At 41.3% G+C, this 55,384-nt stretch overlaps 2 protein-coding genes across 4 annotated transcripts; one reads left to right on the plus strand and one right to left on the minus strand.

Moving 5' to 3' along the window:
• Positions 1 to 1,180: 1,180 nt before the first annotated feature.
• Positions 1,181 to 31,912, minus strand: Dbt (dihydrolipoamide branched chain transacylase E2). Its single transcript, XM_090334267.1, has 11 exons — positions 31,850 to 31,912; positions 22,534 to 22,657; positions 15,892 to 15,967; positions 13,713 to 13,894; positions 12,066 to 12,187; positions 9,255 to 9,471; positions 8,396 to 8,562; positions 4,947 to 5,024; positions 3,485 to 3,676; positions 3,313 to 3,384; positions 1,181 to 1,827 (listed from the first exon to the last, which is right to left on the minus strand). Exons 1-11 carry the CDS (start codon positions 31,898 to 31,900, stop codon positions 1,660 to 1,662), a joined length of 1,449 nt encoding a protein of 482 aa, XP_090190393.1. The 5' UTR covers positions 31,901 to 31,912; the 3' UTR covers positions 1,181 to 1,659.
• Positions 31,913 to 33,852: 1,940 nt separating this feature from the next.
• Positions 33,853 to 55,126, plus strand: Rtca (RNA 3'-terminal phosphate cyclase). 3 transcript variants are annotated; one of them, XM_090334269.1, is made up of 11 exons: positions 33,853 to 34,090; positions 34,205 to 34,305; positions 35,644 to 35,787; positions 37,660 to 37,783; positions 38,864 to 38,922; positions 41,718 to 41,859; positions 42,479 to 42,603; positions 44,008 to 44,066; positions 48,726 to 48,820; positions 52,665 to 52,769; positions 54,770 to 55,126. In XM_090334269.1, exons 1-11 carry the CDS (start codon positions 34,046 to 34,048, stop codon positions 54,869 to 54,871), a joined length of 1,101 nt encoding a protein of 366 aa, XP_090190395.1. In that variant the 5' UTR covers positions 33,853 to 34,045; the 3' UTR covers positions 54,872 to 55,126. The 3 variants fall into 3 exon arrangements, with proteins under 3 accessions (XP_090190395.1, XP_090190396.1, XP_090190397.1); XM_090334270.1 differs by lacking the exon at positions 33,853 to 34,090 and having other exon boundaries at positions 34,241 to 34,305; positions 35,629 to 35,787; XM_090334271.1 differs by lacking the exons at positions 33,853 to 34,090; positions 34,205 to 34,305 and adding an exon at positions 34,577 to 35,122.
• Positions 55,127 to 55,384: the final 258 nt, after the last annotated feature.

Below are 55,384 nucleotides of genomic sequence, written 5' to 3' on the forward strand. Positions count from 1 at the left end.
TTTTAATGTCAGGGTAATGATTACAGTTTCATTAGCCAGGTAGTAGGTGCATTACTTCTCATACATTGATATCCTTTCTCATGTTTTTTATCCCCATTTCCCTCTCCCCACCCCCTTTTTTAAAAATGCCAGTACTAGAGCCTGAACTCAGAGCCTGGGCGTTGCCCCTTAGCTTTTCCACTGAAGATTGGCACTTTATCATCTGAACCAGAATAGCTCCACTTTTGGTCTTTTTGTGGTTAATTGGAGATAAGAGTGTTACAGATCTTTCTGTCCAGATTGGCTTTGAACTATGATCCTCGGGTCTCAGTCTCCTGAATAGCTAGGAGTACAGACACAAACCATGGTTACCCAGCTTAATTAGATTCATCTTCATGCTACATATACATTTATATATTCGCACATATTGATTATGCTTTAGTGGTATTAGGATTTGAACTCAGCATTCGGGTTATCTACCACTTGAGCCACACCTCCAAGCCTGATGCTATTTCTGATTAAAGTGAACCTTTAACAAAATGATCATGTGAAGTATTCATTTCTGTATAAAATTTATTATTTCATTTTTCTGTCCGTGATTTCCCTTTATCTCCCATTATTCAAATACCTCTTTAGGAGAAGAAGAGTGAATTGGACTCCAGTTCATTTTCTTATCCCTTTTTTTTTTTTAGCAGAAAATTGAAAAGTATATTAAATGTAGTGGCTGCTACTTTTAAAGTACCTCCTTATCATGAATGACTTTGTAAAGGCAAAGTGCTTTCCAACAACATGCTGAAGCATTACTAAAATTCTAAAAGTATATCCATTTTAAAACTAACATCTTTAACAGCTTATTGGCTATAAAACTACAATTGAAACCAGAGTATATTTTTCGTTGGAAAAGGTGCCAAATTTTCAGAAATAAACATTAACAAACAATCCACAGTAGACTCCTGGGTAAAAGATCAAGATAATTGCACTTATTTTATGAAACAGTTCACATGATTGTAGGGAAATGAAAAATAGTTCTGTACGTAAATTCTTTTTCCAACTAAATATAATTTAAAAGCTTCAGAAAGAATCAGTTATTGAGTACAAAATAAAGAAGCACAGCAAATACTGTATGCATATAGGTGACTTGTCTCCTAGTAACAATTTTGTTTTCTTCCTTCCTTCCTCCCTCCCACCCTTTCTTCCAAACTTCCTTTTTTTCCCTTTTTTCTTTTATTTGCAGTCCTAGGGCTTGAATTCTGAGCACTGTCCCTGAGCTTCTTTTTACTTAAGGCTAGTGCTCTACTACTTGAGCCACAGTGCCACTTCTGGCTTTTTCTGTGTAAGTGGTACTGAGGAATCAAACCCAGGGCTGTGTGCATGCTAGGCAAGCATTCTATCCCTAAGCTATACTCCTAGCTCCAATTTTGTTTTCTTGACCTTGACACAGACATCTGCACCATTTTAAGGAGTTATACTCTGACCTATAAAATAGGAAAGCCTGGGGGAACCGGTCCACCATTATCCATTTTCCACAAAATTCCAATAAAACAGTGATATTGTGCATTAAAATCCCAATTGCATAATACAAGTCATTTATGGTACAAACTGTAGTGTAGTGAGGAATATGAGCTTGGCACAGCTAGGCTTGCATCCTCTTTGGCAGTTCAAAGATGTCTTAATAAATGTTCATTTCAGATCTAACAGCATCAAAGCTGGGTTTTCTAAGTAGGACTTCCATAAGTTGGAGAAGCGTGACATTGTAGCACCATCAATAATTCGGTGATCAGCTGACCAGCTCACATTAACTATGTGTGCTTTGTAGACTTCTCCTTTCTGGTTAAATCGGGGAAGAGCCTAGAAACAAGGTGAGCCAAGAAACAAGGAGTCAGTGTTCACTAGCTCAACAGCTCAAGATCAGATGACATTGGTGTAAGCTTGGGCAAACAACTCTGCCCTACAGAGAGGAAGAGGGCCGCAACATGACTTCTGGAAATGCTAGCTCCCATTTCTTGCACCTGGGAAGACATATCTCAAGCTGTCAGTTTCCCCATGGTGCCTCCTGTCCCATAGCTTCCATGAAATGTCATCTCAGGGATCAAATACTGAACAATTTTTAAGGAGTATCTATTATTGGCTAAGTACTAATACAGGCTAGTACTTAGGATATTAAAACACTTAGGATATTAAAGCTCTTCACTGAAGACTTTTAGGGACTCTGCCTTCAAGAACAAGCACTCTGCACTTGTGATGAGTATTCCCAGTGATTCTTGAGCACAAGTTTGAGGAAAAAGTGTTGTAAATAGTAATTTTCGGTTGCACTGGGCTTGAACTAAGGAAATCATGTTCATTTTTTTTCTTTTTTTTTTTTTTGTGGGTCATGGGGCTTGAACTCAGCCTGGGCTCTGTCCCTGAACTCTTCAGCTCAAGGCTACCACTCTAACCCTTGGGCCAAGTTTTCTAAAGGTTAATTGGAGATAAGAGTCTCAGGTCCTTTTGTGCCCTGGCTGGCTTTGAACCTTGATCCTCAGATCTCAGCCTCCTGAGTAGCTGGGATTACAGGTGTGAGCCACCTCGCCTGGAAAGGAAATCAGGTTCTTGTTCAATTTATGTGCTTTACTGGTGCTCTACCAGTTGAACCATGCCTCTAGCCTGGCTTTTTGCTGGTTTTTGTGTGCGTTTGTGTGTGTGTGTGTGTGTACCAGTTAACTGGAAATAGGAATCTCACCGACTTTCCTGCCTGGGCTTGCTTTGAATTGTGATCCTCAGATTTTAGTCTCCTTAGTTGCTAGGATTATATGAACCACTGGCAACTGGCAGAAAATTAAAAAAAAAATTCAGAATGCCAAATAAAAAAATAATAATCCAAATTGTTATTTACTAGAAAGTAAAGTTCAAGCTGGAAGCCGGTGTCTCACACTTATAATCTGAGCTAATCAGGAGACTGAGATCTGGAGAATGGAGGTTTGAAAAAAATTGTTAAGACTGACTCCACCTCTAGGAAGTGCCCAGGCCCTGAGTTCAAGCCCTAAGACTGGCATCAAAACATTTGAACATAGGGCCTCAAGCTTATTAAGCCAGGTGCTCTACCACTAGAACCACATCTCCAGCCCAATATATTTAGACAAAAGCAGACTGGTTGAATTTGTACTTATGCCTGTATGGACAGGCAGCTACCAGAATTGCAGGCATCGCTCTCTAGAAGAAACATCTGTCTTACTGACCCAGAGTCACAGACTCAAACCTACCAAGTCAGAAAAATCTTAGAAGAGATGATTAATCTTCTTTGGGTTCAATTGCACCAGCATGCTTAAACGGCTCTTAGCTATTTAATGTACATACCTTAATTGATCCAAGGGCCCCAATAGCTACTTCAGGGGGCAGAATCACTGGTTTGGCATAGGTACCACCAATCTTCAAAAAAGAGCAGAGAACGTGGGCTTTCAGGAGACACATGGCAAAGGGCACTGTTTTTCATTGATCATACAGTTAGAAACTTAAGTTATGGACTCACCGATCCAATGTTGGAAAGAGTAAACGTCCCTCCAGTGAGATCTGAGGTGCTGAGCTGACCCGATGAACCCAGTTTCTGTAGGCGGTTCAGCTCTGCAGCAATCTCAAATACAGAGCGGACCTGAATATTTTTCACATTAGGGACAATCAAGCCCTGCTCAGTATCCATTGCTATCCCAATGTTATGAGAAGCCTAAAAAACAAAAGAAGGAAATTACACACACTGACACACACATACACCCAGATAATTTTTACAAAAATAATATGGAAAGAAAGGCTATACTTCCATCGTTTTCACCAAGCCAAGGGTGGCAGATGCACACCTGTAATCCCAGCCCTTGACAAGCCGAAAAACCATGGCTAGCTATATAGCAAAATCTTATCACAAAAATACCAAAATCCAAAGTATAACCACGCCAGGTGCTGGTGACTTAACATCTAGAATCCCAGCTACTGAGTAGATTGACGTTTGAAGACCTTGGTTCAAAGTTAGCCTAGGCAGGAAAATCTGTGACTCTTATCTCCAATCAATCACCAAAAATCTAGAAGTGGATGTGATTTGAGTGGTAGAGCACCAGTTTTGAGCAGAAAATGTCAAGTGAGAATATATAACCCTGGGTTCAAAATCCAGGGCTACCTCTCCTCCTCCCCCCACAAACCTCAATTAATAAATTTAAAAAACTATCTTCACCTGGAGCAAAAAATTAAAAAGCTCAGAAATAGTGCCCAGACCCAGACCCTGAGTTCAAGACTAGCACAAAAAAAGGAAAACTTTTTTTTTTTTTTTGCCAGTCCTGGGCTTGAGCTCAGGGCCCAAGCACTGTCCTTGCGTTTTCTCAAGGTTAGAGCTCTACACCACTTGAGCCTCAGCACCACTTCTGGCTTTTTTCTATGTATGTGGTACTGAGGGATTGAACCCAGGTCTTTGGCATGCTAGGCAAGTACTCTATCACTAGGCCAAACTCCCGGCCTTTTTTTTTAAGATAAGTTTATGCTGGCAGAGGGGTAAGGCACATATTATTGCTGGCAGTGTGTAAGAAAATACTAACAGCTTGTGCCAATATCTATAAAGTGTATGCTGAGGCTGGGCACTGGAGGTTCACATCTGCAATCCTAGCTACTCAGGAGGCTGAGAGCTAAGGATCACAGATCAAAGCCAGCCAGGCAGGAACGTCTGTGAGAGCCTTATCTAAAATTAGCTACTAGAAAATGGGAAGTGTTGCTGTAGCTCAGGTGGTAGAGTGCTAGCCTTGCATGAAAAAGCTCAGCAATAGTGTCCATGTCTTAAGTCCAAGCCCCACAACTGACAAAAATAAATAAATAAATAAAACAAAACAAAATATGACTTGAAGTATGATGGAAGCATTTCTAACCTTGGAGGTTAGAAATATTTGGCCCACATATTTGTACAGATTTGTACCATATTCTATTTCTAATAAATATTTTTACAACACATAGCTAACCTTGTATATTATATTCTGGCAGTTTTCATCCACAGAAGCATTAAGGATGGGAAATTGCAACAATCCCAAGGAAGCAGCCTGTTTATCAGAAAAGAACACAGTGTTAGCACTTCAACTCAGGAAAAATATGGGATTCCAAGAAAAGAGAGGCATAAAGGAGAGAGGGAGAGAACTCTTATTTATATTGAGTTTAAGTTCAAGACTCCATGTTCCTAGGCACAATACTTCCTTTGTTACCAACAACCAAGATAAAATTAGGTCACCGTAATCATTTAAGGATAAAAGAAAATATGGTTAGGTTATTTGTAAACATCAAAGTAACTATTTAGACTGTCAGCATTCCAAAGTAAATGTCTGCATTCTGAGTGCTTTCCTTATTTCATGTAGTCTTCAGATTTCTCTGAGAGGCAGGCACTAGCAGCTCATGCCTGTAATCCTAGCTACTCCAGAAGCTGAGATCTGAGAATCAGGTTCAAAGTCAGATTTGGAAGGAAAATCTGACTCTGACATCTAATGAACCTCCACAAAGCTAGAAGTGGTGGTGTAGCTCAAGGGGTAGAGTGCCAGCTTGAGCTAAAGAAACTCAGGGACAGTGTTCAGGTCCTGAGGTCAAAACCCTAGGGTTTGGGGTTGGGGGGAGATTTCCATGAGAAGCAACCAGTAGTTCAGGAGTACATTAGTGATTAAAATATAAAAATACAGGAATGTTGCTTCTCTGAGCACAGGGAAAGAACACACAGCAAGGATTTCAAAGTGCTCTTGATGCAGAGGGAATCTCAGGTCTACCAGGTACCCTTGGACTCTAGGATTGAGTCTTCCTCTATGTCTTGCCTCTGAGCCCCCCATTTCTTGTCATTTTCCTTAAGATCACTCCTCTCCTTCCCATTCTGTGCTGATTTTTCCATGTCCCTAGCACAAAATGTTCTTGATAGATTTTTTTTTCTGTCCATTCATAGACTTCACACATCGACTCCAGTGGCCCTGCCTTGCATTACATTTAAAAGATTGTAAGACAATAATGTTTAAAAGAATCTGAGGCCCCAAGGCCCTTGTCTAGTCCTATGGAAAGTTCTTTAGCTGGGTGCTGGTGGCTCATGTTTGCAATCCTAACTACTCATGAAGCTGAGATCTGAGAGTCAAGGTTAAAAGCCAGCCTGGACAGGAAAATTCAGGAGACGCTTATTTCCAATTAACCAGGAAGGAAAATCAAAAACAAAACTCAAAAAACCAGAGTTCTTTACTCTTTTGGTAAATGTTAGTATTATTATTATTTTTGTCTGTGGGTCATAAGTCTTGACAATAAAAACAATCAAATCCTTGAATTAAAGAGAAGGGAAGGGGGTAGGGGGAGAGAAATGGGGTCCAAGACATGAGAAAGGGTATCAATGTTTGTGAAGTAATGCACCTTCTATCTGGTGAATATAATGTAACCCTTCTATTAATTACAATAAAAATATATGAAAAAAAAGAAAAGGGAAACTGGGCACGGGGTGAACAGGGCACGGGTGGCTCATGCCTATCATCCTAGTTACTCAGGAGGCAGAGATCTGAGGATCTCGATTCAAAGTCAGCGCAGGCAAGAAACTCCATGAGACTCTTATCTCCAACTAACCAATCACCAGAAAACTGAAAGTAGAGCTCAAAGTGGTAGAGCTCCAGCCTTAAGTAACAGAAGTTCAGGCCCTGAGTACAAGTCCCTGTAATTGATAAAGAATGAGAAGGGTTGGGGGGAGGGAAGGATGGGAAAAGTTTAACTACTCAGAGGTCTTTTCTGGGATTAGTTAGGCTAGGATTAAGAAAGTAGATCACTGGAATACAAACACATGTAAAGATCTGGCAAAAATCCTTAATTAGGGCCAGTAGTGTAGCTTAGTGATAAAGTGTTTGCCTAGCATGCATGAAGTCCTGGGTTCAATTCCTTGGCACCACATACACAGAAAAGTCTGAAGTGGTGCTGTGACTCAAGTGGTAGCACTCTAGCCTTAAGAAAGCCCACGGACAGTTCCCAGGCCCTGAGTTCAAGCCCCAAAATTGGCAAAAAAAAGTCTTTAGGGGACAAAAACATGAGAAGGGGTATCATTGTGTGAGAAGTAATGCACCTACCATCTGGTGAATGTAACTGTAACCTCTCTATACATTACCTCAACAATAAAAGTTAAAATTTAAAAACTTTAATTATATGACTTAGAACCTTTTTTTTTAAAAAAAAATAAGAAATCAAGGGTCGCACTAAAGTGTTACGGGTGTAACACAAAGATTTAAAAAAGGAAATATAAGAGTTCAATGATTAGTTTGTTTTCCCCTGTGCAATACTTATTTCCTTATTTATTGGCAATATTAAGGTTTGAACTTAGGGCTTTGTGATTTGCTGGGCAAGTAGTATACCACTTTAGCTCCCCCCCCCCTTTTTTTTCCTATGTGCGTGGTACCAAGGAATTGAACCGGGGTCTTTGGGCATGCTAGGCAAGCACTCTTACAACCAGGCCAAACTCCCAGCCCTTTAGCTCCCTTTTTTTGCTTTATTTTTCAAAGGGGGTCTCACAGCTTTTTGTTCAGGGCCTCAGACCAAGAACCTTCTACCTGTGCCTCCCATTAGTTGGAATCAAAAGCACACATCACCATGTCAAACTTTTGTTTTGAATATGTTCTATTAACATTTTGCCTGGGTTAGCCTAGCTCCCTGATCCTCCTGATCTCTGCCTCCTGAACAGCTGGGATTTTAACATAAGCCACTGTACCAGGTCCATTTCACTATATTGTAAAATGTATATACTAGTTCAGAAAAAAATTTATAAATTATATTTTCATTATACAGATTATTTCATCCAGATTGGAGCATTGATGAAAGATGACAATAAAAGATATTCCAAGGATGGAGAAAGAGAGAGTAATTACAGGGATTATTCTGATTAAAATATATTTATATGAAAAGGTGACACTGATCAAGACGAATTGCATTCATGAACTATTTGTTAAGTGTGAACTCTTGTACAACTACTTAAAGATAATAAAAAGTTAAAATATGTACGTGTGAATTTTTTTTTGAGAGGGATATTTCATATAGTAAAAAGCTGGCCCATGTAAACTTCACCGGACAGTTGGAGTCATCAGCAAGCAGTAAGAGACAGGTCAGAAACACAAGAGGTGGAGCTACTCAGCCTCCTGGGTGGCTAAGATTACAAACATGAGCCATTGGACACTGCCTGGGGCTTGAATTCAGGACCTGAGCCCTGTCCTTGGGCTTTCTCAAGGCTAGCGCTCTATGACTTGAGCCACAGCACCACTTCTGGCTTTTTTCTATATATGGTGCCAAGGAATTGAACCTGCATCTTCCTGCAAGCTAGGCAAGCACTCTACCACTAGGCCAAACTCCTGGCCCCTCACTGTAAATTCTTGATACCTTGTTCTAACTCTAGGATATGAGCTGATCGGGATGAGTGAAATCTCACCTTTAAGAAGAAGGGCATAAATGTCAGCTTAATTCCCCGAGCCAAAGCAACCGTTTTCAACTCTTCCCGTAGCTTAACCAGCTCAGTCACATCAACCTCGTCACAGTAGCCGAAGTGAGGGATTTTCAGGGCCGCGGTCATGGTCTTCACCATGGCTTTCTGAAAACCTAGGAAACATCACATCACTACTTACACGTGTGATCATGTGTCACTGTCCAGTGCTTCTTGTTACAGCTATGATAGCTCATCATTTCAAAAATGTAGATGCTAAATTAGGCCAGGCACTGGTGGCTTGTGCCTGTAATCCTGGCTACTCGTGAGGCTCAGCTCTGAGGATCTCAGTTTGAAGCCAGCTGGGGCAGGAAAATCTAAGGGATTCTTACTTTTTTTTTTTGCCAGTCCTGGGCTTGAGCTCAGGGCCTGAGCACTGTCCTTGGACTTTCTCAAGGCTAGAGGTCTACCACCTGAGCCTCAGCACCTATTCCAGCTTTTTTCTATGTATGTGGTACCAAGGAATTGAACGCAGGTCTTCGTGCATACTAGGCAAGCACTCTACCACTAGGCAAAACTCCCAGCCCGGGATTCTTACTTTTAATTAACCACCAAAAAGCCAGAAAGTGGAGCTGTGGCTCAAGTGACAGAGCACCAGGCTTGAGCAGAAGAAGCTAAGGGATAGTGCCTAGACTCTGAGTTTAAGGCCCAATGCAAGCACAAAATAATAAAGAAGAAAATTAAAATATATTGTAGAACTTAAATTTTTCCCTTAATAAGAACTGAACACATCCCATCCTAAACATGTATCTATAGACTTTCACCCAGTAAATGTGATCTTGCCCTGTGTTACTGTTGTCCTGATTACCTGTGACAGGCTGAGTCCTGTCTTTGCCTGTGAAGACTGGTGGTGTAAAGGCAGGGAAGGGCACAGTTCTGTCTTCTGGTTTGGGTGCAGGTGGTATGATTTCAGCTTTGGGTGAAGGAGGCAGAATGGCTCCTGTCTGCTTCTCCAAATAGTTGAGAATATCTTCTTTAAGTATTCTTCCATCTTTTCCTGAGCCAACAACTTCACTTAACTTGATCTAAAAACATAACACATTTTCTAATATTATCAATGTTTAAATATAGATTCCAATCAGTTGTACAGTTTGATCTTTGCCCAATAAATTAAAGGAAGAGCTGGTAGTTTGGCCTGGTGGTAGAGTGCCTGCCTAGCATGCATGAAGACCCGGGTTCGATTCCTCCGTACCATGTACATTAAAAAAAAAAAAAAGCCAGAAGTGGTGCTGAGGCTCAAGTGGTAGAGCTCTAGCCTTGAGGAAGTCCAAGGACAGTGCTCAGCCCCTGAGCTCAAGCCCAGGACTGGCCAAAAAAACAAACAAAAAAAATTTAAAGGAAATACAGAGTTTGAAATCATGGCTTCATGCTAGGCAGGTGCTCTACCATGAAACCATGCTTCCACACTGGTTATTTTGAGATAGGGCCTTATTTTGTGCCCAGATGTGTGCTTGGATTACAATCAGTCTATTTTATGTTTCCCATTATAGCTGAGATGACAGGTCCGGCTTCTACTTAGCTGCTCTGGAACTAATGATACAACCCATTCCAATCTCCAGAGTTACTGCAAGGGCACATGTGTGCTTCCAGCTGTTGCTTTAGAAGAAATCTTGCCTGTATGCTTGGGTTGGCTTCAAATGGCTATCCTGTTCTCAGCCTTGCAAGTGGCTAGGAATACAGGGGGTGAGAAATGGGCCCTTGGCTTTTTTTATATCTTTCACAGTGATATGTTAACTGACGACTTCATTTGATAATCTGAATAGCCCAGTTTTCATGTTATTATTGTCTTCATATTTGAACACAATCATCAAATTTCATGACAAGTAGGCCTGAGTGTGATGCTGTATACCAGCAATCTAAGCACCTGGGAAGAGAGGCAGGAGAATCAAGAGTTCTAGGCCAGCCTGTGATATGTAAGCAAGATCTTATTTCAAGAAACAACAACCAAAATAAATCCATTAAGAGTAGGGCATGATTTATATTAGCATTTCTCCCAATTTTGACCATATGTGCGCCTTCTAATTTTTTGGCTACTTAAGGAAGCCAGGAATTGTAGAGTAGACCAGCATTCAGGCGGCAAAGATAGGAGCGCCATGAATCTGAAGTCAGCATGGGTTAGTTAGCTAGATTCTGTCTTAAATACACAAACAACAAAACCCCAGCACATCAAAGAAAAACGCATCTGAGATTATGTTCTTTGAATAGTTTTCCGATGGCTGGGTAACTGGCTGACTGGATGTAAACATTCTAAGTTTATTTCTTTTTTTTTTTTTTTTTTTGCCAGTCCTGGGCTTGAGCTCAGGGCCTGAGCACTGTCCTTGGACTTTCTCAAGGCTAGAGCTCTACTACTTGAGCCTCAGCACCACTTCTGGCTTTTTGCTATGTATGTGGGGTACCGAGGAATCGAACCCCGGTCTTCGTGCATGCTAGGCAAGCACTCTACCACTAGGCCAAACTCCCGGCCCCTCTAAGTTTATTTCTTAATTCATTCATTTATTTATTGGTCCATTGTGGGGCTTGAACTCAGAGTCTGGGCTGTCTCTGATCCTCTTTGTGCTCAATGATAGTGCTCTATGACTTGAGCCTCAGCACCACTTCCTGGACATAAACATTCTAATGACTCTATTACCCATTTCTAAAATACGAACTCTGGTTTTTCTCCCACCATAATTAATTACTTTCCTTAGAAACAGATGGAAAGTCTGTATCGTGGAGCTGTGCAACTGGACAGATTTATGGCAGCAAGACTGCATGGTGGACCTGGGGAACTGGACAGATTTATGATCCCATTCCCATTGCCGCTATTTACCTGATTTTGAACAAGGTGATGAACTTCCTGAACTCTTCTCCTCAGTAAATGGGGGTACTTCTCACAGGCATCATGAATGGTGGTTGCGAGAGGCCGAGAGGAAGTGTATACAATGCCTGGCACATACACGCTCCACACGAAGGCAACGATTGGTGGGCAATCATTAATGACAAGACGCCATTTGTTTTGCAGTGGAGACCTTGCTGTTAAATTCTGCCCTACTACATTACTAGCTGTGTTCTTTCAGTCTTAGGACACTGCCTGTCTCACAAGTGACATGAGACAAGGTAGGCACCATGCTTGAATTTTACCCTTGGTTGAGTCAATGACTTGGCTACAGTTTGGATCTGGAACATTCTTTTTTTATTTATTTTTTATTGCCCTAGAATTTACATTTGGATATGGACTTTCTAGTTGAAAGCTATATAAACCTTTAAGCTCATTATATATTGTCAAATCATTGGTACATCTTCAATTAATCACCAAAAGAAGTTGGAAGTGGAGCGGTGGCTGAACTGGCAGAGCACCAGCTTTGGGCAAAAAAAGCTCAGAGACTGTGCTCAGGCTCTGAGTTGGAGCCCTAGGACTGGCACACACACACATACACACACACACATACACACACACACACACACACACACACACACACACAAACCAAGTTCATAATGTCTTCTCAACTCTCCCAAGTGTGCAGATACCATTAACATTTCTCACGAATCCTAGCTTGAGCCATTTCACTAGCCCATGAAGAGTGGGATAATTTCTCAGAGCTAGACATGGACCCTAGACTTAAATAACAAGATAACTTACATTGTTTTCCATTGCCAGTCGGCGAACTGCAGGAGTTGCCAATGTTTTCTGGCCCTTGATCTCTTGGTGTGTATGTTCCTCATGGGACACGGCCGGAGTTTCAACAACGTCTTCCTCAGAATCTGGCAATAAGGGACACTTAACTTTAATGAAAATGTTATCTACCTACCTATGATATTTATCTATCTCTATGATAGATATGAAAGCTTTATGGCCTATAATAACTAAAACTCTCTGGGTACTGGTGGCTCATGCGTATAATCCTAGTTATTCAGAAGGCTTGAGATCTGAGGATTGCAGTTCAAAGCCAGACGAGGCAGGAAAGTTCGTGAGACTCTTATCTCCAATTAACCACCAGAAATCCAGAAGTGGAGCTGTGGTTTTAAGTGGTATGGCAAAAAAGCTCAGGGACAGTGCTCAGGCCTCAGTTCAAGCCCCATGACTGACAGATGAAAAACAAAACAAAACGAAACAAAATGATTGCTAAGTTCTGTATTAAGTAATCCAATTAATTCAACTATTTGGAGGAAATTTTAAGGGGAATTTTTGTGAAATACTAAAACATTCTAGTATATGTGGAAGTCTTTTTTTTAAATAACACAAATATAAATTTTAATCTGGCTCCTGTGCAAGTGATCATAAATTGAGAATTAATAATATGCAAACAAATGATCAAAATTCAAAACCAGACTGGGCAGAAAAGTCTGTTACATTCCATTTCCAATTAACCAGCAGAAAGACAGGTTAGAGGCCTGATTGAAATAGCTAAGAGCCAGCAGAGCAAGCAAGCTGGACAAGAAAGTAAAAGACTTCTGAATTCGAGCTCTAATACCAGTCACCCCCATCTAAATGATAGGTTTTAGAAATACTTTTAGATTTCTATATTTTATAACCTTTTATAATTACTGGCTTACAGTAAGAAAAATAAATAAATAATAGGAAGCCTTCAATAAGCTGTCTTCTAGCTTTTGGAGGAACACTGCGAAAAAAATTCTATTGGGTATCTCAGGACATCCAGGTTCTAAACTTGGTGATGTTGGGATTATGGGTATAGTCCAGTGGTAGAGTATTTGCTTAGCTCACTTGAAACTGTGGGCTCAATCCTCAGGATTTCACATAATACGTAATATATAATACTGGCTATAATGTATAGCTAATACATAATATTGGCTATAATACTGACTACTGAGAAAATTGCCCTAAGTTTTAAATTATGTCTATTTCTTCATCTATTAAGCCAGAATTTATCACATGAATAGAGAAAACAGGTGTCAGATATTTTATAAATTCTAAAACTGTGACTCTAAAAACTAAATGATTGTAATATTAGTTATGACTGCATAGGCTACAGAAATAAGAGCCAACAGACTGGTGACTGCAACTCAAATGCTGCATCCCAACTTCTTTGTTGTTGTCATTTTGTGCTGGTATTGGGGCTTGAACTCAGGATCTTGTGTTTTCCCTTAGCTTTTTCATTCAAGATTGAAGCTCTTGAGCCATAACCCCAGACACAGCCTTATGCTGGAGTTAATTAAATATCTCACAGATTTTTCTGCTTGAGCTGGCTTTGAACAGCGAAGGATCACTTCCTATGGGGATTCACTGTCAAAGTACAAAGCAATCATCTTGCTACTACATGTGTAGTACCTTTGAAAGCTTCAGTCTCTATGTCTACTAATGGCTTCCCCACATAGGCTATGTCATCTAGGTTATAGTAGAGTTTTTTAATGACGCCATCGTAACGACTTGTGATGGTCACCGAGGCTTTATCACTCTGAACTTCACAAATGCTGTCAAACTGGGACACCGTATCTCCTTCTTTCACATACCTGAAAGAAAAAGACATGAGCTACGAGATGCTTTCATATGGGCAATCACGTTTCCTGTCACCTTAACAATGTAAACGCCATGTTGAGTTCCATTAGAAGCCACCTAGTTCAGAATTTACTGTCACATGGAGCACCAAGAAATGTTCAGAGATGACACTGGCATGCAGGCTCACCCTGACATAGGCTAAAATTTTGCAAATTCATTCACGGATCTAAAGATTGTATACACTTTCAGGTTTTCTGACTGATTTTTTTTAAGTCATCCTTAAAATGTTATTTTTAAAAGTGGTATTTCCTGTTGGGCGCTGGTGGCTTATGTCTGTAATTTTAGTTTTGTAGGAGGTTGAAATCTGAGGATCATGGTTCCAAACCAGTCCAGGCAGAAGAGCTTGTGAGATTTTTATCTCCAATTAAATACTTAAAAAGCTGGAAGTGGAACTGTGACTCAAGTGGTAAAGAGCTAGCAGTGAGATGAAGAAAGATATAAAAAGAAAAACACTCAGGGACAGTATCCACACCCTGAGCTTAAGCTCAGGACCCATAAAACAAAACGAAACAATCTAAAAGTGGTATTTCCGTTTACTTCTTCCTCCGTACTTCTTCTCTTGCCAGTCCCAGGGCTTGAAGTCTGGGCCTACGCACTGTCCCTGAGCCTCTCTGTGTTCAATACAAGTGCTCTACTCCACTTGAACTTCAGTGCTGCTTCCAGCTTTTTCTGATTAGTTTATTGGAAATAAAGAGTCTTACAGAGTTTATTGCCCAGGCTGGCTTTGAACTTTAATCCTGAGATCTCAACCTCCTGAGCAGCTAGGATTATTGGCTTTACTATCTTTCTTTATAAGATGTACACATGCTAAAGAAAGATCTGAGAGAACCCTGATCTATCACATCTGAGTGAGGCAGGGGCCCCTTGGAAGCAGGAAATAACGGCTGAGAGAAAGCTACAAATTGCTTGAGGATTGATGATATGTTTAATGTGCAATTTCTTGGCAAAGGGCTGAAATACTAGTACAAAATATGTAAGGAAATGTGCATCTAATCATTTTGAATCTACTATGCCAATTATAGACCTCCACAACAGCAACAAATGAAAGCAAGAAAACAGACTCTTCAGAATTAGTTCAGGAAAATCACTAAACAAACAAACCTACACCATTCCACCCACCTTACATCCTAAAAGCAACAACAAAATCTTGGGAAGGAAAGGAACTGATTTCTTGATTTGCTATATTATTTTTGTTAACATTTTTTTTTCTTTTTTGCCAATCCTGGGCTTGAGTTCAGGGCCTGAGCACTGTCCTTGGACTTTCTCAAGGCTAGAGCTCTACAACCTCAGCACCACTTCTGGCTTTTTTCCATGTATGTGGTACTGAGGAATCAAACCCAGGTCTTCATGCATACCAGGTAAGCACTCTACCACTAGGGCAAACTCCTGGCCCCACTTTTGTTACATTATTTTTAAATGTCTATCTTTCAATAAAAAAAAAATAGACATTCAAAGAAACAGAAAACTATGGTTGAGCTGGGTGCTGGTGGCTCACAAATATAATCCTAGCTAGTCAGGAGGCTGGGATCTGAGGACTGAGGTTTGAAGCCAGTCCAGGCAGGAAGTCTTGTGAGGCAATTCTGTTAAATTAACAGTCAAAAAACAAAAAGCAAAGAAAGAAACCAACGAAAAACCCAGAAATGGAGCTGTCTTAAGTAGTAGAAAGCCAGCCTTAAGCAAAAAAGCTAAGGAATAGCACCCAGGCCCAGAGTTCAAGCCCTAGTACCTGCACACCCTCACACGTGCACACGCATGCACGCACAAAGGCAAGCACACACAATCAGGAGAAAGTAGTAGTCATTAATTAGTCACATCAAATAAAATGACATGATGTATGTCTTCTCCTAGCATATTATCAACACAAAGTAGTTATATTATCACAGGAAGAAGTTTGTCTACATAAATGGGTTCCTTATTTCCATTTACTTAAAATGTTTTCAGACTAGCTTACCATTCTTTGACAGTTACTTCTCGAATGCCTTCTCCAATGTCTGAGAGTTTGAACTGAACAACCTGTCCTTGTAGCGCTTCAAAGAGAAAAGAGAAATCATCTCATTAAATATGAATATATGAGCATTCTCATGCAGACCTAGAAGTTGTTTCAAAACTGCTAACATTTTCTAATTTAAAAACCTTTTTTTTTTTTTTTTTTTTTTTTGCCAGTCCTGGGCCTTGGGCTCAGGGCCTGAGCATTGTCCTAGGACTTTCTCAAGGCTAGAGCTCTACCACTTGAGCCTCAGCACCGCTTCTGGATTAAAAACAAAGCTATTTTTGATCGCTGTTAAAGATCAGAATAAATTATTCCATAATACCAACCTAGTGACATTGCAACAGAATTTGCATTTTCCAAATTCCTAAATAATATTGTTGGACATGAGGGCAATGTGACTGTGACATGTGTCACCCCATTCACCACCAGGGTTGAGTTGGCTGATCTGGCTGGCTAGGCAGGGGACCCCATCCTTCCTCACTGGGCCCATATGCATCCCCAAAAACGGAGGACTCTGCTTTGGTCAAGAGTGGACAGGTGGCTGTGCTTCACTGCTAGAACCTCAAACCAAACAAGTTCTTCGATAGAAGTCCTTAGTGACACATCAGTGACATTAGAAACAATAGTTGTGAACAGAAAATGAAACAAAAATATACACAAAGAGGGACCTGGCTGAATCCTCACTGTATTCTATGAAACAATAAGTAGGAATGGCTAGATCTCAATCAGATCGCTCCTGACTCTGTATCTTTATATGTATATGTGCTAGTCCTGGGGCTTCAACTCAGATCCTGGGTGCAGTCCTTTAGCTTTCTTCACTCAAGCCTAGTGCTCTACTTCTTGAGCTGTAGCTCCACTTTCAGCTTCTTGCTAATTAATGAAATATAAGTCTCCTAGACTTTTCTGTCCTGGCTGTCTTTCAACTGTGATTTGCAGATCTCAGCTTCTTGAATAGCTATAATTATAGGCATAAACCACTGTTTTGATTTGTTTTTTTGTTTTGCCAGTCCTTGGACTTGAACTCAGGGACTGAGCATTGTTTTTAAGTTTTCTCAAGGCTAGCACTCTACCCCAGAGCCATAGTGCCATTTGCAGCTTTTTCTGTAGATGTGGTACCAAAGAATTGTGCATGCTAGGTAAGCACTCTACCACTAGGCTACATGCTACACTCCTGTCCCCTCCTAGCCTGTGTGTGTGTGTGTCTGTGTGTGTGTGTCTGTCTAGAGTTTGAACTCAGGGTCTGAGAGCTGTCCCTAAGCTTTTTTTTTGCTCAAGGCTAAAAGTCTACCACTTATGCCTCAGCTCTCCTTCCAGTATTTTTGGTGCTTAATTGGAGGTAAGATTCTCATAGACTTTCCTGCCTGGTTTGGGTTGGCTTTGAACCAGGATTCTCTGATCTCAGCCTCTTGAGTACTTATGATTACAGGCATGAGCCACTGGCACCTAGCCTATTTCTTTCTTTTCTTTTTTTTTTCTTCTTTTTTTTTTTTTTTTTTTTTTGTTGTTGTTGTTGTCGTGGGGCTTGAACTCTGGCCTGGGTGCCATCCCTGAGCTTTTCAGTTCAAGGCTACCACCCTACCCCTAAGCCTGGGCATTGTCCTTGAGCTCTTCAGCTCAAGGCTACCACCCTACCTTTGAGCCAAGCCCTACTTCCTTTATTCTAGAGGTTAATTGGAGATAAAAGTCTCAAGTCCTTTTGTGCCTGGACTGGCTCTGAACCTTGATCCTCAGATCTCAGTCCCCTGAGTAGCCAGAGCTGGCTCCGAACCTTGATTTTCAGATCTCAGCCTCTAGAGTAGCTAGGATTACAGGGCAAGAGCCACCGTGCCAGGTGCCTGAATTAACTTCTGTCAAATGATCCCTTCCCTTTTTCTGTCAAATGATCTCTTTTCCATTTTCTGTCTTTTTATAATACTAAGATGCCAGTGGTACTGCATAGTAATCATACCCAAAAGTCAAAGGATTCCTGGTTAGTATACATAGCAGGTATGGCTTTCTCATTCTGAACTTATACAGTAATGCCCCTCTATTGTCAGATTGTCACTAACTATAAGTGCTTACAAAATATGGAATTTTAGGCATGGAGCTTGCTTGGCCTAGTGGTAGAGTGCTTGCTTAGCATGCACGAAGACCTGGATTCAATTCCTCAGTACCACATACATAGAAAAAGCTGGAAGTGGTGCGGTGGCACAAGTGGTAGAGTGCTAGCCTTGAGAAAGCCCAAGGACAGTGCTCAGGCCCTGAGTTCAAGCCCCAGGACTAGAAAAAAATATGCAATTTTATTTTTAAAAATTTTATTGTTGGGTTGATGTTACAGTTACCTCCATCAGATAGTGGGTACATTATTTCTTGAACATCGTTACCCCTTTCCGTGTTTTTCTGTCACTTTCTGTGCTCCCAACCCCTCCCAATCATGTTTTCCCCTTACCTTCCGTTTTTCAAATAAACAAATAAATGTATATACAATATACCAGGTACCAAAGCCAGATACAGTAACAACATGAGATAAACCTTAAGGGAGAAAGAAGAGAAAAGAAATAGCTTCACATAGTATGTTAAGAACAACAACCACATAGATAAATCTCTTGTTTCCATATCTTCGAGTTCATTTTGCTTAGTCTTATCCTATATGGATAGCTTTTGACCTATTATGATCTTCTGTTTGGAGAATCCTAAATGTATGCTAATGGTTGCAAATGAGGGAAACCATGGAGCCTATGTTTCTTTGGGTCTGGCTTACTTCATTTAATATAATTTTTTTCTAAGTTGTTCCATTTTCTTACAAATGGGGCAATGCCATTCTTTCTGATGGCAGCATAGAATTCCATGATGTAAATATACCATATCTTCATGAACCATTCAACTACTGTAGTGCATCTGGGTTGGTTCCATATCTTAGCTTATTGTGATAATCCTGCAAAGAACACGATTGTGCTGGTAGGTCTAGTATGTCCTTGTTTCTGGACATTTGGTTAATGCCAAGGAGTAGGGTTGCTGGGTCATAGGGGAGCTCTATGTTTAGTCTTTTGAGGAACCTCCACACTGCTTTCCAGAGTGGCTGGACGAATTTACACTCCTACCGACAATACAGTAGTGATCCCTTCTGGCTAAATCCCCACCAGCATCTGTTGTTATTAGATTTCTTGATCATGGCCATTCTAACTGGAGTGAGGTAAAATCTCAAAGTTGTTTTGATTTACATTTTTTTATGGCCAGAGATGTTGAGCATTTCTTCATGTGTCTCTTGGCCATTCATTTTTTTTTTTTTTTTTTTTTGCCAGTCCGGGCTTGAGCTCAGGGCCTGAGCACTGTCCTTGGACTTTCTCAAGGCTAGAGCTCTACCACTTGAGCCTCAGCACCACTTCCGGCTTTTTTCTATGTATGTGGTACCGAGGAATCGAACCCGGGTCTTCATGCATGCTAGGCAAGCACTTTAACCACTAGGCCAAACTCCCGGCCCCTTGGCCATTCATTTTTAAAATATGCAATTTTAGAGCCTAAAATTTTGTCTGATACATAGGATTAACAGTAAATGTAAAATACACTCTCACATGAGTTATTAGGTACTTCCTGTTTCCTCACTAAAGCTGTTCAGTGTGTATATTGCTTCCTTTCTGCAGGGAGTCTGGTATGAGGTGCGAGAAATTCTAAGAGCTGGGTGTAGTGACATACACCTGTAGCCTAGCTACTTGAGTGGCAATGACTGGAGGATTTCTGGAATCTACAAGTATGAAAACAGCCTGGGCAACATAAAAAGACCCTGTTTCATAAATAAGTAAGCAAATAAATAAAAAAAATTTAAAGCATGACTATTTTTGAGACTCTACATCCTAAATTTAATAAGTAATTCTATTTTTCAGGCTTTTCATGAAAGAAATAATTAGAAAGGAACACAAAGTCTTGTGCTCAAGAATGGCTACTATAGGGTTAAAACAAGGAGGTAGGTGGGACTCAATCTGTGTAATGAGAAAGTGATGGTGAGAGAATAGGGCTGAAGACAGGGTATGTGGCAAGTCAGAGGAGATGTGAGAAGGCTGTGTGCGTCATGTGAAGAGGCTTCAACTCTATTGGGAGCTACAGGTAAAATTAATGTGCTCATAAATTCTTTATAGCTTCCCCTATGAAGAAGCAGAATCTATTTCTCCACCTTATAAATTCATGCTGAGCTGACCTGCCTGCACTAACAGAATGGAGAGCTAGAGTTGTACAAGTTCAGGGGTCCAGGCAAATAAGATTTTCGAAGCTTCTATCTTCAAGAAGGTACCTAAGGCCGGGCCCCTGGGACTCACAGCTCTAATCCTCACTCCTCAGGAGGCTGAGATCTGAGAACTGTGGTGGTTCAAGGCCAGCCTGGGCATGAAACCTGTGAGACTCGTTTCTCCAATAAAGTAGTAAAAAAATGGAAGTGGCACTGTGGCTCAAGGAGTAGAGTGCTAGCCTTGAGTTGAAGAGCTCAGGGACCCAGAGTTCAAGACCCACGACTGCCAACAAAAGAAAGAATGAGAGAAAAAAAGAGAAAGAGAAAGAAAGAAAGAAGGAAAGGAAAAGAAAATAGAAATCTTGGCTTGGGAGTTATAGTTCTGTGGAAGAACACTGGACTAGCATGCACTAAAGCCCTGGGTGATATATCTAACAATATGCAAAAATATACACATACATATGTATAGGGCATCACATATACACACCACACCTTACATTGCCAGCAATAATGTGTCTTAACCCTTTGCCAGTATAAAGTTACCTTTAAAAAAAAAAAGCAACTTTTTCTTTTTTTTTTTCTGTTCTAGTCTTGAACTCAGGGTCTGGGCATTATCGTTGAGCCTTTTAATTTTAAATTTTTGCTCCAGGTGAAGACGGTTTTATTATTTATTAATTTGGGGGAGTGGGTGGGAGGGAGGAGGCTAGCTCTGAATTTTGAACTCAGGATTATATACTCTCACTTGACTTTTTCTGCTCAAAACTGGTGCTCTACCACTTGAATCATATCCACTTCTAGATTTTTAGTGATTGATTGGAGATAAGAGTCTCACAGATTTTCCTGCCTAGGCTAACTCTAAAACAAGATCCTCAGACTTCAATCTACTAAGTAGCTGGGAGTCTACATATGAGTCACCAGTACCTGGCTTGGTTTATATTTGGGATTTTGGTAGTTTAGAGATAAGATCTTGCTATATAGCTATGGTTTTTCAGTTTGCCAAGGGCTGAGATTACAGGTATACAATTGCCACCCTTGGCTTGATAAAAATGAAAGCAGTGAAGGTAAAGTTTACTTGTTCAAGGTTGTTGGAACAGGCATATAAAAAGCATGGAAAGCCAGCACTGGTGGCTCACTTCTATAATCCTAGATATTCAGGAGGCTAAGATTCTCAGAATCTTTGTTAAAGTCAACTTAGGTCGGAAAGTCCATGAGATTCCATCTCCAAAATAATCATCAAAATGGCAGGTTGGAGGCATTGTTCTAGTAGTACAGCACCAGCAGAGTAAGATCAATGGTTGTGAAAACATGGAAGAACAGAGTTTGCCTGGAACGCCTCAGTTTCTCATTGCTTGCATATACTTAAATCCTATATGTCGGTCAAAAATAAATGTAAAAAAAAAGTCTAGGTTTTTTTGTTTTGTTTTTACCAGTCCTGGGGCTTAAACTCAGGGCCTGACCACTGTCCTTGTTGAGCTTTCTCAAGGCTAGCATTCTACCACTTGAGCCACAGCACCACTTCCAGCTTTTTCTATGTATGTGGTACCGAGGAATTGAACGCAGGGCTTCAGGCATGCTAGGCATTCTACTACTAGGCCAAACTCCCAGCCCAGGTCTAAGGTTCTTGATAAAATACCAGGAAATCAAAGTTCTTTTACTTTTCTTATACCTTAATTTTTAATCTTTCAAGTTATTTAGAGGGGAGAAGAGTTGCCTATGTGATAATTAAGTGGTAAAGCCAGGGAATTTTCTATTGAGCAGAAGGTTCAGGTGGCTTCATCACATTGTAAGAAGAGAGCAAACAACATGGCAGCGGAGGCTAGGACATGAAGATATTCCTGTTAGCTTGACTGGAAAGCTCCTCTCAGTGCTACTGCATTTGGGAGAGTCAGATGATAAAGAATAGATGTGCAATATAACTGAATCCCAACAGAAGACACAAGCACTTAAGGAAAGTTGGAAGTTGGGGAATAAAAGAAAATGAGAATTGGATTGATATGGGGAGAACCAGGTTAGAAGCATAAGGTCAACTTGGTTTTACTTTGGTAAGCATTCAAATTACAGGGCGGGGGGAGGGGAGGTGGAAAAAGGGGAGGGGGAGGGAGGAAGACTGATGATAAGAAACATTCGCCAGGTGCTGGTAGCTCACACCTATAATCCTTATCCACTCAGGAGGCTGAGATCTGAGGACTGCAGTTCAAAGCCAGCCCAAGCAAGAAAGTCCATGAGACTCTTATCTCCAATTAATACCAGAAAATCAGGAGCAGTGCTGTGGCTCAAAGTGGTAGAGTGCTAGCCTTGAGCTGAGGAACTCAGGGACAGTACCCAAGTTCAGAGTTCAAGCCCCACATTGACCAAAAAAAAAAAAAAAAGACATTATTTCCATGTGCTGCTCTGAGATCACTTACCAGCAGATGTTTTTAGGAAGTGCCGTGGAAGGCCATACTTGAAGGAGGGATATCGGAGGAAACATGTACATTTTGGCTTTAAAACGTGCACATTACTACAGGTTTGAAAATAGCGAACATAAATCTGCAAGTGAGAAAACAAAAATTGCCTTTATAAGTTAACTGTTTCTTACAATTTTATTTCTTATGTATTTATTGTAGTGACACTAGGGTTTGAAATTAGGGCCTCACAAACATTAAGCTGATGCTCTACCTCTTCAGCCATACCCCCAGTCCAAAACAGTTGTTTTACTTTATTGTGGTACTATGGTTTAGGGCCTTGTGATTGCTCAGCAGGCATTCTATCAGTCAGGTCAGGCCCTGCGCCCCAATGTCTTATTTTTTTAAGAACATATTGAATTTCACCTCTATTTTTAAACATGCATTATCACAATGTCAATAAGAAATTATCTAGGCAAAACTCCGAATACTTGGCAGTGGGAACAATCAAGTTTATGAAAATTAGTTATTTTCTGAAATATTTTTGTTCAAAAACACTAAAAGAACTCAAACTCACTGGGCGTAATTGCGTGGTGGCTCATGCCTATAATCCTAGCTGCTCAGGAGGCTGAGATCTGAGGATCAAGGTTCAAAGCCAACCCAGGCACAAAAGGACCTGAAATTCTTATCTCCAATTAACCTCTAGAAAATGGGAAGTGGGGCTAGGTTCAAGGCAGTAGCCTTGAGCTGAAGAGCTCAGGGACAGCACCCAGGCTGAGTTCAAGCTCCATAACCCACCAAAAAAAAAAAAAAAAAAGAAAGAAAGAAAGAGAGAGAACTCAAGCTCTGGCATAAAGATTTATTCACATCTTTGTGACTTTGCCCAAAATATCTATCATTCCAGCTTGTTTTTAAACATCCTAAAACAAGGATACAAGATGCATCTCAGCAAGTAGGTTGAGCACAAAGGCTGACACCTGCCATCATAGCTGAAAGGTTGATTTAATAACCAGGCAAGTATGGGCAAAAGCCAAGATCCTGTTAAAAAAATTAACTAAAGCCCCCCCCCCCCAAAAAAAAGCCAGGAATGTAGCAGCAACAGAGCAACTTGCTTGTACAGTACAAAGTCCTGAGCTGGAATCTCACTATTGCCAATCAAATAAAATAAATAAAAACAATGAAACACTTTTAAAGTGATTGTCAGTACTTACAACATTGAAAAAACATTTCCCTTGGCTCCAGTGCTGGGTCTCAAACTTAGGACCTCCTTCAGGCGAGGCAACCATTCTACCACCCCAGCCCTCAACGTTTTCTCATTATAACTGATAGATGACTCCTTAACTATTTTATATAACAGCTTATGAGCCAGGCTGGCATGGGCTCACACCCGTAATCCTAATTGTAATCTGAAGGCTGAGATCTGAGGATCAAGGTTCAAAGCCAGCCTGGGCAGGAAAGCATAAGACTCTTATCTTCATTAACCAATAAAAAGCTAGAAGTGAAGGTGTGGCTCAGGTAATAGAATGCCAACCTTGAGTGAAAAATCTGAGAGTGCAAGTCACAGAGTTTAAGCCCCAGTACACACAAATATGTACATGTGTACACATGCACACACCCAGACACACACACACACACACAACAAAATAGTATGATACAAAACAATATTCTAGGACTGAATGGATGCAACTTGATATATCAAAATCAAAGTGACACTTAGGAGAGGAATACACAGACGCACTGCCTGTGTGCATCTGATCATATAAAGTAATATTTTTTGAAATGAACTGCAGGAAATGGAAAAAAGGTTTGTTATTTGTTGCTGGTTTTTTTTCCTTTTCTCTTGTTTATCTGTCTTTGGGAGGGTGACAGGGGGCACAGAAATGGAGGACAAAGCATGGCACTTACTAGACACTATGTTGAGAATGAACTATACAACTTGTAGGTGGAGATGGTAGGTATAAACTAGGAGAAAACAATGGAAGGGGTGATATTGTCCAAAAAGAAATGTACTCATAATCTCTCTAGATACCACCTTTATGATAACAATTGAAAAAAATCAATTCAAAAAAATCAAAATGTTTGAAATGTAAAAATAATTTTATTTTGAACCTTAAAATTTTGATGCCTGGAAACATCAAATTTTAGAATGAATTAATTTCTAGACTTCTTGGTGTTTTTGAGAATAACGGTATCTATTTCAAATTTTTTTCCATTTCTGTAAGCATTTACTTAAAAAAAATCGTGTATGCTAACTCCTGAAATTTAAAGTTAAACACATATGTTATGCCCAAGTCTCAAGACGACCACCAAGAGACCACCGAGAGTCAGACATTCTGAAATGCAAGAGCAAGGCTTTATTCAGGCAGGCAGCAGCTGCGGCTTCCCCAAGCCTAGGAGGAAGCCGGAAATCCCCAACAGCTTTTCTACAGGGCTTTTAAAGACAAAGGCTATAGATTTACATGAACACAATTCAGCAATTAGTTGGAGTGAGATAAGGTAGGGGTTAGGGACAGTTCAAGGCAGTGGGTGCTAAGGAGATTCCCATGCCAGTAGAGTCCTCATTAGTTGTCTGAGGGTAGTTTTATGGTATGGTTCTAGAAAACAAATGCCATCCCCTGAATTTACATGAGTTCTGGTTAATTTTAACACAGACAGGTCAGTTCCTGGGACTTAGGGCACCACAACTCTGTTTCTTTAGTTTATGTGCACTTTTGGGTCACTCACAGTTTACATAAACAACAAGAGGGTTGCTGCTTCAGAATGGGGGCACTTTTTTTTTTAGCTCTTCACATACCATAAACTTTTTTTAAAAAATGGCATTTCACTATGTTGCTCAAGCTGGTTTCAAACTCGTGGCTCAACTGATCCTCCTGAATCAGCCTTCTAAGTAGCTTCGACTATAGGCATGTGCTGCCATGCCTGGCTTGCAATAGTTGAGTTTGTTTGTTTTGATTTTTGTTTTGGTACTGGGGCTTGCACTTAGGGCTGGGGTGTTCTCGTTTAGCTTTTTGACTCAAGGCCGATGCTCTACTAGTTGAGCCATACTTCCAAATTTTTACTGGTTAGTTGGAGACAAGAATCTCACATTTTCTTGCCCACGTTGAATTTGAACCTTCATTCTCAGATCTCAGTCTCCTGTGTAGCTAGGATTACAGGTGTAAGCACCCACCTTTAATTAAACAAAAAAATGTTATTCTTTCTTTTGAAAGCAAATATAGAAAAACAAAATTTCGGTTCACCAGAAATCATACATTTAAATTCTTTTTTTTTTTTTTTTGGTCAGTCATGGAGCTTGGACTCTAGGCGTGGGCACTGTCCTGAGCTCTTCAGCTCAAGGCTACCACCCTACCCCTCAAGCCACAGCACCACTTCTGGTTTTCTAGTGGTTAACTGGAGATAAGAATTCAAGGTCTTTAGTACCTGGGCTGGCTTTGAACCATGATCCTCAGATCTCAGGCTCCTTAGTAGCTAGGATTTCAGGTGTGAGCCACCACATTTAAATTCTTAAGTGATTTTCCTTTGCTTGATTTCCAAGTTGTTATGGACTTCTGAGCCATGCATCTCTACCTCACCCTAAAAAAAAAATCCTAAGGCAACTAATGCTTATAATATCTATGGTGCACTGTTAACTAGAGTCTATCAATGATAGCCTATTAAATGATAGCTTAGAAGCTAGCAGGCAATAAAGAATTCTTTATCCCAGTTTGTGCTGACTTTCTCCTTCAACCCTGCTCTTGGTCAACAAAAAAACCAAAGAAGCAAATCAGCCTCTGCCTCAGTGGGTGCAGAGTGCAGAGAGTAAATGAAAGTTTCCAAATATATACACTTACCTGCTTTTAAATAAAATAGTTCATATGTTTAACTATTTTTTTTGGTCTTACTTTTGGTAGTACTATGATTTCAAACTCAAGGCCTTTTGCTTGGTAGACAGTCATTCTGCTACTTAAATCATACCTCTAACCCTGTTTGTTTTACTTCATTTGTCATTCAGGTTTTCATACTTTTCAGCCCATAAGAGCTCCGTACCACAACCTTCTCATCTATACCTCCCAAAGTATTTTGATTACAGGAGTGCACCATCATGCCTATAATTTCCAAATGTTGGAAAGGTTAAACAGCTAGAAAATTCTACCCTTTCACGGCCAGCTCTTATTGAGGAATTAATGAATCAAGGGAGACACAAATGACCAAATTAGTATCTATCGATGGAGAGAGAGGGAAAATGGGCAAATACAATCATATTCAATGTAGACAATGCAAAAATTGAACTACAAAACTTGAGGGACTGGGTGGGTTTTGAAGAGATGGAGGAGAATGCTGGAAGGGGATGGCATCAATAAAGATGTGTGGTACTCATAACATGACTTGTTAAATTAAAATGCCTTTGTAGAACTACTTAACTTCAACTATATGTTTATGAAGGACTTAGCATGTCATAATTATTGTTTGGAATGTGTACATTAGGCATCTTTAAATCCATGAGAAATTGAGAGAAGTGAAGTAATTTGTCCAAGGTCACACAGCAAGTTTAGCAGCAAAGTCAATCTCTGATACCATGGAAATCAGACAGCAAAATCTGGTTCTTTTGTGTGTCAGAAGTGAGGAAAGCAGTCTTACTTGAGACATTCTTCCTCCTTCCCTTTCCCCCACCCCCAGGCATGGGAAGGTGTCCTTTGAATTTCTGAAGACATAAAAGGCAGGTAAGGGAGGAGGCTAGGTTGATGCCTGTGTGGGTTTTTTGAGATTAGCTTGGCTTGGGAAGGCTTCTAGATGCCTACTAAGACTGGGCCTGGCTTAATGCATATAATTACAAAAGAACACAAGGACACACAAGCCCTAAGGCAGCATAAACAAAGAGACTTTGGCTGGAATTTACTTACCAAGCCAGACGAGACATCAGCAGCTCGATTTGACCAGACTAGATAAAATTTATAAAAGAAACTTCCCAGGGGAAAATTGTTGATAACTATAAAAATTGTTGGACTATGCTATTTGAATGTATATGGTATGTAATAGGGAAAAAGAGGATTAGCAATCAGTCTAGTAAACCTGTATTATTCAGATGGCATCCAGCAAAGTTTGGAGAGAAAGGAAGGAGAAAAGAAGGGGTTAAGGTAAGATTATAAGACCTGAGACATGAAATAATAGTGCCTAGTGCTGTGGCACGGAGAGACAGAGAGAGGTAGACAGAGACAGACGAGAGACATATAGACATATATATAAAGAGAGATAAAAGGTACAAGTTACTGATGTAAATGGATTAAAAGGTAACAGAGACCACTTAATCCTAGCTACTTAGAAGACAGAGATCTGAAGATCCTGATTTGAAGCCAGCCTGTTTGAGATTCTTTTCTCTAATTAACCAGCAAAAAGCTGCAAGTAAAGGTGTGGCTCAAGTTGTAGAGCACCAGTCTTGAGCAAACACACTAAGGGACAGGGCCTAAGCTCTAAATTCAAATCCCACTACACACACATACACATACAGACTAAAAAAACTAATTCTTAAAGTCTTAAACCTAAAGATTTTCTTTTCTAGAATCACATTTAGGCTAGTAAATTAAGTATAAGGCTTTAAACCTCTGATTTTTAAAAAGCATGCTTATATAGAGTTAGCAGTTTTATATATTTTGTAGTTGGGGAAATATCAAATTCACCTATGAATAACACTGAACGATGAGAAATCCTCTGGATATTTTCCAGCCTGTTTTTTCTAATGCAATCTCATTTTATACCTTCATTTTAAGTCAATGAGTACAATCAAAATATGAGGGGAAGGAAGAAAGAGAAAGGAAGAGAGTTTAGCTGATTAATATAATAAAAATATTCCTAACACCAGACAACTGTGCTAGATTCAGAAACTCAAAGCTAACAGATGAGTGATGGTGGCTCACACCTGTACTCCTTGCTACTCGGGAAGCTGAGATCTGAAGACTGAAGTTCAAAGTCAGCCTGAGCAAGAAAAGACCTGGAGATTCTTGTCTCCAATTAAACATCAAGAGCTGTGGTTCAGCTGGTGATAAGGTTAAGAAAGGGCACGCTATCTTTAGGGAAATGGATGTAAAGCACTACAAAGCCACTGCATCTGATTAAGTTATTCTAACTGATGAGAGCTCTGTTGCTTATAAATTTTCACAAAACATATTTTTCAAAGTCATTCCACAAGTATTTCCTAGCACTTTAATGTGCCAGGCACTAGGAATTACATATTAAACAAAAGATGTAATCTCTCCCTAATGGAATGCACACGAGGTTAAAACAGACCAGTAGCAGAGTGGCCAAGTCATTGCGCCTATAGAGAGTACACATTAAGGAAAACAAAAGAGAAGAAACTTGCCTGGAGAAAGCTATGTTGAAATAAAACCTGAACAAGCAGTAGGAGTAACTAGAGAATGCAGAATATTGGCAGATAAAGCCAAGGGATTTAAGGGAAAAGAAGTATCTATGCAAAGGTAATCAAAAGAGACCATCACGTGTGGCCAGTCATTTTTTTTTTTTTTTGCCAGTCATGGGGCTTGAACTCAGGGCCTGAACACTGTCCTTGAGCTTTCCTCAAGGCTAGCACTCTACCACTTGAGCCACATCACCACTTCTGGCTTTTTCTATGTATGTGGTATTGAGGGATTGAACCCAGGGCTTTGTGCATGCTAGGCAAGCACTCTACTACTAGGCCAAACTTCAGGCCCTGGCCAGTCAATTCTAGTCTAGTTTACTATGGAGTAAGGGGGGGGGGGGAGCATCAGACTTATTAGCCAGATAATTTCTAATAAGAAATAAAGCCTGGGAAATTAGAAAGATCCAAATCATAAATTCCCTCAACTGTGAATCTTGCACTTAAGGTTGTGGGCAACCTTAAGTAAGAAAATGACATTGTGGGATCACTCTGTCTAGCCCTGTGGAGTATGAAGAGGAAAATAACGGATCAGAAATAAAAACTGAATTAGAACCAGGACACCTTTGACTGAGGATAGGGTTAAAAAACACTGAGTACATTGCTTCAGGGTTACTAGCTCTATGCAAGAGAAACAGGTTTGAAGGTTGAGCCTAGAGTCTGAGGCATTATGGCACACTTTGAGGCTAGCTAGTTTTTCCAGGCTCCTTTGTGCTAGCACTAGCCATGTAACTCTTTAGGCCAGCTAAGTCTGTCTGGATCCACCCCTTCTTTCTTTTTGCCCTAATATTGAGAAAGAAGTTGTACAGCTCGCTTGTGATCATGATAGAAAGACCAAATGAGCTGCTGAAATAACAAATGTTGGTGATAATGAGCCATGTAATCAATGACAGCTGTTATCTAATTTTGAAATGCTCTGTCATATAGATGCTTAATTTCCTGTTTGTTAACTTTGGTTTTTATGCCTTACAGATAAAAAAATACTTTATATGTATGCAAATGGAGATTTATTGGACAGTATGAAGACTAGTGCCAAGCTTCCATGCAAACATCAAGAGTGTGCTTAACAAACCAAATGTCAGCCTATTACAAACCTAGGCTTTATGATATAGCCTATTATTCACTGCTATGCTGCAAAATTATACACCATGCTACTGTCCTAAATGCTGCAGGCAACTGTAACATAATGGTATTCATGTATCTAAACACATCTTTAGGAAGGGTACAGTAAAAAAAACACTTTTGGCTCCATTTTAAATCAATTATAGGTCATTGTATAGCATATGACTATAAAGAGAAACAGAAGGTTGAAACAAAGTGGCCAAAAAATGTAGGAAGAAGAATATTAGGAATTTTGATGCCTTAGAAATGGAGAGTTTCATAACAAAAGTGTAAAGCTGGGGAGCTGGGAGTATGGCCTAGTGGTAGAGTGCTTGCCTAGCATGCATTAAAGACCCAGGTTTGATTCCTCGGTACCACATACATAGAAAAAGCTGGAAGTGATGCTGAGGCACAAATGGTAGAGTGCTAGCCTTGAGAAAGTCCAAGGACAGTGTTCAGGCCCTGAGTTCAAGCCCAGGACTGGAAAAAAAGAAGAAGAAGAAGAAGAAGGTATAGAGCTGGGCAGTGGTGACTCCTGCCTTTAATCTTGGATACTCAGGAGGCTGAGATCACCATCATAGTTCAAAACCAGCCTATGCAGGAAAATCCATGAGTTCATCTCCAATTAACCACCAAAAAGCCAGAAGTAAAGCTGTGGCTCAAGTGACAGAGCAATATAGCTTTGAGAAAAAGGCTCAGGGACAGTGCCCAGATCCTCAGTTCAAGCCTCAGGACTGGCAAAAAACAAAACAAACAAACAAAAAATGGAAGTGGAGTTGTGGCTCAAGTAGTAGAACATTAAAGTTGAACAAAAAGCTAAAAGACAGCACCCGAGCAGTGAAGTCAAGCTTCAGTACAGGCATGAGAGCATCCTCTAGGGTACCGACTCTCGAGTCTCCGGAGGTGCCCGCTCTTCTGTGTTCATGGAACTCTATCCCCTTTCCCAACACAGCAGTTCGGAGGTGTAATTGTGTCTCCTCTCCTCTGCCCCCACTCCTAGAATGCAATCTGACTTCTGTTTGTGTCCTGAGTGCCTAGCCTAGGACCTGCTACACACAGGTGGCTTTGGGCAGGCCTGAAATCAACCACTGAAGAAATCTCTAAGGAAATGAGTTTGTGTGGGTGGGGAAATTTGCAGGAGGAGGAGGGAGGAGCAAGAGGAGGATAGCAGGAGAAGGAGAGGGGGAGGAGGAGAGGAAGAGGAGAGAAGAAGGAGGAGGAGGAAGAGGAGAGAAGGGAGAGAGGAGGACGAGGACGAGGACGAGGACGAGGACGAGGAGGAGGACGAGGAGGAGGAGGAGGGTAATAAATGGGATGACACAGTCTCCTTACCGGGTGCTTACAGCTACAAGGCTGAGAAAGGGCTCATTGTAGGGGAAACGAGGCAGGACACAGGAACGAATTGCACACCAAATACACGAAATTTAAGCCTATCCATTCTACAAGGGAATGACAGATCTCTTCCTCTAGTCTAAATTCTCCGAGGTCAGAGGTCACTAGTACCAGTGTCAGAAAACTGTTAGAAGCTCCACAAATGCCCGGGAGGAGGTACCCCGGTGTGCTTGGCGCCTTTCACAATGCCTAGCATCCAGAAGGGGATCAAAGAGAGGTCAGCAGGTGAAAGGCTGGCCTGGCCTTGGGGGTGTCGCCCCAACCCCGCTGGGGTTAGAGGAGGGAGCGGCTCCAGACCCCAGAGCCCGCCAGGCCCTTCATCACTCCGCATTCCTTCCCCTACCTGTCCATCACGCATGGCCGGCACCCCACGCGCGCCCAAAGGAACACGTAGCTTCCGGAGGACTGCAAACAAATCTCTCCATCCCAACTCGAGATCCACCCAAGCTTGCTTACCAGCTGCCCAGCATTGCGGCTCCAGGTCCTGAGAACACGCACTGCAGCCATCTTATTCCGGAAATCGCTCCCGCACTACAGCTGGGGAGCCGCCTCTTCCCAGCGGCCTATCAGGAGACGAGAGACGCACCTCCCTAGGCGGCCAATGGGGAGCGCAGGAACGAGCCTCCTACTCCGCAGCCAATCAGAGAGAGGGAGGGCCGGGACCGCCCACCAGACAGCCAATCAGGATGCTGAAAGAGTCCACGCCTCCCACCAGGCTGCAAACCCGGGAGCTCGGCATCCGTCCTCCTCTTCCCCTCCCCACTCTCCGCTCCGGGTGGTGGTAAAGAATCCGGGCACGGAGTGAAGAAGGACTCAGTGGGGACAACTCAGCTTTAAATTCAGCGGTGTGCTGCAATGGTCCATGCAGATGCATCAACGTTTTTAATCTTTGTACTGGGGAAATAAGAGTGTGTCCGGGGAACACAGAGGAATGGCAACTCACCCGGAGAAAGTTAGGCTAAGAGCCCGAAGTGGTAAGGAAACTTTCTTGGTGTTCCATCTACCCGACAATAGGCAAAGGAAACATTTTCATACTTTGTGGCAAGGCTCTGTACTACTTACCTGTTTCCTAAGTGCATACTGGAACACTGGGCAGGAACTAGCACCTCTTACTCCCATTAAATGGCTTGTTACTATGTTAGTGTTGTACTCGTTTAGAATTATTAGTATTACTATTACTAACATTGCACATATACTAGGGCTTGAACTCAGGGCCTGGGAACTGTCTCTGGGCTTCTTAGCTAAAGGTTGGCTCTCAACCACTTGAGCCACACCTCAGCTTCGGGTGAAACATCTTCTAGAAACATCTGGAATGACACTGCCGTTCTTGTTTCTTACATGGTGATGAATTTTTGCAGATACTAAAGAATTATTGAGGGTGGTGGCGTCACCCGCGACCGAGTTTTCTTACAATTCTATGTGCGTTGTACTGTTCACGGAGTCTACAACAAAGGATGCTACTACTCTGACAGGTCTGAACAGCCAGGTACTTTCATCCTGAGGCTACAGGCCAGTGCCTTGATTTACTAACACTCCTGCGTTAGCCTCTCTCCTTGACCGGCTGTGACCTCTTGGGATGGCAAAAGACCAGGTACTTGAACAGAACAGGGCTTTGAAGGAAAGGCTCAACTCTCTTTCTCCAGCTAAGACCCATTTCACACTTTATGTCCCACCACTGGTAACTTTCATAGCAACCGCGACCCGACAACTACAACATTCTTTTGGACCCACTACATATACCCCGGCCAGTAAGAGAGGGGGGGGGGTCTCAAAGTTTGGCTGAAGGCTCCTCCCCTAACCTGTTCTAGTGTTGAGCTGTCTCTTTGCCTAGGCTCTGTGCCTTTTGAATCTAACATTGTCCACCACACACACACACACACACACACACGGGATAAGTGAGAAGCAAAGGTATCAGTGCACCAGGGCACACTGGCTGCAGAGAACTCAGTACATTATAGAGTCCAGACTTTTCCCGTGTCTTCAGCTCTTAAGAGTCTGCAGCTCTGGGTGTGTCAAGCCCCTGGAGATAGTGGGAGATGATAACAATGATCAAGAAAGCAGGAAAGGCTCCCGCGTGCGTGCGGGACAACTGGAGGATTCGTTTACAATCGAAAACGAATTTCAGGGCCGGGAGTTTTGCCTAGTGGTTAAAGTGCTTGCCTAGCATGCACAAAGACCCGGGTTCGATTCCTCGGTAACACATACATAGAAAAAAGCCAGAAGTGGTGCTGAGGCTCAAGTGGTAGAGCTCTAGCCTTGAGAAAGTTCAAGGACAGTGCTCTGGCCCTGAGCTCAAGCCCAGGACTGGCAAAAAAAAAAAAGAAAAAGAAAACGAATTTCAATTCGTTTCCAGGATGTACTCCAAACTCAGGCAGCGTGTGGAGCCCAGAGCACAGAACGTCATGGACCCCGCCCTTCGCCCGCGCTGGCAGTGCGCATGCGTACCGGCCGCCGGCCCTTCAGTCCCGGGTGGGGAATCGTTTCCGCGGAATCTATTTCCTGTGACACCCTTCCTTACGTCTTCCGGCCCGACTCCGCATCCCTGGGTCGCTGACCGAGGTTCCGGAGCTGTGGAAGCTCAGCAGGCAGCTGCTCCTTCTCGGGCTGTGGCGGAGGCGCGGTCGCTGCGGGCCGGGTCCCGGGGTGTCCCCCATGGCGGGGCAGCGTGTGGAGGTGGACGGTGGGATCATGGAAGGGGTGAGTGAGGGGCTGGAGGCCGCGCTCCGCGGGGCTGGGGTGCGGGTGGGGGTCTCTCCTGCGTGTGTGTGTGTGTGTGTGTGTCTCACGCCCCTTCTCTTCCGTCCCTGGCAGGGCGGCCAGATCCTCAGGGTCTCCACAGCCCTGAGCTGTCTGCTGGGCCTCCCTTTGCGAGTGCAGAAGATCCGCGCGGGCCGCAGCACGCCGGGCCTAAGGTAGGTAAGGCGCGCTGCTCCGGGGCCTGGGGGTGACGAGGCCCGACCGCACCCCGCGATCAGGACTGGGAGCCTTGCAGGGCCCCGCTCAGGGGAGTGGTGGGCCTTGGGTTCCCTTTCCTGGCCAGTGGTCTGGTTGTGCGTCCTTGGAAGCCTTCAAGGAGTAGATACAGAAACAGCTTCTCGCAGGTGGCGATTGTGTTGTTTTCCTAAGAATCCGTCTTTTAGAATGCTTCCCCCGCCTCACCGGGCTTTCCACGTGTTCGAAGGTAAGCTAGATCAGGGAGGAACTTGCCTTTAAGGTTGGAGGAAACTCTATTTTGAAACTGCTTCTTTCTGTGCTTCTGCACATTTTGGAATCCCAGAACAGGGAAGGATCCTAGGGAAGAATCCCAGGAAGTATTCTTCAGGCTTTCCCATTCACACCTCTAGGAAGATGTGAGCACGACCAGACCAGGATTATCAGAAGTGGGGAGGGGAGTACATTGATACCTAACAGGCCTTGCCACTGGCAACATTTTCAGGTATATGCACCTGTTAGAAGAGGGCCCAACAGATCCATTTGTCTTCACATATTCCATTACATCTTACTGGTTCTCTTAGTGTTGTTTATTTTTCTGTGTGCCAGGACTGGGTCTTGAACTTGGCCTAAGCACTGTCTCTTAGCATTTTCAGTAAAGGTTGGAACTCGGCCAGTTGAGCCACAGCTCCACTTCTGGATTATTAATTGGAGATAAGAGTCTCATGGACAGACTTTCCTGCCCAGGTTGGCTTTGAATGGTGATCCTCAGATCTCAGCCTCCTGAGTTACAGAATGGTTTGTGGACCTTGTTGATCATGTTTCTCTGTAGAACTTAGTCTCTTTTCGTAAGGACATCAGTTAATTTATATTAGGTCTCATCCATCCTTCTTTAAAATTAAGTCCTATTTCTAGCAATACCATTCTGATACACTGTGTTTTGGGAGTTCAGCACACAGTGTCGAAGGAACACAATTTAGGCCACATTGAGAGTCATAGAGAGTTCGTTGAATGAGAGCAAGACTGGTAGTTTTATTAGTGTTTTCTCCTTTGAACCCTTACAATTTTCTGCAGTTCATCAGTATGTGTGTGTGTTTATAACAGAAGTAACTGGTCTGAAAGAAACGTTTAAAAGATGCTACTACTAGTGGTTTAGGTACATAAAAACCCACATGAAGCTTGAACATTGAAGATGTGTCATATGTGTGTATTTAGGCCTTGCTGTTTTCTCGCCATCACAGTTTTATAAATGTGTCATAAAATGTGGGGAGATAGGCAGTCTGAATGCACACGTTTTGATGCAGTATTATGACCTGAAGGCCTCAACATTTATCTGGACTGGAAATGGTTCGAGATTTGTGTGATGGACAACTGGAGGGAGCAGAAATCGGCTCAACAGAAATAGCCTTCACACCAGAGAAAATCAAAGGTGGAATACACATAGCAGACACCAAGACAGCCGGGTATGTACCACTTATGTAGAATGTAAGTATAGACTTCAGACTCAGATTTCAAAGCTAGATTCTGTCACGTATTAGGTATGTTACTGAACCTCTCCGGGCTTCACTTTACTTAATTTTATGATTTAACTAAAGCATCTTTTAGAGTTAAAGACAATAGATACAAAAATGTTAGGCGCCTAATTACTCACTTATAGCTATTACTATCTCTGGAATGTTGTTTTGTTGAAACATGATTTTCTATTTAGCCTACCCTGGCCTCCAACTTGAGACCTTTCTTCTTTAGTTCCCTGAGTGTTGGGATTACAAACATGTGCCATCATATTTTGATATATCTAGAATGTTATTTTGTGTATAGTATGAAGTGGCATTCTTTCTCTTTTTTTTTTTTTTTTTACCAGTTCTGGGGCTTGAACTCAGGGCCTGGGCACTGTCCTTGGACACCTTTTGCTTAATGCTAGCTCTTTGTTACTTGAGCCACAGTACCACTTCTGGCTTTTTTTTTCTGTGTCTATGGTACTAAGGAATTGAACCCAGGGCTTTGTGTATGCTATGCGAGCACTCTACCACTAGGCTACGCTCTCAGCCCTGAAGTAGCATTATTTCTTTATTTTTATTTATTTTTTTGCCTGGGGCTAGAACTTAGGGCCTGAACACTGTTCTTGGGCTTTCCTCAAGGCTAGCACTCTACCACTCGAGCTACAACACTATTTCTAGCTTTTTCTATGTATGTGGTACCGAGGAATTGAACCCAGGTCTTTGTGCATGCCAGGCAAACACTCTACCACTAGGCCAAGTTCCTGGCCCTATTTATTTTTTATTATTTAAAAATTGAATACCTAAAATTCGCTTGAGTTTGTATGTTCCTTAGTCATTGTATTGTGACATACAAGTGACTATGAATCATAATATACTTCTTTTAATCGAAGTATTTTTAATGTCTTTTATTTTTATTGTTTTAGTGGAGCTGAGGATCAAGTCAGGTATTCTTCCAGTGAGGTCTCCTTCATCCCACTCCAGCCTTTATTTCCTTTTAATAGATACTTGTGCAGTCCTGTTTATAAATGTTTGAATTATAATCTTGATTTAAGAAAAAAAATTTCTCGTTGGAAAATATGTCTGGGGTGCTCATTGGTAAAGCACCTGCTTATGGTGTTTAACGATTGAGTCCTGGTTTTTGTCGTTGTTGTTGTGTTGTTTTTTCTTTTGGTTGTCAATCCTAGGGATTGTACTGAAGGCCTAGGTGTCATCTGTTCCCTGAGCTGTTTGTCTTCAAGGTTACTGCTCTACCACTTGCACCAGCGTTTTTGCACTTTCCAGCTTTTTGGTAATTGGAGATATGAGTTTCACAGGCTTTCCTGCCCAGGACAACTATGCTCAAAGATCTTACCCTCCTGAGTGCCTGGCATTTTTTGTCCTTTTCTAGTGATACCTGTTTCCACTGACAAAATGGAGAGAGGAATTAAGTTAGAGTTGCTTTTTCTGAGCTAGTTGGCTGATTGATTCTGTTGCTTTTACCCAAATCCTATCTATATACTAGGAAATGTGGCAAAATACAAAAAATGGTGCTATAAACCTGATGCTAGGATTGCTTTTTTTTTTTTTTCTCCTGTGCTGGGCACTGGTCAGGTCCTCCATGCTTCTTTGCAGGCACTGTCACCCAGCTGTTCTCCTAGCCAGGTTTGTGGACCGCTTATTGCCATTTCTTCTTATAATGAAATACTTTTCAGATTCTGAATTTTGCCCATTAGACACTGAAGTGCTTTGTTTTAACTTCTCCATTTTTTTATGCTTCAAGTGATATGTAATAAATACTAGAACTTTTTGAGACTTTGACAAGACAGTTCAGCTAAGCCTGTTGTGCCTTCTCCTCAGGAGTGTGTGCCTCTTGATGCAGGTTTCAATGCCCTGTGTTCTGTTCGCTGCTTCTCCATCAGAACTTCGTTTGAAAGGTGGAACTAATGCTGAAATGGCCCCTCAGATCGATTACACTATGATGGTGAGAGCTGAATCTCCAGTCTCTGTGCGAGCATGTTTTACATATTCTGTGTATATTCTGGTATTGACTCATGTTACCTAAAAGGATAGGGAATTATATTTAATTTTTGTGTTATATATTAAACTAGTGTACATGGTGAATTTTTAAATACAATGATACAAATTAAATCAGTTTTTTTTTCCTTTTTGTGGGTCATGAGGCTTGAACTCTGGGCCTGGAGAAGTTATTTTATTTTTTGCTAATCCTGCCTGAGTCTTGAACTCAGACTATGTCCCTGAGCCTCTCTGTGCTCAAGGCTAATACTCTATCACTTGAGCCGTTGCACCACTTTTGGCTTTTTCAGAGTAAGAGTCTCACAGACCTTCTTGCCTGGACTGGCTTTGAACCATGATCCTCAGATCTCTGCCTCCTGAGAAATTTAGGATAATGGGCATGAGCTACCAATGCCTGGCTATATATTTTTCTTGCTCTGAAAAATCTGAAATTCAAAATGATTTAATATCTGAAACTTCTTCTATGTGTGTACTAAGTGCCTGGAGTTAATACTTGATTGACTTGCTTATTCATGAATAGGGTTCTACTACTTGAGTTATGCCTCTAGCCTAGCTTTTTTTGGAAATGAAGGCTGGTTTTGAACTAATGTCCTCCAGATCTTAGTCTCCTGAGTAGTAAGGATTATAGGTCTTGAGCTACTGGAATTACTTAGTAATTTCACTTCAGGAAAACTACCCTATCTTATTATACTGTACATGCACTTCCAAATATACTTCATATTGAGAAGAGTTAGTGAATATTGACGTATGGAAAAGAGTAACAAATAGGGTCAGGTATGTTAGGTTGGGATATTTTTCTTTATTAGTTCTGATAAATACTAAACTTTACCTTTGGTGACATACAAGGTTTTCTTGGTTTTTCTTTTTTGCTTTGCTTTAGAAAAGAAACTAGCATAAATATTTTGCGGTCACTGTTTACCTGTAGTAGCTAATCACTAGCTCAGTGCAGAGCACTTTTGATTTAATGGTTACTCTTGTTGATTCAGTGAATAGTAGTGGCTACAGTAACATCTTATTCTTTTTTTAGGTTTTCAAGCCAATCGTTGAAAAATTTGGTTTTAAATTTAATTGTGACATTAAAATGAGGTAAGCTACTCATTTCCTAGCCTTTCTGATTTATTACATGGAATGAAACAATGGAAAAGTTAGATCTTAGAGGACTCTCACTCTAATATACCTACATTATACTTGATACAGTCACTTTCTTATTGGAGACAATGATACTTCGGTCCTTAAAACAATAAGCTACAGGGGAATGGGAAGTTAAAGTAGCCACAAGTGATGTTCATTTGTTTCCTGAGTAAAATATTGTGAAAGAATTTCTACATAGGTCAATTTCACATCTATTATTATCCACGCTCTTACACAGAATAAATGATAAGGCTATGCACAGAGCTAGGCTTAGCACTATGGAGGACTTGAAAGAGATTTTCTTCAACAATATAGTCAGTTAATTTTCCTCAGACACATATCAAGCTTCCAGGTTTTTTTTCTTTGAGGCTTCCCTTCTGTTACACAGTAACATCCTTAAATTCCTTGGGTCAGGATGTGCTCTTCCCTTTGCTCCAATTACCTTTAGGGCATCATCTTTCCTGTTTTCTTTTTTAGCTGATGATTTTCACTGATCCTTAAATGCTTTGGATTTTTTTTTTCTTGTTGGGGTGATGTTCAGATGGGTTACAGTTACATTCATCACGTAGTGGGTACATTACTTCTTGAACATTGTTACCCCTTCCCATGTTTTTCTCCCACTTTTCCTCTCTCCACCCCTACCCACTCATCTGTTTTTCCTTTACCTTCCCTTTTTCAAATAAATAAACATATATACAATATACCAGGTACCAGAGTTATATACAGTAACAACATAAGATAAACCTTAAGGAGAAAAGAAAAGAAATGGCTTTATGTAGTACATTAAGAGCAACAATCACAAAGATAAACCTCCTCTCCATATCCTTATCATATCCATATCCATATCCATATCATTTCACTTAGCCTCATCCTCTATGGACATAGGTACATAGCTTTTGAGCTATTATGATCCTCTGTTAGGAGAATTCTTAGTGTATACTAATTGTTACAGATGAGGGAAACCATAGCAGGCCTCTGTTTCTTTGGGTCTTGATTACTATATATGATTTTTTCCAAGTCTTTCCATTTCCTTACAAATGGGTCAGTGCCATTCTTTCTGATGGCAGCATAGAATTCCATTGTGTCAATATTACCACATCTTCATTAAAAAAATTATTTTTGTTGTCCAGGTAATGTATAGAAGGGTTACAGTTACATTCATCAGGTAGTGGGTACATTACTTCTTGCACATTGATACCCTTCATATTTCTGTCCCCATTTCCCGCTATGCCCATTTCTCCTATGCTTTGAATTTCCTTTATTCATGTTATTCTCCCCTGTTTACTGTCTCTTTTTTGTTTTTCCCTCAGCCCTGGGGCTTGAACTCAGGGCCTGGGCACTGTCCTTGGACTTTCTCAAGGCTAGCACTCTACCTCTTGAGCCATGGCACTACTTATGGCTTTTTCTGTGTATGTGGTACCAAGGAACCGAACCCAGCTAGGCAAGCACTCTATCATGCTCGCAGCCCTTCCCCTGCTCTCTTAAACATTAAATGTATGTGTGTGTGTGTGTGTGTGTGTGTGTGTGTGTGTGTGTGTGTGTGTGTATTTTTTGTCATTCCTGGGGCTTGAACTCAGGGCCTGGGCACTGTCCTTGGACACTTTTTGCTAAATGCTACTGCTCTGTATGTGGTACTGAGGAATTGAGCCCACAGCTTTGTGCATGTTAGGTGAACACTCTACCCCTAGGCCACGCTCCCCACCCCAATCCTGTGTATTTTAAAAATGAAAATAATAATTTCTTGTATGGACTGTTCAAGAGTGTGCCTCAATTGAAATCCACATCTGATCTGCTATTGCAAGACTTCCTTACAGCCTTCCTTGTCTTCTAGCAGATGGTGTTTGGAGCCATCTTTCTACCATATGGAGAATTCCTTCCTTAAGGATAAGCACTTCAGTTCTTAGCATCTGTGATAGAATTAATGACACTAAATAATTTGATTGGTGTTCAGCTACTTAGTGTTCATCAGATAATTATTTGAGTACCAGTCATTGTCTCAGGCCCTGGAAAATAGAAACAAAACAGATCTAGCTGTCAAAGAACTTCTCTTGTAAAATAACACTGTCAATAGAACTTTTCACACTGAGGTGTATGTTTTCTTTTTATGGTGTCTAGTTGGATAGTCACTAGCCAAATATAACTTTTTTTCTCTTTTCCTTTTTTGGTACTACTGTGTTTGAAGTCAGGGCCTCATACTTAATCTTGATTGTTCAGCGGGTGCTTTACCACTTGAGCCATCCTTCTAGTCTGGCTTTTTTTGGGTTATTTTGGAGATAGAATCTACATGGGGTGACTTTAAACTGAGATCCTATAGATCTTACCTTCCTGAGTAGTTAGGATTACAGATGTGAGCCATTAGCCCCTAGCCCAAATGCATGTCTTGAGCACTTAAAATAAGTTTTTGTATTTGAGAAGTGGATTCATTGTTTTTCTTTAATTCTTACTTAGTTTCCTTTATCTTAAAATCTATTTTTTGTTGTTGGGGATTGAGCGCAGGGCCTCACACATGCTAAGTATACACTCTTGCAGGGAGCTACACTTCCAGTGAGCTACATCCCAGCCAGATATTTTACGTATGACTTTTAATAGTCATTTGTAACTTGGACCATCATACAGGATGGTGAAGACCTAAAATACTATTTAGGACTGTCCTTGAATTCTCTCTAGGGTATCAGTCACATTATTTTTATGCCATATTGGGGTTCAGTTTGATTTTGCAGTTGTTTATGCGAGGGTTACGCTCTCCACAGGGGCTATTACCCAAAAGGTGGTGGTGAAGTGCTCCTGCAGCTGTCTCCAGTTAAACAGTTAAACCCAATAAATTTGACTGATCGTGGCTCTGTGACAAAGATCTATGGGAGAGCGTTTGTCGCTGGTGTTCTGCCATTTAAAGTAAGTTGTCTGAATGTTCTTAGATATGTTTGTATACCTGGTTAAGTATTATGTCATCTAAGTTTCAAAACTGTTGAGTTTTTTTTTTTTTACTGTGGGTCAGGGGGCTTGAGCTCAGCCTGGGTGCTGTCCCTGAGCTCTTCAGCTCAAGGCTACCGCCCTACCCTTGAGCCAAGCCTCACTTCCTGTTTTCTAGGGGCTAATTGGAGGTAAGATTCTGAGGTCCTTTTGTACCTGGGCTGGCTTTGAACCTTGACCCTCAGATCTCAGCCTCCTGTGTAGCTAGGGTTACAGGTATGAGCCAATGCGCCTGGCTTGTTGAGAGATTTTTTGTTTGTTTTTTATAGTATTGGGGCTTGAACTCAGGACCTTGGTACTTACAGGCAAATGCTAGAGAAAACATTTATACATATACATATATATATATATATATATATATATATATATATACCTTTTCATCAAAAATTTCCTAAAATTTAGTCCTATCTCTAGTCTTGAAAATTAAATAATTGAATAATGCATATAAAAGGTAACTATTTTATGTGACTTTGAAGGCTTGAAAACATATCCAAATATTTCTTTCTTTTCTTTTTTTTTTTTTTTTCACTTGCCAAAATAGGTAGCAAAAGATATGGCAGCAGCGGCTGTAAGATGCATCAGAAAGGAGATCAGAGATCTGTATGTTAACATCCAGCCTGTTCAGGAACCCAGGGACCAAGCATTTGGCAATGGCAGTGGAATAATGTGAGAAACAGACTTTTCTTAGGCATAGTTAGACCTGAACTTTCTTGTTTAAAGATTTAAGGTGTTGTTGATCAATTTAGGATTTGAAGAAGGTGTATTTTTACTAACCTGAAATATTGTTAATTAAGATGATTATTCTGGCTGGGCCTGCCTACTAGTAATTCCAACTGGGGAGGCTAAGGCAGGAGGGTTGTGAGTTTGAGGCCAACCTGTACTACATAGGATTTTTTTTTTTTTTTTTGCCAGTCCTGGGGCATGAACTCAGGGCCTGAGCACTGTCCTTGGGCTTTCCTCAAGTCCAGTGCTCTACCACTTGAGCCACAGCACCACTTCTGGCTTTTTCAATGTATGTGGTACCCAAGATTCAAACCCAGGCCTTTTTGCATGGTAGGCAAGCACTCTACCACTAGGCCAAACTCCCGGCTTCTGGATTCTTTTTTTTTTAAGATGGTTTGCCTTCTACTACTTTGTTATATCCTGATTTTGTGTGTGAATGCATGCATGTGTGCATGCCAGGCCTGGGGCTTGAACTAAAGGACTAGGTGCACTCTCTGAGATTGATTATTTATTTATTTATTTTTGTCAGTCCTGGACTTGAACTCGGGGCCTGTGCGTTGTCCTGAGATCTTGAAGGGGCACTCTACTACTTTGAGCCACAGCTCCAATTTCAGTTTTTTTTGTTTTTTTTTTTTTTTTTTTGCCAGTCCTGGGCTTGAGCTCAGGGCCTGAGCGCTGTCCTTGGACTTTCTCAAGGCTAGAGCTCTACCACTTGAGCCTCAGCACCATTTCCGGCTTTTTTGTATGTATGTGGTACCAAGGAATCAAACCCGGGTCTTTGTGCATGCTAGGCAAGCTCTTTAACCACAAGGCCAAACTCCCGGCCCCAATTTCAGTTTTTGAGTAGTTAGTTGGAGATGAGGAATCTTACAGGACTTTTCTGCTTGGGCTTTGAATCATGACCCGCATATCCCAGTCTCCTGAGTAGCTAAGATTACAAGCATGAGCCACTGTTGCCTAGCATAGTCCCTGAGCTCTTTTTTTGCTCAAGGCTAACACTAACTTGAGCTACAGCTCCACTTTTGGCTTTTTTGGTAGTTAATTGGAGATGAGAGGACCCAGGATTACAGGCATGAGCCTCCATGCCAGGCTACATCCTCATTGTTTTTAATAGCTATTGGGTTCTGTATCCATGGATTCAAACAATTATTGATCAAAAATATTTGAAGAAAACACTGGAGCTATACCAACCACAAATGAACTTATCATTTTTTGGGTAATATACTGTTTAGTATGTACATTGTATTAGGTGTAAGTAATCTATAGGTGATTTAAAGTGTAAGAGATGGTACACATAGTTTGTGTAAGGGATTTATAACATTAGTAATACTTCCTTTCTCTATATAGCATTGTTGCTGAAACATCCACTGGCTGTTTGTTTGCTGGCTCAGCACTTGGCAAGCGAGGTATGGATAAAGGGAATCTATAATAGGTCCCAGTATTACTGCAGAAACATTAGCAGTGGGAATGGAATATTATACAGAATGATAGAGGATATATTTAGAAGGATGAAATTAACTAATTGTGTTTTTTTGTTTTTGCCAATCCTGGGGCTTGAACTCAGGGCCTGGGCACTGTCCCTGAACTTCTTTAAGCTAGCACTCTACCACTTGAGCCAGGATGCCACGTCTGGCTTTTTCTGTTTTATAGAGAGTATGTGGTACTGCATGCAGTCTACCACTAAGCCACATTTTCAGCTCTCTAATTGTGCATTAAACTTGACATCTTTTTCCCAGTTTCCTACTTTTAAAGTTTTCAAACATATGGAAAAAGCACATGACTCATTCACCTAGTCATATTCGCATATTCCTGTCCCCAGGTACAGTGGCTGCATGTCCTGTGTTTCCTGAGCCAGTTCAGTGTTAGGTTACAAACATCATGTGTCACTTTTGAGCACTGTAGCATGCCTGTCCAAACAACATAGTGACCGGGACTTTTTTTTTTTTTTTGTGGGTCATGGGCCTTGAACTTGGCCTGGGTGCTGTCCCTGAGCTCTTCAGCTCAAGGGTAGGGCAGTAGCCTCACTTCCTATTTTCTACCGATTAATTGGAGATAAGAGTCTCAGTTCCTTTTGTGCTCGGGCTGGCTTTGAATCTTGATCCTTAGATCCAGCCTCTTGAGTAGCTAGGATTGTAGGCGAGAGCCACCGCGCTTGGCTGACTGTAACATTTTTACACCAGAAGAATTTGTCTGTTGGAGAGCCAGACACACTTAGACCTAATAAGCCTATCCTTGTTAAGACTAACACATACATGTTTTAGGTCATTGTGTATTTTTTTTGTCAATTGTGGGATTTGAACTCTGGGCCTGGGTGCTGTTTCTGAGCTCTTCAGCTCAAGGCTACTGCCCTACCCCTGGAACCACAGTGCCACTTCCAGTTTCCTGGTGGTTAAGTGGAGATAAGAGTCTCAAAGACTTTAGTGCCCAGGCTGGCTTTGAACTGTGATCCTCAGATCTCAGACTTCCGAGTAGCTAGGATTACAGGTATGAGCCACCGCACCTCGCTTTTTTTTTTTTTTAAAGCACACATAGCATTTATCTGTCATGACTCTTTCATCTTTTCATACAGAATACTCTCCTTCTCCCCCCACCCCCGCCCCAGCTTTTTTGGTTTGTTTGTTTTTCCATCTCTTCCCTGGACATTTGGAAAAGTTCAGAAAAGTCCAGGCCTTTTCTTCATGGAATGTTTCATGATTTACATTTGTCTGATTATTCTTGAGAGGAAACATTTTAAATATTGCATAGGTTATTTCATATGTTCTAGTGCATAGCATCAAGGTAGGTGGGTGAAATCAGTGTGTGCCTTCTAGGGAAGGCCGAGTGTACCTGTGGTTAAGGAGATTTCCTCCACCACTGTTTACTATACGTGTTCCTTTTCACTTTATGATTGACAGGTATTCTGAGACAATCCCTTGAGATCTGTTCTCACACAATTTACATGCGTTGATGATTCTTCCTTACACTAGTTTTTGTGGTGCTAGTTGGAAAATGTTGATTTTGTTTCTTTGGATTTTTTTATTTTTGAGACTTACTGTATCTTACTGTGTAGTCAGGCTGGCTTCGAGCTTGTTGCCTTTCTGCCTCAGCCTTCCAAGTGCTACGATTAAATCACTGAATATTTTCAGGAAAAGAAAATCTGTTCTAGAGTCAGATTGGGGGTTACAGAAAGATAAGCGTAAAGCTGTTAATGATACAATTTTACAGCATTTTAGATAATTTTGTGCAGAAAACAGCTTCATGGTATGGAGTTTTTAACTTTTCAAATAATTCTAGAACCTGGGCCGGGAGTTTGGCCTAGTGGTAGAGTGCTTGCCTAGCATGCACAAAGACCTGGGTTCGATTTCTCGATACCACATACATAGAAAAAAGCTGGAACTGGTGCTGAGGCTCAGTAGAGCCCTAGCCTTGAGAAAGTCCAAGGATAGTGCTCAGGCCATGAGCTCAAGGCCCAGGACTGGCAAAAAAGAAGAAGAAGAAGAAGAAGAAGAAGAAGAATAATTATTCTAGAACCTATAATCTTTTTCTTCTGTGAGCCCCTGTTGGATTTGCCCTTTATATTATACTATGTTAGCACTTGTCTATGCTCTCATCACTAGAGGATGGTTATAGAACCTTAACTGTTTTCAAGGAGTTGGAGATGTTACTCTGTTGGTAGAGCACTAGCCAGTGAGCAAAAATATCAGGTACTGAGGTTGAGTCGTAATCTCAGTCCTGAAAAGAAAAGAATTTTATCTATTTTTTAGTATGTGACTATTTATGTTTTATCAGCAAAAGAGCCAGCAATATTGAGTATTCAACAGCAAAATTATTAATAGCCTCTTATGGGTGATCTTACAATGGGTGCTTTATAAATCTTATTTCTGTAATAACTTTTTAGCCTTTGTCATTTTCTTTTCTAGCTGAAAGTGGGACTGCAAGATACTAGGTAGCTCACTCAAGTGTGAGGGTGGGGCAGAGAATGTAGCATACACAAGACTTTGAAGTTAGTCCCTAGAACAAAAAAAATAAAGGTCAAGTTCCATAACACATCCTGAATTATTCCATTCAGTCATGTATTGACAAGCTAATGATATAAAAGTAGAAAGTTCATATTCCAATAATAACTGCTGTAAAAGAAGAGTTAAAATTCTGAAAATTTTAGTTTTCTGGAAAAAATTTTAATGTATGTATATAGAGAGATGGTAGATAGAATTGCATACATCTGTGTATAAAAACATGTATATGTGTATAAATCTATATATTCAAGGAAATTTATAAGAATTTAAAGCAGAAACAAAATTAGCGACATTCTTTTTGTTTTATTTATTTATTTTTTTGTGTGTGGGGGGGTCATGGGGCTTGAACTGGGGCCTGGGTGCTGTCCCTGAGCTCTTCAGCTCAAGGCTACCACCCTACCCTTGAGCCAAGCCCCACTTCCTGTTTCTAGAGGTTAATAAAGAGTCTCAGGTCCTTTTGTGCCCAGGCTGGTTTTGAACCTCTGCCCTCAGATCTCAGCCTCCTGAGTAACTAGGATTACAGGCATGAGCCACCACACCCAGCTTTTTTTTTTTTTTTTCCCAGCTGTGGGGCTTGAACTCTGGGCCTGAGCGTTGTCCCTGCCCCTTCGAATTAGCCACATTCTAAGTATTTAAGACATTTTTTTTTGAGGCTAAGAATTTTTTTGAAAGTATATAACCTTAAAAAGGTAGTTGGAAGCTGGGCACCAGTGACTCATGCCTGTAATTATTGCTACTCAAGAGGCTGAGATCAGAGGATCACCGTTTATAGCTGCCTTGGCAAGAAAGTCAGTGAGACTTATCTCCAATAAATCACCAGAAAGGCTGGAAGTGGAGCTGTAGCTCAAGTGGTAGAGTTCTAGCCTTGATCACAAAAGCATTCTGGCCCTGAGTTCAAGTCCATTTAGCATTTTTTTTAAAAAGTTGGGTATTATTACTTCGGATGAACTTATTTTGTATTCATTATTACACTAAAGATTTGTGTAGAAAAGTAGGAAGTAGATAGAGCAAGAGATAAATATTCTGACATATTCAAAATAAGCTAATGCCTGTTTAAATCTTTTCAGCTAGAAGTCTTTCTGTTTGTTCTGTTTGGATTATATTTTGTGACCCTGACTTACTTGATATCCCAGGCTAGTCTCAGTCTTTTGCTCTTCCTCTGATGATATTTAAAGCTGCAATTACAAGCATGTAACATCATGTCCAACTACTTTTCAAATCTTTAAAGGGAGTTAAACTTTAAAATAGTCTATTATCTGTTCTTTCTTAACTAATACTTAGTATCCTAACTTAAAGTCCTTTTATTCTAATTAATTGCCTAGAGACTAATTGTAACTTATATAAGTTACAAGTTTTAGAATTAGAAGTTGAAGTATATAGCATTAGGGTCATAACTTACAAATTGACATTATAATTAGTAACTTGTAAACAGACACAAAATTAAGTTTCCCACACTAGTCTATTTGAAAATGTAATGTAATAAAATATAATGCTGGGCTCTGGTAGCTTACACTTCTTATCCTATAGGTACTCAGGAAGCAGATATCTGAAGATTTGAGGTTTGAAACCACTTTGGATAGAAAAGTCCTTGAGACACTGTTTTTTTTTTGGGGGGGGGGGCAGTCCTGGGCTTGGGCTCAGAGTTTGAGCACTGTCCTTGGACTTTCTCAAGGCTAGAGCTCTACCACTTGAGCCTCAGCACCACTTCCAGCTTTTTGCTAGGTATGTGGTACCGAGGAATCGAACCCGGGTCTTCATGCATGCTAGGCAAGCATTCTACCACTAGGCCAAACTCCCAGCCCCGAGACATTGTCTTAAATAGCAAAAAGCAGAGCTGGATTTGTAGTTCAAGTGGTAGAGTGGCAACTACGACCAAGAAAATTGAACAGAAAGCTCAATGAGAGCTTGAGGCCCTGAGTTCAAGCCCCATCTCAAGGTCTTATTGTAACTGTTGTGTTGGATGAAGTCAGAAGTCTGACATGTTATATCATTGTATATCATTGCCACCTGGGGTATATCAAACTTTTAGCCTTTTGGTAATTTTGGTTTCTTACATTGTTCCTGTGTTAGGTGTGAATGCTGACAAGGTTGGAATTGAAGCTGCTGAGGTGCTCTTGGCAAATCTTAGACATGGTGGGACTGTGGATGAATACCTTCAAGATCAGGTAATGACAGTGACCACTCTGTAATTACATCCTTGTGCATCTTTTTTTGGGGGGGAGTAGGGGTGGTGATTAGTCATGGGGCTTGAATTCAGGGCCTAGGTACTGTCCCTAAGCTTTTTGCTCAAGGCTTATACTCTACCACTTTGAGCCATAGTTCCACTTCCAGTTTTGGTTTTTTTTTTTTGAAACTATATATGCTGCTGTCCAGCAACATAACACTTCCAGTTTTTGAATGGTTAATTGGAGATAAGAGTCTTATGGGAACTTTCTTGCTGAAGCTGGCTTTGAACCCTGAATCCTCAGATCCCAGCCTTCTGAGTTGCTAGCATTACAGGCATGAACTTCAAATGTACATCTTGATCACTGTCTCCCACATAATAACTAGCAAGCAGTATTTTAGTCACTTCTTACAATTTTCTGGGAATTGCATTCCTCACATTTGAGCCCTTATCTTACTTGATCTATCTTTATCTTTGCATTTGGCACAGTTGCTAAAGATGTACTTCACTTGGTTTCTGAAATACCCTTATTTTCCTTTCTCACAGTTCATTATATGTTAGATTTTCTTTCCTCCCTCCCTCCCTCCCTCCCTTCCCCTCTCTCTCTCTCTCTCTCTCTCTCTCTCTCTCTCTCTTTCTTTCTCTTTCTTCTGTGCTAGAAATTGAATCCAGGGCCATAGACATGCTAGGCTAGGCAAGAAAACCCTTTTTCTTTTCTTTTCTTTTCTTTTTTTGGTGCTGGTCCTAGGGCTTGAACTTAGAGCTACCTCTAGCATTTTGTATTAGTGAAGATAAGAGTCTTAAAGACTTTCCTGCCCAGGCTGGTTTTGTACTGCAATCCTCAGGTTGCAGCCTCCTGAGTAGCTAGGATTATAGGTGTAAACCACCAATGCTTGGCTAAGAAAGAACTTCACCATTGTACTTTACCTCTACTCTTTACGAATTTATTTCTTTCTTCCTTCCCTTCTTCCCTTTCTCCTGTTTGTTCTCTGTCTCTGTCTCTGTCTCTCTCTCTCTCTCCCTCCCTCCCTCCCTCCTTCCCTCCTTCCCTCCTTCCCTCCTTCCCTCCCTCCCTCCCTCCCTCTCGTCCTCTCTCTCATCTATTGTTTCTCCTAAGCAGTTATACTAAAGAGTTTCAATTTAGCATATGAATTTATAAGTATAATGTACCTTTTTTTCCAGTATTGGGACTTGAACTCAGGGTCTGGGACTATCCTTAAGCTTCTTTTGTTCAAGGCTAATGCTCTACCACTTGAGCCACAGTGCCACTTGTTGCTTTTTTTTTTTTTTTTTGCCAGTCCTGGGCTTGAACTCAGGACCTGAGCACTGTCCTTGGACTTTCTCAAGGCTAGAGCTCTACCGCTTGAGCCTCAGCACCACTTCCGGCTTTTTTCTATGTATGTGGTACTGAGGAATCGAACCTGGGTCATCATGCATGCTAGGCAAGCACTTTAACCACTAGGCCAAACTCCTAGTCCCCACTTGTTGCTTTTTCTGAGTAATTTATTGGGAGATAAGAGTGTCAGGGACTTTTCTACCATGGCTGGCTTTGAACCTGATCCTCAGATCTCAGCCTCTTTGGCAGTGAGGACTGTATGCATCAGCTGGCAGTGCCTGGCTGAGTGTGATGCATTTTGATCCGTGTCACCCATTCCGTCCTCACCCTCATCTCTTCCAGCCCACCCATCCCCTCACATCACCTGCTTCCCTTTTCACATATGTACATTGAATATTATGACTGCCTCTACCCACCTTCCTCTCCATTTATCTACTCCTCACAATACAAGTATATTTCTTCCTCCTTAACTTCCAGGGTGGGTACTCAGGGCCCCACGTTGGTCAGGGAAGCATTCTGCTACATGAGTCATGCCCTCTTCACTTTAGTTTTCTTTTGAACTGGAAGATAACTGAATCAAACCTGGACGGTGGTTCTCTTGTTTAAGTATGAAATGTAGTGGTGTGACAGGCATGCACTACCATGTCCAGCTTCATTGCCAGAGATAGGGGTTCGGGGACTTTTACTAACTTTTTGCCTGGGCTGACCTCAAACCATGATCATCTAATCGCAGCCTCATGATTAGTTGGAATCACAGGTGAGAGCCACGGTGCCCGTCCCTTCACTTCTGAACGCCTCTGGTCAGGCTCATAGCTCTTTATCTGACTTCACTCCTTCAATGACTTTCTTCACTCTTGTGGCTTGAGTACCATCTCTGTGCTGCCTGGATTAATCACTGCCCAGACCTCTCTCCTAATTCCTTACTCTTTATAATCCCTCAGCCATCAGTATGGATATATGTCTTACCCTTCCTACATCTAAGCCTTGCATGACAGGTGCTGTTGAGTATTTCTGAATAAGCTCTTTCCTCCCTCCATCATATTTTTCCTCCCTCTCTTTGATTCCATCTCCCCTCTTCCTTTCCTCATTCTTTCCCCTTTCTTTTCCTCCTCTTCTTCCTCTTTTTCCAGTTGAGCAAAGTTTTGCTACATAGCCTAGGCTAACCTACCTCGGCCTCCTTCCCAAGTGTTGGGGTTACAGCGGTATGCTATTATGCTGACCAAACAAAATCTTTATCTCATATACTTTGCTGTCTGGTATATTTTCCTTTCTCCTTTCCTTTCTCACCTTACTCTCAAGTCAACAGTCTGCTTTTACAAATAGACGTTAACTACCCTGGAGGCTGATATCTGAGGGCTATTGTTTGAAGCAAGCCTGGGCAGAAAAGTCCCTAACTCCATATCTTCAATTAACCAGCAAAACCCAGAAATGGAGGTGTGGCTCAAATGACAGAGTAATAGCCTTGGTCAGGAAAGCTCAGGGACAGCACCTAGATCCTGGATTCAAGTCCTAGTACTAACACCAAAAGAAAAGAAATGGAGAGGGGAGGGGAGTGGCTCAGTGATTGAGCCTTTTTTTTTTTTTTTTTGCCTCAATTGCCTATGATCCTGGATCCTGGGTTCAATCCCTGGCATGGAAAAAAAAAAAAAAAAGAAGTTAATGATTGAATTGATTGTGAGGCTACTCATTAAAATGCAGTATTGCTTTCAGTTCTGGACCTTTCTATTTAAGAGAGACAAACAAGGCCATAAGAAAAAAGAGAAAGCAAAAGAAAGGGAGGGAAGAAGAAAGGAAAGAAGAAATCTGAGATTTCTTGTATATTTTCTTAGGGCAGTTTCTCTCTCTTTCTCTTTTTCCCCTCATCTTAGGGTTTGAATTCAGGGTGCAGGCACTGCGTCTGAGCTTTGATGCTCAAGGCTGGCACTCTACCACTTTGAGCCACAGTGCTATCTCTGGCTTTCTGGTAGTTAGTTGGGGAAAAGAGTCTCAAGAGAACTTTCCTGTCCGGCTAGCTTTAAACTGAGATCCTCATCTCCTGAGTAGCTAAGATTACAGGCGTGAGTCCCTGGGCTGGTTTTGCTTGTGTCCCTTGCCTTTTGCCCAAATCTGCTCAACATTGCTAGTAATTCTGTATTAGTCTAGTCACTCACCTACTGACGTGTAATTTTAAAAGAAAAAGAACTTGTCCTATTATATATGCCAGCTTGCAGAGATGGCCTGTCTAATTAATACATCAACTTCCAGCTCCATATTTTATTCTTAAGCATTAATTTTTAAAGTTTCATCTTGAATATTGCTGCTAAGCACTTCTGACCCATACTGTAGGTTTCAGGTAACCCAGATTTCATGTCATCTTCCAAAGACTTCTGGAAACTAAAGAAAGATGTATTTATTTATTTATTTTGCATTTTTGCTGTCTAATGATTTCCATTGTGGACAGTAGTGGAATTAATTGATTCTTAACTGTTAGTAAACTTGTGATATTATTGTGTTCTTTTTTTTTCTATAGCTAATTATTTTCATGGCACTAGCAAATGGAATTTCCAGAATAAAAACAGGACCAGTTACACTCCACACACAAACTGCTATCCATTTTGCTGAACAACTAGCAAAGGTGAGTATTCCATTAAAAAAGAACAGTTTGGGGGGCCAGGAGTTTGGCCTAGTGGTAGAGTGCTTGCCTAGCATGCACGAGGACCCGGGTTCGATTCCTCGGTACCACATATATAGAAAAAAGCCGGAAATGGTGCTGAGGTTCAAGTGGTAGAGCTCTAGCCTTGAGAAAGTCCAAGGACAGTGCTCAGGCCCTGAGCTCAAGCCCAGGACTGGCAAAAAAAAAAAAAGAACAGTTGGGTCACAGTTTATTAAATACCCTAATCATTTTGTCTTAGCTATTTTTGAGATATGTTTCATGTTTACATCTGGGTTGGCCTGTACCAGAATTCTCTTTTATGCTTCCTGTGAGGCTGGGATGACAGATATATGCCATATTCCAAGGGGCAGGGGGCAGGGCAGGGTGATGTCTCTTGAACTTTATGCCTAAGCTGGCCTCTTATCTCTAACTTCCCAAGTAGCTAGGAAAGTAGCTAGTAATTGTACCAAGCTTTTGGTATATTCTTTGTGAGTGTTTATGTACTGGTCCTGGGGCTTGATCTCAGAATCTGGGTGTTGTCCTTGAGCTTTATTGTTCAAGTCTAGACTCTACCACTCTGCTTCTGGCTGTTCTGGTGGTTAATGGGAGAGAAAAGTCTCACAGACTTCCCTGCCTGGGCTAAGTTTGGACCATGTCCTTAGATCTCAGCCTCCTGAGTAGCTAGGACTACAGGTATGAGCCACCACGTTCCGTTTGGTCATGCTTTTAGTGGTTGACTTGGGGTGTGTTTATCTTTCTGTGCTTCAATGTAGAGAATTCATCTATAAAATCAGAGATTTCAGCTAGATTTTCTTTGAAGGCTTTATAAACAGCTTGAAGACTTAAAACTATTTCCTCACTGTTCTATGTATTTCCCATTTCCATAATGTCTGCAGTTTGGAAGGTATGCACATACACATAACCAACTCAAAATATGGGTCCCCTGCTCAGCGTTCAGCGCTTTTTTTGTTCCCAGTAGTTGCAAACACCTGCCATGTCAGCATGCTGCCATGCACACTCTCTTCAGGATCTGCAAACAGTACATTCACAAGGCCCCGCTGATGGCTCTTAAATAAGTACCGAAGATTTGAGTCATGCCTGCCATCTTTCTACCCCAGACTCAGACAGCCTCTCAGTTGTTTTGATTTTAAGTCAGCATTGTTCAGATGAACCACATTTGCTTTAGAAATGATCGTGTTTCCAGAACACAGTGACGTAAGTCAAACACTTGAAAGGCCAACTTCAGTTAACAAGTGAAAACTACAATGTTAGCCCAATCACGATGAAAGAGGTTAGTCACCACTGCCAGCCCTCCTCCTCGCCCACCTTCCCTCTTTTGAATAGTGGATCCAGAGAATTAAAGTGTCAAGAGAAAATGAAATTCAATGATTTCATACTTGACAGATAGAAATGGATGTTTCAGAGCTACATTTTTAGAAAAACTTTTTAGAGAAGGGAGAAAAAAGATGCTTTACTAATCTCAACCAACAGTTGAGATTTCAGAGTTGTGATTTGTTTTGGTTGCACTCATGGGGTCTGTGATTCAGTGGATACAGAGCATAGGCCTACATTCGGACAAAACCCTAAATGTATACCCCTGAAGAAGCAATGCTTTTTTTTTTTTTTTTGGTGCACCATGGGGCTTGAACTCTGGGCCTGGTTGCTCAAGGCTACCACGCTACCCCTGAGCCACAGCACCACTTTCCATTTTCTAGTGGTTAGTTGGTGATAAGAGTCCCACCGACTTTAGTGCTGGCTTCGAACTGTTTGATCCTCAGATCTCAGCCTCCTCAGTAGCTAGGATTATAGGTGTGAGCCACTGCATCTGGCTAGAAGCAATGCGTTCTTTTAGATTATCAGAGTTCTCTGGCTATTCCTGCACATGGTTTGCTGTTTGCTTCCTGCCTGCTTAAGCTGGAGTGATAGGTGCTTCTCCATCCTCCTCATTCCTCTCTAATACTATACTGCTCCTCTGCTTTTAGGCCAAATTTACCGTGAAGAAGTCAGAAGATGAAGAAGATGCCTCTAAAGACACTTATGTTATTGAGTGTGAAGGAATTGGGATGACAAATCCCTATCTATAGGATATTTTTGCCGTGTAAATGGCAAAGCTCAGTGATGCATTGCACTAAGTTTCTCACACCTGCTACAAAACAGCAAGTTCAAAGCATGTTCTTAAAGGGCCTGACTGGACTTGGGGATGAAGGATGATATTCTAGATTTGCTTTACCAGAATCTTACTTGGAATCTCTCCTGAGATACGGCCGGTGCCATAAGATTTGATGGATATGTGTGATTTCAATATTTAAGTATTGAAATAAAAGTTTCTTTGTACCTGAAGTAAACAACTTGTTTTTTTTGTTTTGTTTTTTGGTATGATTGGGATTTTAACTCTGGGCCTCATGAAGATCCAAGCTTGAACTTTGGCCTTTTTTTTTTTTTTTTTTGCCAGTCCTGGTGCTTGAATTCAAGGCCTGAGCACTGTCTTGGGCTTTCTCAAAGCTAGAGCTCTACCAGTTGAGCTACAATACCACTTCCAGCTTTTTCTATGTATGTGGTACTGAGGAACCTGGATCTTCATGCATGCTAGGCAAGTA

Source organism: Megascapheus bottae, chromosome 6, assembly GCF_031878675.1.
Source record: "Megascapheus bottae isolate mThoBot1 chromosome 6, mThoBot2.hap1, whole genome shotgun sequence".
Lineage (NCBI taxonomy): Eukaryota > Metazoa > Chordata > Mammalia > Rodentia > Geomyidae > Megascapheus > Megascapheus bottae.

Bases quoted from the DNA above. Each gene is read 5' to 3' on its own strand.
- Rtca (XM_090334269.1), top strand. From the start codon at position 34,046: ATGGCGGGGCAGCGTGTGGAGGTGGACGGTGGGATCATGGAAGGG. The intron at 34,306-35,643 runs GTAGGTAAGGCG...TATGACCTGAAG, and splicing joins CGCAGCACGCCGGGCCTAAG to GCCTCAACATTTATCTGGAC. The intron at 41,860-42,478 runs GTAAGTTGTCTG...TTGCCAAAATAG, and splicing joins CTGGTGTTCTGCCATTTAAA to GTAGCAAAAGATATGGCAGC.
- Dbt (XM_090334267.1), bottom strand. From the start codon at position 31,900: ATGGCTGCAGTGCGTGTTCTCAGGACCTGGAGCCGCAATGCTGGGCAG. The intron at 15,968-22,533 runs GTAAGTGATCTC...TTCTCTTTGAAG, and splicing joins CTTCCTAAAAACATCTGCTG to CGCTACAAGGACAGGTTGTT. The intron at 12,188-13,712 runs GTACTACACATG...CCTTATTGCCAG, and splicing joins AGAGACTGAAGCTTTCAAAG to ATTCTGAGGAAGACGTTGTT.